Source organism: Drosophila sechellia, unplaced genomic scaffold (assembly GCF_004382195.2).
Source record: "Drosophila sechellia strain sech25 unplaced genomic scaffold, ASM438219v1 Y_07, whole genome shotgun sequence".
NCBI classification, from domain to species: domain Eukaryota; kingdom Metazoa; phylum Arthropoda; class Insecta; order Diptera; family Drosophilidae; genus Drosophila; species Drosophila sechellia.
The window spans coordinates 215735-281811 of record NW_022611366.1 but is presented as its reverse complement, the minus strand read 5'-3'; the positions used below and the strand labels follow the sequence as shown (position 1 = coordinate 281811).

Here is a 66077-nt window from a genome sequence, read left to right as displayed (position 1 = left end):
TTTATGCTCGGACAAACCCACCACTGTAATCAAAATAGTAATCCCAGACTACGAACCGAAGCTGACACAAAATAAACAGTCTTCACAAATTAATAAAAGCAACTAAAACCAAAATACATTTATTTACAATTAATCCCTTAATTTATTAAGATACAAGCTACAAACTATAATCGACGGAAATAACATTAACTGCAACCAACGCACCTGAAAACATAACACAATATTAATAAGATTAATTAAAACAAACATAATACTTACCTCCAGATTAATCGCAAACTGTAAATCCAAAACCATGCATCAGCAGCGATGGCCTTAATATTAGCTGCTACAAACGTACCTGAAAACTAAAACAATATATTAATGCAATTCTTGAATTAATGCTCGGACACCCACCACTGTAATCAAAATAGTAATCCCAGACTACGAACCCGAAGCTGACCAAAATAAACAGTCTTACAAATTAAAAATAAAAGCAATTAAAACCAAAATACATTATTTCAATTAATCCTTCTATATTAAGATACAAGCTACAAACTATAATCGACGGAAATAACATTAGCTGCAAACAACGCACCTGAAAACATAAACCAATATAATGAAATTATAAAAACAAACATAATACTTACCTCCAGATTAATCGCAAACTTGTAGAATCCAAAACCATTGCATTCCAGCAGCGATGGCCTTAATATTAGCTGCTACAAACGTACCGAAAACTAAAACAAATTAATGCAATTATAACTACAAACTACTACAAAACATAAACCAATATAATGAAATTATAAAAAACAAACATATACTTACCTCCAGATTAATCGCAAACTTGTAGAATCCAAAACCATTGCATTCCAGCAGCGATGCCTTAATATTAGCTGCTACAAACGTACCTGAAAAATTAAACAAATATAATGCAATTATAACTACAAACTTAATACTTACCTCCAGACTAATCGCAAACTGGTACCTGAAAACAAAAACAAATATTAATGAAATTAAAATAACAAACACAATACTTACCTCTAGATTAATCGCAAACCTTGGCATACCAGCTGCGACGGCTTTAATATCAGCTGCTACAAACGTACCTGAAAACTTAAACAAATATTAAAGCAATTATAATAACAAACACAATACTTACCTCCAGATTAATCTCAAACGTGAAGAACTCAAAACCACGCGGATCTCAGCTGCGACGGCCTCAATAAAAGCTGCAACAAATGTACCTGAAAACAAAAAACAAATATTAATGCAATTATAATTACAAACTTATTAATGCAATTATAACAACAAATTTAATACTCACCTCCATATTAATCGCAAGCTTGAAGAACCCAAAAACCACGGCATCACAGCTACGACGGCCTCTAAATTAGCTGCGCTACAAACGCACCTGAAAACAAAACAAAAACAAAAATTTAATACAATTTAAAAACAAACATAATACCCACCTTCAGAACAGCCTACCTAAAAAAAAAACACACCTGAATAACAATAATTAATACAACTATATAAATAAAACAAATACAAACATAATACTTACCTCCAAATATCGTTCAGCCTGGGCCCCTGAAAAATACAAAAGAAAACCAATGAAACCACAAAAACAATTAACAAATGTAATACTTACCTAAAATTATCTTTACATTTCATATTCCATGGCCCAAATCGCTGCTACGGTCCCCGACAACAATCCTTGACCCGGAACATCCTGAAACACCATGACCTCTTCCGATGCGGCGGTCCTCGGCAACTTTTCCTGATCTGGAAGCTCCTAGCTGCCAGTCCCGACGCAATGGCCACAGGACGCGCGCGCACCGTGCAACCTTCGTTTCCACCACCATGTTGACAGCAGCTCCATTACATCCCAATGACGGCTGCCGGGATTCTAGCTTCTTCAAAACTTATGCAACTGCTTGCACACCGACCGGGACGAGCTCGTTGCAAGCTGCGCTCCTCCAGCGGCCACAACAAATCACAGCCAACACACTACAGGCGCCTGCCCGTGATGACTCCTGACGATTCCAACGACTCGGCGCTCCTGTCCTTCTGGCAGGGGTACCTGAAAATAAATAAATTAAACAACAATGATAGTCAAAATTGCAAAATCTATTGTAAAATAATCCAATTGTTAAATGTAAACAAACCATGCAAATTTTAAAATGTTACCAGTCCATGTTACTGTTGAAATTTAAACTAACAAAATACTACATTAATACTAACTATGTCCAAGCCCCAAACTCACCCCATGCAATGTTAAACTCTAAATTCAAATAATTGTACCTACATATTGCATAAATGTAATCAAAGGCAAAATAAATTGTGATGCGGAACAGAATTCATTCTGTCTCCGTACCTCCACCTACAAACTCCAAAAAAAAAAACGCTTGCCTATTACTTTCACGCGCAAACTTAACAAAATTCGTTCGTCAATAGACAAATTAATGTTATAAATTGTCTTCCGGCCGCAAAGTAATAAACCGCGACAACAATTAACATTGAGTGGTCTAAAGAAAACGAATAAATAAACAGTAATTGTGCAACCGTGAAAAAAAAAACCGCAAAAGACGCCGCCCCAACCAAAGGAAACCAGGAGAAGGAAAGCAGAGGGAAAGAAGAAATTACACCTGGAGAAATTTTAGAAGAGAAGGAGGAATTCCAAAGCAAAGAAAAACGAAAAACCGGAGAACACATTAAATCAAAAATCAGAGGTATTATACCACCACAACTATTGCAATATTTTTTATTTTTAATAAAATAATATATACATAAATAAAAAAACAAGCATGTCCAGTTCTGACCACCTTTTCTCTGAAGACGAGGTACTTTCAATTTCCTCTAGCGAGCAATCTTCCCCTATTCACGTAAATATTTCGCCTATGTCTCACGGGTCTGGCAATTCCCTGTTAATAACACCAATATTAACCAGAAAGAAATTGCCTTTAAATCAAAAGAAAAAGCCCAAATAATTCTTCTTGGGTAGCCATGAATTTCTTTAATTCCCTTTCTCTGAATATGAAAGAGAATATAAATGCCAAAAATGCCCAAAGAGACCCCCTCTCGATCACCAATACTGCTGCAGTCATGTTGGCGCCAAAAGCAGCATCTCGAAGGGGAAATCGCCTTCTTCTCCTCCATTCTCTTCACAAATACAAAAGCGAAATTCACTCCCCACAATGACTCATACAAATACATGCGCACACTCAAACAACTACGCTACTCAAAGACAGTTTTTATCCACCACAGCGACCTGCACCAATGCAGCCGCAGCCACTAATACGGACACAGAATCAAGAGGCGCCAAACCGAGCGACCTATGGGAAATTTCCCCTCTCTACCACACATCGACAACGCAGAGAAAAATCTCAGCTCGTCCACCAAAATTGGACTTAATGCTTTTTCCCCTCCTACTCACACACACACACAAATAAATAAAGCCACCAAAACTCCCGCGCTTGCCAATCTTGACTCTTATCTCAAAAAATCAATGATATGACAGGGGAAATCGATTCCCCACTTATACAAATTAACGAAAGCAAGCAGGAGGAAAGGCCTAGTACAACCGTCAACGCTTTTTGGTCTATTTTTAACCCTAAGCCAGACATTTCTAAACTCAGCCTAAGCAAGAAACCCACCATTCGCTCTGTAAATACTGGGAAAAGAAGCACTTCCCCTCATTATATGAGTGCTTCTTTAGGCCCTGATGCTCAGGGTGATTTAAAATTAAAATCCAACAACAGACCCATGCCCACTGTGGGAATTTAACAACAACTCCCAACTTTAGCCGGCCTGCTGCCAAGCGGGACTTATTTAACTCACCGTCCAAGAGCCCAGACGAGCAGCCCATGAGTTTCTCGGAAGTGGTTGCTGGAACAGGTCCAATTTTTGGGCACCCTCAGTTCCGGCTCCAATTACGAAAACCCCGGCCAAGAACTAACGACGATCTGGACTGCTCCAGTTTCAAGACGCCAAATAAACGATTATGCGTGACCACAAATTTCAAATCTCCCAGCATTTTCCCACCTCTCACCACACCCGTTTTCCAAAGCAAGGCAGCCAAATCTGTATATGAGGAATCCAAAACCAGGAATCGACTCTCACACCAGCCGTTACCCTGCAGCACCAATGCTCCTGCACGCAGCGCAACGACGACACCCCCTCAAAATACAGATGCTGAGCTGCCACCTTGGAAACTTGTGCCACTAAGCTGCAGAGCGCCACCCATACTCGTTGACGACGTCAAAGAAATTGTCCCGCTCCTGGAAAAGCTAAACTATACAGCAGGAGTCTCCAGTTACACCACCAGGGCAACTGAAGGGAACGGGGTCAGGATCCAGGCTAAGGACATGACGCCTACCACAAAATCAAAGATGTCCTTATAGCAAACGGCTTTCCTCTATTCACTAACCAGCCAAAGTCCGGAGGGGCTTCCGAGTAGTAATCAGACATCTCCACCACTCCACTCCATGCTCGTGGATTGTCAAGGAGTTGCTGACGCTCGGATTCTCAGCGCGCTTCGTCAGAAATATGACGAACCCGGCTACAGGTGGCCCCATGCGCATGTTTGAAGTGGAGATCGTCACGCCAAGGACGGCAGTCATGACAAAATCATCTCACTCAAACAAATCGGTGGGCAAAGATGGATATTGAAAGGAAAAACAGGACACGGGAGCCGGTCCAATGCTACAGATGCCAGGGCTACAGGCATGCCAAAAACTCGTGCATGAGACCACCAAAATGCATGAAATGCGCTGGCGACCACCTGTCATCCTGTTGCACCAAGCCAAGAACCACCCCTGCTACCTGCGTCAACTGCTCTGGAGAGCACATTAGTGCATACAAGGGATGCCCCGTTTACAAGGCAGAAAAACAAAAGCTTGCGGCCAACAACATTGACACAAACAAAATACGCACAATTAAAGACGCAACTAACAACTTCTATAGACGTCAAGGCCCTCCTCCACGCAATAATACCCCACGGCTGCCACACAGCTCAGCGATCCTGAACAGATCAATCGCTGAAGCTCGCCAGGAGGCAGCCAGAAAGTCAATGTCAAATCCTTTCCGACAAAATATTAACGACAGAAGGCCACGATTTCCTCGCATGACACTGCCATTCAGATGCGTCTGAATAAATGGCGCCGAAACTCAAACAATATACCCAAAAAGGGTAGGAAAACTTCAAAAAACAATGCAAAGCCAAGACTGGTATCCAAGACAAGCAGTCCAGCCGCAAAGGCATCTGGAAAATTACCAGGACATGCTCCGAAAACAAAGGAGTGAAGAAAATGACCAGGAACCTGAAAAAGGTAACTCAAATCCCAGCCAAGCTATCAATGACAGCCCTCCGACCACCAGCAGAGCTGCCAGAGCTAGTTTTAAACCAAGAGTTATGATGTAGCCCACACCATCGCCAAGAAAAACTCCAATCATTTCCTACAAAAAAGGATTATCGGACGATCCCACAAGAAACTTAGCAAATAGAGTCGACAATTTAGAAAAGAAAATCGACATTTTATTGGCATTAATTACTCAAGGAAGAGACAACAATCTTGACATGGATACATCCAATTAAATTACAAATACTTATATCTATTAAAACGACATCTTAATCTGATGAAAAAGCGCACTTCTGTCTGCCTCCAAACTCTCTCAAAACTCAGACTGACGAGCGCCTACAAGAACTGACGCTAAAAACCTAAAAATAAAAAAACAATTAATCATTAACAAATTAAACAACAATCAAATGCACTTACCTACTTGACCACAGCCAACTGCTGATCCACATCTAACGCAACCGACAAGAGGAGGCGGGCTTCGCAAAAAACATAATGAAATCGCCACTTTTTCGCGACTATAAACACTAAAAATTAATAATCCTAAGACGCCGTCTCCACCTCCTGATGCCATTGCACTAATTAGGATCACTAGCGCGGAGCTGACACCACATTTAAAAGCTTCAAAATCTGTCCCCAAATTGCATAATTTTCCTCAGGGTGTATCTTCAAAGAATTCCTTCCTAACCTGTAATGAAAGGAAAACAAATAAGAATGCAATACATAAATAATCAAGGACACATAAATAATAACAAACCGGACAGACAAAGTAGCAGATGCTAGTGGACAGCTCCATCCTGCTGATGACAAGCACGCAGCTCCAGCTTCAAAGATTCCAACTATTGAAACAAAGGAACACAAGCTATTACTGGGAAATTTATATTTAAAATGTAATACTTATCTAATTGCAAACTTGTTACTCCAAAATTGCGGCATTCCAGCTGCAATAACACCAATAACAAGGGCCTCCAACTTAGCCCTCACAAAACGTACCTGAAAAATCAAAAAATCAACGCAATTATAAAAGCAATAAATACTCCCAAGACTAGTTTCCTCCTAAAGTACCTGAAAAACAATAATAAACGCTACTATATTAAACAAATATACACCAATATAGTACTTACCTTAAATTAAATCCCACTCAATGTACCTGAAACTACAAAAAAAATTAATGCAATCATAAAAAACAAATAACATATATAATACTTACCAAATACTATTTTTGCATCCATTTCCATGCCTATTTCGTTCGGCGGCCCTCTGCAACAAACCTCGAACCGGCGGCCCCAAGCTGCCACTCCTGGCGATACGGCCACAAGATGCGGCGCATATGGCTTCTCTCGGTGATAGACCGAGCTACAATCCTCACTGACGACTTCACGAGACGAACTCCACCATCATAATGCCAGCAGCTCTACAAAAACGCAATGACAGCTGCGTGGGATTATATTCATGCCACTGACGATACAACTTACCTTCACTAAACTAAACGACCGCGGCGAGGGATGCTGAAACGAGTACAAATAACCTGCAACACCGGCGGACATATTTGTTGCAAGTGGCCCACTTCCAGCGGCCGCAAACAGACCACTGCAAAAAATCCAACAAATCTTACCTGTGATGACTCCTGAGACTTCCCAGCGACTCGGTGCTTCCGTCCTTCTGGCGGGGTACCTGAAAAAGAAATAAATAAAACAATCTTAGCCTAAAATTTTAATGTTTATTGTAAAATAAAATCATTTTAAAAATGTAAACAAAACATGCAAGTCAATAATGTTACCCAATCCATGTCATTGTCTGAAATCCAAGTCTATAAAAATACTAACTATAACTTAATACTACTTATGTCCAAGCCCCAAACTCACCCCAAGCTATGTTAAACTCCAAAATTCTAATTATTGTACCTATATATTGCATAAAATGTAATCAAAGGTAAAATAAAGTAGTGGATGCGGAACAGAATTCATTCTGTCTCCGTACCTCCACCTGAAATGTAAAAAAAAAAAAATCCCTACTAATACTAAGATGCTGATCCTCAAATCAGTTCTATCGCCAATATGGCAGTATGCCATAGCAGCATGGGGTCCTCTTGTGACAGATGCACAGATAAGACGGCTCCAAGTTGAGGAAAACAAGAAAATGAGGGACATATTCAGAGGCCGGAAGATACACGAAAAACCAAAACTATAAGGGACCGTTTTTGTGTCAAAACAGTAGAAGAGTTCTATCAACAACAGGCTGTCCATAGGTTCTCAGAAACTACAAAAATCGCACCCAAACATAGTTGTTCGCAGGATATTCTCTAGGCACTATATCCCGAATAGACTAGAAAGAAGTAGGCAGAGATACTTGAAAATGACAAGGGACCACATCACCCTAAAACAGATTGGACTGACTCTCTCACCTAAACTCTTAAAAATCCCAGATCTAGACGACTGCAGAACCTTAAAGAAGCGAAGCGGAGAGAGAGAAAATAAGACAAACGCATCTAACTGAACTCCCTACTCTGCTAAGACTGGAGGAAGAGGAGAAAGAGCTCATAAGAATAAAAAAAACAGGAAAGAGAGGGAAAGAAAAGAAAGGGAAAACGAAAAGTGGCCTCCAGATAGATGGTGTGAATCGGAAATAAACCGATGTAATAAACAATATAGAAATGGCGACCTAACCAGGCAGGAAGTTATAGAAAGATTTAGAGGGCAACCATTAAATGTACAACGAATAATCCTACCTGACTACGAAGGGGACAAAAATTAAATCAAAACAAACCAGGGTAGGTGCAGAAGGCAGAAATAACTAAACTGCGGAAGGGGTGGCAAAAAATATTGAAAAGAAATGAAAGAAATACAAAAAGGCTAAAGGCTAATTTACAGGTTACATAAAAAAGGGAAATGCGCTTATAGATATAATGGTAAAATTAACTTAACTAAACACCTACTGGACAACAAAATTACGATGGCTGGATGGCTGCTTATATAAATCTTCTCTCCGGGCGTGATTAAAATCCATCTCTCCTTTCCAACCGAGGGATCTGTGACTCATCGGCTCCTGATGGATCCATCTGCTGCTGTAATGGACGCCACACCGGCGCTCCAACCTAAAAGAAAGATAATATGTCTTAGTTTTCTTTCTTTTTTCTAATAAACTAAATCACCAAACCTCTACAGTAAAAACAACAGCGCATCGGGCGCTCTAGCTCACCAAGGCAGCAACAACAACAGCAGCAAGGCCAGCAACAATGGCGGCAGAGACCAAGCGGTGTGCTGAACAGCTCGCTGGCCACACCCACCACTCCTGTAGGCCCTGAAAGAGGGAGCTGAAGTTCCTGAAATCTGAAGGTCCAACTCCAATGTGACGCTCTCAGCTCCGAGCTCAGCGACGGCGTTGCAAATTCGGCGTTTTTTAGGAGAGGTTGCTTCAGCTCGTGGCGTGGTCTTTCCCCAGCGGCAGCAGTAGCAGCAACGGCAGCGGCATCGGGATCGGCGGCCTATGCTTGGCCGAGTAAATCCCAGAATCGGTCCTTTGGCGATGTGATGCCGAGTGGCGGTATGCGTCCACAGGGACTGCCTGGACTGATTGGGCAGGAGACGGCAGCGGGCCTGGACATGGGCGTCACCAGCAACATGGCAGCCACGCGCAGTCCATCCCCCGGTGGCAACAGTTTGGAAATGCAGCAACAGCGGCGCATGCAATCCTCGGAATGACGACAGTGGCAACATTTCTTCAACAGGTAGCGGTACCTTGAGGCGGCCACACCAACTCCAGCAGCAGCAATAACAGCAATATTGGCAGCAGCAGCACTTAATTGGATGCAGCATTTTCCATTTGACAACATTCCGACGACCAGACTCCTCGCTTGGCCTCTGATGTTTCGCCCTGGAAGAAAAAAGAAGAATGGATTAATTTCCTTTTCTCCCTCAAGCTAGGGTATAAAAATTGCTCTCCTGGACAACCGGCTTTTTCCTGTATATGACACTGGACTGCGGCGCATGCTTTCCCGCCCGCCACTGATAGGATGACCGCATCAGGACTGACGGGACAGACGTCAGGACAGACTAAGGAAGTCCTGATTTAGGATACTGGAGCGCCTAGTACCAGAGTATCCGCCAGTGGATGCTTATGCAGCGGCAAGTCGTCGGAAATCTTATGGTTGGAGCAGCACTTTGGGTATTTCCTCTCCAGTAGAAGCAGCTGGGGACACAAAGCAGTGGTAGCAGTGTCAGCGCTCCTGGCAAGCCGGCCTTCTCTTTTTGAAGACGCGGGACTGCATCTGGCGCCTCACTAGCGTCTCCTCCCTGAAAGAAGAGATTATTAGTAGGAGCACGAGACCAACAAAAGCCTAAACTACCATGGCAGCGTCAACAGAAACAGCAGCAGCAAGACCAGAAACAGCAACAACAGAAGCCCGACAACTTTCTTATAGAAACGGCGGCGCATCCATTTCTCGGAACAGCAGCAGCAACAGAGGCGTCTCTTGGGTGCGAGCGGCGGCACTGCTAATAGCCCTCATATATGCAGATCCATTAGGCTTCGACACATCCATCAGCAACAGCGTTAGCAACGGTGGCGGCAGCAGCAGAGAGATCTCATTGCAGCAATAGCCAAATTGCATGCATTCCAGGACTCGACTCATGTTGGCCCTGGCTTTTCTTCGTACACCTAAATTGGCGGCTGATTTCACCCTGAAAAATTGAAGCATCGGTTATATCGAAATGAACTAGGCGGCGACACACTCACCAGCAGCAGCAACAACAACAACAGCGGCAGCAGTAGCAGGAAATGACCTCACGGAACAATCCAATTGGCACTTTCCGGAGCCCGTATTTCTCGCCAGGTCGTTGGCCAGTCACATGGGCCTGCGCGATGGAGATTATGACGATTATCTGCCCGGTGGACGGCCACAAGATGGAATCGGCCCTGTTCTGCCCACCTGACCTGCGCCAGGATAGCAGCAACGGCAGCGGACTATGTATGCGCAGTTATAGACGTCAGCAACAGTGGCGGCAGCAGCAGGAAATGTTTGTCTGCAGTCTCCTAATGGCAATTTCTTGCTCAGTTGAAATGGACCTGCAATTTTCAAAAAGATACAAACATGAGACTCGGCTCAAATTGGAACATCACACAGACTGTACTCACGTATACACACAGACAAACTGAAGCCTATAGATGACGCTGACTGCGGCTCACTTTTTCCTCAAAAGGTTGTGCGTGCACCAAAGTCGACGGGCCACGCCGACCGATGATTGCAGCACACCGACATCTCCGCAGCATCTACGTTATCAGCACCACTGAAAGCAGAAACAGGTTTTACTATTGGGCAATGCGCAGAAAAATTAAATATTACAATAAGAAATACATACACAATTTTTCTGCCTCGTTTCCGCTTGAAGTGAGACCCTTGCCTGCATATGCCATTGACACTGACAAGCGCGGTGAAAAATACTGGAATTCCGAAAATACTAACCTGAACATTTCCAGTATTTCTGCCCGATAGTCGATAGGCTGACGACAAATTAATTGGTAGCATATCGATATCCCGCCGCGCCTTCTGACTATCGAAAAAGCCTGCCTTCGCGCCTAGCCCAAATTTGCAAGTCAGTTGAGATCATAAAACCGACAGAGGCGCGCGCGTAATAGTAACTACAAGTGAATCCAGCAGCAACAACAACAACTAATGGACGGCCAGAACGTGAACCAAAGCGGAGGATGGGCATCGGTTCTATCCATATCATCTGACGACAGCAACTGCTCATCCTCGCTGCCTTCTGTTATAGTCTCATCGCTGGATACCAAATCATCGTTAAACTTTATCTTAAAATTACTTACCTTAACTATTTTCTCCTATTCCATAAGCTATTTCCTAAGTAACGTAATATTCAAACTTAAATACCACTTTAGAACCATGGCGCGCAAAAAACTGCCGCCAAATATTTCAAAAACATGGCGCGCAAAAACTACCGACAAATATTTCAAAAACATGGCGCGCATAAAACTACCGACAAATATTTCAAAAATGTTCTCCTTCAAATTTAAATTATAAATTAATGTAATTCACCGCCACCAGTTAGAGACTCATCATTGTTAAACAATTATTAAAATTTACTTACCATAACTACTTCTATTCCATATGCTATATCCTAATGTAATATTTAAATTTAAATTCCACACTAGAACCATGGCGCGCAAGACAGCCGCCAAGTAATTTCAAAAATGTCTCCCGCAATTTTTAATGATAAATTATTACTTTAATCTATGGCATGCATATCTGCAGCCAAAAAATCCGAAAATGTAATTTGCCACAAATTGTCACTATATATTTTTAAGCAAAAATCAGAGGACAATAAAATGACAACGCCACCAGACGTTGAAAATAAAAAAAAAAAAAAAAAAAAAAAAAAAAAAAACCACTGTAATCAAAATAGTAATCCCAGACTACGAACCCGAAGCTGACCAAAATAAACAGTCTTCACAAATTAATAAAAGCAATTAAAACCAAAATACATTTATTTACAATTAATCCCTAATTTATTAAGATACAAGCTACAAACTATAATCAACGGAAATAACATTAGCTGCAACCAACGCACCTGAAAACATAAATCAATATTAATGAAATTATAAAAACAAACATAATACTTACCTCCAGATTAATCGCAAACTTGTAGAATCCAAAACCATTGCATTCCAGCAGCGATGGCCTTAATATTAGCTGCTACAAACGTACCTGAAAACTAAAACAAATATTAATGCAATTATAACTACAAACTACTACAAAACATAAACCAATATTAATGAAATTATAAAAACAAACATAATACTTACCTCCAGATTAATCGCAAACTTGTAGAATCCAAAACCATTGCATTCCAGCAGCGATGGCCTTAATATTAGCTGCTACAAACGTACCTGAAAACTAAAACAAATATTAATGCAATTATAACTACAAACTTAATACTTACCTCCAGACTAATCGCAAACTGGTACCTGAAAACAAAAATAAATATTAATGAAATTAAAATAATAAACACAATACTTACCTCTAGATTAATCGCAAACCTTGGCATACCAGCTGCGACGGCTTTAATATCAGCTGCTACAAACGTACCTGAAAACTTAAACAAATATTAAAGCAATTATAATAACAAACACAATACTTACCTCCAGATTAATCTCAAACGTGAAGAACTCAAAACCACGGGATCTCAGCTGCGACGGCCTCAATAAAAGCTGCAACAAATGTACCTGAAAACAAAAACAAATATTAATGCAATTATAATTACAAACTTATTAATGCAATTATAACAACAAATTTAATACTCACCTCCATATTAATCGCAAGCTTGAAGAACCCAAAAACCACGGCATCACAGCTACGACGGCCTCTAAATTAGCTGCTACAAACGCACCTGAAAACAAAACAAAAACAAAAATTTAATACAATTTAAAAACAAACATAATACCCACCTTCAGAACAGCCTACCTAAAAAAAAACACACCTGAATAACAATAATTAATACAACTATATAAATAAACAAATACAAACATAATACTTACCTCCAAATATCGTTCAGCCTGGGCCCCTGAAAAATACAAAAGAAAACCAATGAAACCACAAAAACAATTAACAAATGTAATACTTACCTAAAATTTATCTTTACATTCAATTCCATGGCCCAAATCGCTGCTACGGTCCCCGACAACAATCCTTGACCCGGAACATCCTGAAACACCATGACCTCTTCCGATGCGGCGGTCCTCGGCAACTTTTCCTGATCTGGAAGCTCCTAGCTGCCAGTCCCGACGCAATGGCCACAGGACGCGGCGCACCGTGCAACCTTCGTTTCCACCACCATGTTGACAGCAGCTCCATTACATCCCAATGACGGCTGCGCGGGATTCTAGCTTCTTCAAAACTTATGCAACTGCTTGCAACACCGACCGGGACGAGCTCGTTGCAAGCGGCGCTCCTCCAGCGGCCACAACAAATCACAGCCAACACACTACAGGCGCCTGCCCGTGATGACTCCTGACGATTCCAACGACTCGGCGCTCCTGTCCTTCTGGCAGGGGTACCTGAAAATAAATAAATTAAACAACAATGATAGTCAAAATTGCAAAATCTATTGTAAAATAATCCAATTGTTAAATGTAAACAAACCATGCAAATTTTAAAATGTTACCAGTCCATGTTACTGTTGAAATTTAAACTAACAAAATACTACATTAATACTAACTATGTCCAAGCCCCAAACTCACCCCATGCAATGTTAAACTCTAAATTCAAATAATTGTACCTACATATTGCATAAATGTAATCAAAGGCAAAATAAATTGTGGATGCGGAACAGAATTCATTCTGTCTCCGTACCTCCACCTACAAAGTAAACCCTTATCACCGATACAATCTACTTGCAGTGCTGCGCTGCAATTGACGGACCATATAAGCTGCCTATGCTCCGATCAGGGCACCTTGCGCGGAGCAGCAAAATCTATCCTTCCTGCTACTCTGATAATCTTCCAGATCGACGAGCGCCTACATTAGTTGACGCTAAAACCTGAAAACAAATCAATTAACCAATAAGAAAATAAACAAAACAAATAAATAAAGCACTTACCTCAATAACCAGAGCCAACTGGTGATCCAACACAACCATCAAGAGAAGACCGGCTCCGCAAAATAAAAACAAAATCGCCACCATTCGCGATTATAAACACAAAAAACTGACAACCTTACAACGCCGTCTCCATCTCCTGATGCCACTGCACTCACAAGGATCACTATCCCGGAACTAACATCATATTAAAATGAATTAAAATCCGTCTCCAAATTGTATAAATCTCCGCAGTACCGTTTTCTCAATGACTTCCCGACAACCTATAAAGAAAGGAAAATTAATAAAAATATAATACTAAATTAATCAAAGACACAGAAAATTGCAAACCTGACAGGCAATCCAGCAGATACAAAAATTCGCCCTCATCCTGCCGATGATGCGCACGTAAATCAGGAGACGGGCCTCACTATAGCAAAACAAAATCGCCAACTTTTGCGATTATAGATACAAAAAACCGACAATTTTATGATGCCGTCTCCATCTCCTGACGCCATTGCATAAATAAAGAGCAATTGCGTGGAGCAGATGCCACACCAACATCCTGCAAAACATGTCCTTAAATTGCATATTTCTCCTCAGTTCTGTATCTTCAACGAATTTTCCGCTAACCTGTAATGAAAGGAAATTAAATAAGAATGCGATACAAAAATTACCCAAGGACACATAAATAATAACAAACCGGACAGACAAAGTAGCAGATACTATTAGCCTGCTCCATCCTGCTGACGACAAGCACGCAGCTCCAGCCTCAAAGACTCCAACTATTGAAACAAGGGTACACAAGCTATTACTGGGAAATTTATATTTAAAATGTAATACTTATCTAATTGCAACTTGATGACTCCATATCTGCGGCATCCCAGCTGCAATTGCACAATAACAAAGGTCCTCCAAACCAGCTCTTACAAAACGTACCTGAAAAGCAAAAACAAAATCAACGCAATTATAAAAAATACTCAATACTCACCCCAGACAAGCTTCCTTTAAGTACCTGAAAAACAATAACAAACGCAATCATATAAACAAATATACACAAATATAATACTTACCTTAATTTAATTTCCACTCAATGTACCTGAAACAACAAAAATTAACGCAATCATAAAAAACAAATAACATATATAATACTTACCAAATACTATTTTTGCATCCATTTCCATGCCTATAACGTTACGACGGCCCTCTGTAACAAATCTCGAACCGGCGGCCCCAAGTTGCCAATCCCGACGATATGGCCACAAGACGCGGCGCACCTGGCTTCATTCGGTGATTGATCGAGCCACAATCCTCACTGACGACTTCTCTGCCACAACGAGACGAACTCCACCATCATAATGCCAGCAGCTCTATATAAACGCAATGACAGCTTCGTGGGATTACATTCTTGCCACTAACGATACAACTTACCTTAATCAAACGACCGCGGCGAGGGATGCTGAAACCGAGAACTACTAACCTGCAACGCCGGCCGGACATACTTGTTGCAAATGGCCCACTTCCAGTGGCCGCAACAGACCACTGCCAAAATGCAACAAAACTTACCTGTGATGACTCCTGAGGCCCTCAACGACGCGGTGCTCCTGCCCTTCTGGTGGGGGTACCTGAAAAGAAATAAATAAAACAATGTTAGTCTAAAATTTTAATGTTTATTGCAAATAATTTCATTTTAAAAAAAATGTATACAAAACAAGCATATGATAATGTTACCAGCCCATGTCACTGTTATAATCTAAAGCCTACAAAGAAAAATACTAACTTAACATTAAATACTAATCTATGTCCAGCCCCAAACTCACCCCATGCTATGTTATACTCTAAAAATTCAAATTATTGTACCTACATATTGCATTTATTGTAATCAAAGGCAAAATAAAATTGTGGATGCGGAACAGAATTCATTCTGTCTCCGTACCTCCACCTACAAAGTAAAAAAAAAAAAAAAAAAAAAAAAAAAAAAAAACCTACAAAGTAAAAAAAAAAAAAATTAAAAGGGAAAAATTAAATAAAATAATTTAAATAAATAAATAAAATAAATTAAATAAATAAATCAATAAGCAATTAAATTAAATTATTTAATTAAAACAAACGCGCTTCGCCTGCCTTTTACTCTCACGCGCAAAGTTAACTAAATTCGTTTCGTCAATAGACATATTATTTGTTATAAATTGTCTTCCGGTTGCAAAGTAATAAACCGCGACAACAATTAACATTCAGTGGTCTAACGAAAACGAACAATAAAACAGTAATTGTGCAACCGCGAAAAGACGCCTCTTCAACCAAAGGAATGAAGGAGAAGAAACGCCGAGAGAAAGGAAGAAAGCACACCCGGAGAAATCTTAGAAGAGAAGGAGAAATTCGAAAGCAAGGAAACGATAAAACTGGAGAACACATTTAAAAAAAGATCCAGGGTATTTATACCACTATAATTATCGCCTAAATTTTTAAATATAATAAAAATCAAAAATGTCCAGTTCTGACCACCTTTTCTCTGAAGACGAGGTACTTTCAATTACCTCTAGCGAGCGATCTTCCCCTATTCACGTAAATATTTCGCTTATGTCTCACGGGTCTGGCAATTCCCTGGTTAAAACGACCAATATTAACCAGAAGAAATTGCCTTTAAAACAAAAGAAAAGCCCAATTAACTCTTCTTGGGTAGCCATGAATTTCTTTAATTCCCTTTCTCTAAATATGAAAGAGAATATAAATGCCAAAAATGCCCAAAGAGACCCCCTCTCGATTACCAATACTGCTGCAGCCAATGTTGGCGCCAAAAGCAGCATCTCGAAGGGGAAATCGCCTTCTTCTCCTCCATTCTCTTCACAAACACATAAGCGAAATTCACTCCCCTCAACGACTCACACAAATACAACCGCACCCACAAACACCGACGCTACTCAAAGAGAGTTCACATCCACCACAGCGACCTGCACTAATGCAGCTGCAGCCACTAATACGGACATAGAATTAAGAGGCGCCAAACCGAGCGACGCTATGGGAAATTTCCCCTCTCTCCCACACACCGACAGCTCAGAGAAAAATCTGAGCTCATCCACCAAAATCGGACTTTATGCCTCTTCCCCTCCTTCTGATACACACACGCAAATAAATAAAGCCACCGAAACAAATTTAGAAAGCTGCTCTAAATCTCCCGCGCTTGCCAATTCAAAAACCAAACTCAACAAAGCCAATGATATTGACAGTGGTGAAATTGCTCCACCACTTATACAAATTAACGAAAGCAAGCAGGAGGAAAGACCTAGTACAACTGTCAATGCTTTCTGGTCAATCTTTAACCACAAGCCGGTTGCTTCTAAGCTTAGTTTAAGCAAGAAACCAACCAATCTCTCCATAAATACTGGGAAAAGAAGCATTTCCCCTCACCAAAGGAGTGCTTCTTTACGCCCTGATGCTCAGGGCGATTTAAAATTAAAATTACCCAACAATAGATCCATGCCCACTGTGGGGAATTTAGCAAAAGCTCGCACCCTTAGTCGGCCTGCTGCCAAGCGGGACTTATTTAAATCACCGCCCAAGAGCCCAAACGAGCAGCCCATGAGTTTCTCGGAAGTGGTTGCTGGAACAGGTCCAATCTTTGTGGCACCTTCAGTTCCGGCTCCAACTACGAAAACCCCGGCCAAGAGGACTAATGACGACCTGGACTGCTCCAGTTTTAAGACGCCAAATAAACGTTTATGCGTGACCACCAATTTCAAGTCTCCCAGCATTTTCCCACCCCTCACCACACCCGTTTTCCAAAGCAAGGCAGCCAAATCTGTATATGAGGAATCCAAAACTAGGAATCGACTCTCACACCAGCCGTTACCCTGCAGCACCAATGCTCCTGCACGCAGCGCAACGACTGCACCCCCTCAAAATACAGATGCTGAGCTGCCACCTTGGAAACTCGTGCCACTAAGCTGCAGAGCGCCACCCATACTCGTTGACGACGTCAAAGAAATTGTCCCGCTCCTGGAAAAGCTAAACTATACAGCAGGAGTCTCCAGCTACACTACCAGGGCAACTGAAGGGAACGGGATCAGGATTCAGGCCAAGGACATGACCGCCTTCCACAAAATCAAAGATGTCCTTATAGCAAACGGCTTTCCTCTATTCACTAACGAGCCAAAGTCTGAGAGGGGCTTCCGAATAGTAATCAGACATCTCCACCACTCCACTCCATGCTCGTGGATTGTCAAGGAGTTGCTGACACTCGGATTCACCGCGCGCATCGTCAGAAATATGACGAATCCGGCTACAGGCGGCCCCATGCGCATGTTTGAAGTGGAGATCGTCATGGCCAAGGACGGCAGTCATGACAAAATTATCTCACTCAAACAAATCGGTGGACAAAAAGTGGATATTGAAAGGAAAAACAGGACACGGGAGCCGGTCCAGTGCTACAGATGCCAGGGCTTCAGGCATGCCAAGAACCAAGATGCATGAAATGCGCTGGCGACCACCTGTCATCCTGTTGCACCAAGCCAAGAACCACCCCTGCTACCTGCGTCAACTGCTCTGGAGAGCACATTAGTGCATACAAGGGATGCCCAGTTTACAAGGCAGAAAAACAAAAGCTTGCGGCTAACAACATTGACACAAACAAAATACGTACAATTAAAGACGCAACTAAAAATTTTTATAGACGTCAGGGCCCTCCTCCACGCAATAACACCCCTCGGCTACCACATAGCTCAGCAATCCTGAGCAGATCAATCGCTGAAGCCCGCCAGGAGGCTGCCAGAAAGTCGGTATTAAATCCCTTCCGTCAAAATATGAACGACAGAAGGCCACGTTTTTCTTCCCACGACACTGCCATTCAAACCCGGCTGAATAAATGGCGCCGAAATATTAACAAGATACCCAAAAAGGGTAGGACAACCTCAAAACACAACGCAAAGCTAAGACTGGTATCCAGGACAAGCAATCCAGCGCAAAGACATCTGGAAAATTACCAGGACATGCTCCGAAAACAAAGGAGTGAAGAAAATGACCAGGAACCTGAAAAAGGTAACTCAAATCCCATGCAAGCTAGCAATGACAGCCCTCCGACCACCAGCAGAGCTGCCAGAGCTAGTTTCAAACCAAGAGTTATTGATGTAGCCACACCATCGCCAAGAAACTCCAATCCATACATACAAAAAGGCTTCTCGGACGACCACACAACAAACCTAGCAAATAGAGTCGACAACTTAGAGAAGAAAATTGACATTTTAATGGCCTTAATCATACAAGGAAGAAACAATAATCTGGACATGGACACATCCAATTAAATCTACATCTATTTATAAATATATTAACGATATCTATATCCGATGGAAAAGCGCACTCCAGTCAGCTCCCAAACTCGTGCACGGTCACCACCTTCCTCGACTCAGCTTAATTTTCCTGGAATACAAATACAAGTAAATAACAGCAATAAAATTTAAACAATGCTCTCACCTCAACGCACCCGGATGAACAAGCCCAAGAAAACGCACTCCAGCTGATCCTGAAGAAACGATGAGGAGAAAATCAACCAGGACATAAAAGAAAAATCGGTAGATCGATATAAAAAGGATTAGCGTGGCAGAAACATGATGAATAAAAGGCGACTCGCTGCAGCAATTCATGCACAACGTCACTTACCTGAACTTTCTCGCCACACGGTCCCTGACAGTATCCCTCATCACCGATGCAATCTACCTGCAATGCAGCGCTGCAAAAGACGGGCCACAAAAGCTGCCTACGCTTCGACCAGGGCACCCAGCGCGGAGCTGCAAAATCCATCCTTCCTGCTACTTTCAAAATCCAGATCGAGAGCGCCTACAAGAGCTGACGCTAAAACCTAAAAATAAAACAATTAACCATAAACAAACTAAACAAAACAATCAAATGCACTTACCTACTTGACCACAACCAACTGCTGTTCCACATCTAAAGCAACTGACAAGAGGTGGCGAGCGTCGCAAAAACAAAACGAAATCGCCTATTTTCGCGATTATAAACACAAAAAATTAATAATCCTAAGACGCCGTGTCCACCTCCTGATGCCACTGCACAAAAAAGGATCACTATCCCGGAGCCGACATCATATTAAAAAGAATTAAAATCCTTATCCAAATTGTATAAATTTCCTCATTACTGTATTTTCAATGATTTCCTGATAATCTGTAAGGAAAGGAAAATTAATAAGAATATAATACAAAATTATTCAAGGACACACAGAAAATTGCAAACCTGACAGGCAAACCAGCAGATACAAAAAATGCGACCTCACCCTGCCGACTATGCGCACGTAAATCATGAGACAGGCACCGCAAAAGCAAAACTAAATCGCCAACTTTCGCGATTTTAAACACAAAAAGTTGACAATTTTATGATGCCGTCTCCTTCTCCTGATGCCAAAGCATAAATAAGGATCATTTGCGTGGCGCAGCTGCCACATCAATATGCTGAAAAAACTTGTCCTTAAATTGTATTATTCTCATCAGTTCTGTATCTTCGACGAATTCTCTCCTAACCTGCAACGAAAAGAAAATAAATAAGAATGCGATACAAAAACTACTCAAGGACACATAAATAATAACAAACCGGACAGACAAAGTAGCAGACGATAACAGACGGCTCCATCCTGCTGACGTCAAGCATGCAGCTCCAGCTTCCAAGACTCCAACTATTGAAACAAGGGAACACAAGCTATTACTGGGAAATATATATGTATAATATAATACTTATCTAATTGCAAACTTGATGACTCCAAAATCGCGGCACTTCAGCCGCAATAACACAATGACAAGGGCCTCCAATTTAGCCCCTACAAAACGTACCTGAAAAGCAAAAAATCAACGCAATTATAAACGCAATGCAATATTCACCCCAGACTAGCTTCCCCCATAAGTACCTGAAAAACAATAACAAACGCAGTTATATAAACAAATATACACAATTATAATACTTACCTTAAATTAAATTCCACTCAATGTACCTGAAACAACAAAAATTAATGCAATCATCAAATAACAAATATTATACTTACCAATTTCTATTTTTACATCCATTTCCATGGCAATCTCGTTGCGGCGGCTATCTGCAACAAATCTCGAGTCGGCGGCCCCAAGCAACCAATCCTGAAGCTATGGCCACAAGACGCGACGCACCTGGCTTCCTTCGGTGATTGTCCGAACTACAATCCCCACAGACGACTTCTCTGCCACGAGACGAACTCCACGACCATAATGCCAGCAGCTCAATAAAAACGCAATGACGGCTGCGCTGGACAACTCTTCGCAACTCTTCTTGACGACCGGCAATACGCATCTGCAATACAAACAAACTCACTAAACAATTGCATAAAGCTGCCATTGACGATATAATCGGATCTTCACCAAACGACGGCTGCGTGGGATGACGCAGCTGAGAATAAATCACCTGCAACTTGTTGCAAGTTGCCCACTTCCAGCGGCCGCAACAGACCACCGCCAAAATGCAACAAAACTTACCTGTGATGACTCCTGAGGCTCTCTGCGACGCGGTGCTCCTGTCCTTCTGATGGGGGTACCTGAAAAGAAACAAATAAAACAATGTTAGTCTAAAATTTTAATTTTTATTGCAAAATAATTTCATTTTAAAAATGTAAACAAACATGCAAGCTGATAATGTTACCAATCATGTCAATGTCTGAAATCCTTGCCTACAAAATACTAACTTAAAATTAATACTAACTAACTATGTCCAAGCCCCAAAAACTCACCCCATGCTATGTTAAACTCAAAAATTCAAATTATTGTACCTACATATTGCATTTATTGTAATCAAAGGCAAAATAAAGTTGTGGATGCGGAACAGAATTCATTCTGTCTCCGTACCTCCACCTACAAAGTAAAAAGGCAAAAAGTGGATATTGAAAGGAAAAACAGGACACGGGAGCCGGTCCAATGCTACAGATGCCAGGGCTACAGGCATGCCAAGAACTCGTGCATGAGGCCACCAAGATGCATGAAATGCGCTGGCGACCACCTGTCATCCTGTTGCACCAAGCCAAGAACCACCCCTGCTACCTGCGTCAACTGCTCTGGAGAGCACATTAGTGCATACAAGGGATGCCCCGTTTACAAGGCAGAAAAACAAAAGCTTGCGGCCAACAACATTGACACAAACAAAATACGCACAATTAAAGACGCAACTAACAACTTCTATAGACGTCAAGGCCCTCCTCCACGCAATAATACCCCACGGCTGCCACACAGCTCAGCGATCCTGAACAGATCAATCGCTGAAACTCGCCAGGAGGCAGCCAGAAAGTCGATGTTAAATCCTTTCCGCCAAAATATGAACGACAGAAGGCCACGTTCTTCTTCCCACGACACTGCCATTCAAAGCCGGCTGAATAAATGGCGCCGAAACATTAACAAGATACCCAAAAAGGGTAGGACAATTTCTAAAAACAACGCAAAGCCAAGAATGGCACCCAAGACAAGCAACCCAGCGCAAAGACATCTAGAAAATTACCAGGACATGCTCCGAAAACAAAGGAGCGAAGAGAATGACAAGGAACCTGAAAAAGGCACTCCAAATCCCATGCAAGCTAGCAATGACAGCCCTCCGACCACCAGCAGAGCTGCCAGAGCTAGTATTATACAAAGAGTTATTGATGTAGCCACACCATCGCCAAGAAACTCCAATCATTTCTTAAAAAAAGGATCATCGGACGACCCCACAAGAAATTTAGCAATTAGAGTCGACAATTTAGAAAAGAAAATCGACATTTTATTGGCATTAATTACTCAAGGAAGAGACAACAATCTTGACATGGATACATCCAATTAAATTTACAAATACTTATATCTATTAAAACGACATTTTATAAAGCTTCAAAATCAGTCCCCAAATTGCATAATTTTCCTCAGTCTGTATCTTCAAAGAATTCTCTCCTAACCTGTAATGAAAGGAAAACAAATAAGAATGCAATACATAAATTAATCAAGGACACATAAATAATAACAAACCTGACAGACAAAGTAGCAGATGCTAGTGGACAGCTCCATCCTGCTGACGACAAGCACGTAGCTCCAGCTTCAAAGACATCAACTATTGAAACAAAGGAACACAAGCTATTACTGGGAAATTTATATTTAAAATGTAATACTTATCTAATTGCAAACTTGATGACTCCAAAATTGCGGCATTCCAGCTGCAATAACACAATAACAAGAGCCTCCAACTTAGCCCTCACAAAACGTACCTGAAAAGCAAAAAATCAACGCAATTATAAAAGCAATAAATACTCCCAAGACTAGTTTCGTCCTAAAGTACCTGAAAAACAATAATAAACGCTACTATATAAACAAAGATACACCAAAATAATACTTACCTTAAATTAAATTCCACTCAATGCACCTGAAACAACAAAAATTAATGCAAACATAATTAACAAATAGCATATATAATACTTACCAAATACTATTCTTGCATCCATTTCCATGCCTATTTAGTTGCGGCGGCCCTCTGCAACAAACCTCGAACCGGCGGCCCAAGCTGCCACTCCTGGCGATATGGCCACAAGACGCGGCGCACCTGGGCCTCCAACTTAGCCCTCACAAAACGTACCTGAAAAGCAAAAATCAACGCAATTATTAAATCAATAAATACTCACCCAAGACTAGTTTCCTCCTTAAGTACCTGAAAAACAATAACAAACGCTACCATATAAACAAATATACACAAATATAATACTTACCTTAAATTAATTTCCACTCAATGTACCTGAAACAACAAAAATTAATGCAATCATCAAATAACAAACAACAAATATTATACTTACCAAATTCTATTTTTACATCCATTTCCATGGCAATCTCGTTGCGGCGGCTCTCTGCAACAAATCTCGAACCGGCGGCCCCAAGCAACCAATCCTGAAGCTATGGCCACAAGACGCGATGCACCTGGCTCCCTTCGGTGATTGTCCGAACTACAATCCCCACAGACGACTTCTCTGCCACGAGACGAACTCCACGACCATAATGCCAGCAGCTCAATTAAAACGCATTGACGGCTGCGTTGGACAACTCGCAACTCCTCTTCCTGACGACCGGCAATATGCATCTGCAATACAAACGAACTCATTAAACAATTACATAAAACTGCCATTGACGATATAACGGATCTTCACCAAACGACGGCTGCGTTGGATGCCGCAGATGAGAACAAATCACCTGCAACATGTTGCAAGTGACTCGCTTCCAGCGGCCGCAACTGACCACAGCCAACTTACAACAAAACTTACCTGTGATGACTCCCGAGACTTCCCAGCGACTCGGTGCTTCCGTCCTTCTGGCGGAGGTACCTGAAAAGAAATAAATAAAGCAATGTTAGCCTAAAATGTTAATGTTTATTGTAAATTAATTTCATTTTAAAAATGTAAACTAAACATGCAAGTCAATAATGTTACCAATCCATGTCATTGTCTGAAATCCAAGTCTACAAAAATACTAACTATAATTTATACTAACTATGTCCAAGCCCCAAACTCACCCCAAGCTATGTTAAACTCAAAATTCAAATTATTGTACCTATATATTGCATAAAATGTAATCAAAGGCAAAATAAAGTAGTGGATGCGGAACAGAATTCATTCTGTCTCCGTACCTCCACCTGAAATGTAAAAAAACAGTCCCTGGTAGTATCCCTTATCACCGATACAATCTACTTGCAGTGCTGCGCTGCAATTGACGGGCCATATAAGCTGCCTATGCTCCGATCAGGGCACCTTGCGCGGAGCAGCAAAATCTATCCTTCCTGCTACTCTGATAATCTTCCAGATCGACGAGCGCCTACATTAGTTGACGCTAAAACCTGAAAACAAATCAATTAACCAATAAGAAAATAAACAAAACAAATAAATAAAGCACTTACCTCAATAACCAGAGCCAACTGGTGATCCAACACAACCATCAAGAGAAGACCGGCTCCGCAAAAGAAAAACAAAATCGCCACCTTTCGCGATTATAAACACAAAAAACTGACAACCTTACAACGCCGTCTCCATCTCCTGATGCCACTGCACTCACAAGGATCACTATCCCGGAACTAACATCATATTAAAATGAATTAAAATCCGTCTCCAAATTGTATAAATCTCCGCAGTACCGTTTTCTCAATGACTTCCCGACAACCTATAAAGAAAGGAAAATTAATAAAAATATAATACTAAATTAATCAAAGACACAGAAAATTGCAAACCTGACAGGCAATCCAGCAGATACAAAAATTCGCCCTCATCCTGCCGATGATGCGCACGTAAATCAGGAGACGGGCCTCACTATAGCAAAAAAAAAAAAAAAAAAAAAAAATCGCCAACTTTTGCGATTATAGATACAAAAAACCGACAATTTTATGATGCCGTCTCCATCTCCTGACGCCATTGCATAAATAAAGAGCAATTGCGTGGAGCAGATGCCACACCAACATCCTGCAAAACATGTCCTTAAATTGCATATTTCTCCTCAGTTCTGTATCTTCAACGAATTTTCCGCTAACCTGTAATGAAAGGAAATTAAATAAGAATGCGATACAAAAATTACCCAAGGACACATAAATAATAACAAACCGGACAGACAAAGTAGCAGATACTATTAGCCTGCTCCATCCTGCTGACGACAAGCACGCAGCTCCAGCCTCAAAGACTCCAACTATTGAAACAAGGGTACACAAGCTATTACTGGGAAATTTATATTTAAAATGTAATACTTATCTAATTGCAACTTGATGACTCCATATCTGCGGCATCCCAGCTGCAATTGCACAATAACAAAGGTCCTCCAAACCAGCTCTTACAAAACGTACCTGAAAAGCAAAAACAAAATCAACGCAATTATAAAAAATACTCAATACTCACCCCAGACAAGCTTCCTTTAAGTACCTGAAAAACAATAACAAACGCAATCATATAAACAAATATACACAAATATAATACTTACCTTAATTTAATTTCCACTCAATGTACCTGAAACAACAAAAAATTAACGCAATCATAAAAAACAAATAACATATATAATACTTACCAAATACTATTTTTGCATCCATTTCCATGCCTATAACGTTACGACGGCCCTCTGTAACAAATCTCGAACCGGCGGCCCCAAGCTGCCAATCCCGACGATATGGCCACAAGACGCGGCGCACCTGGCTTCATTCGGTGATTGATCGAGCCACAATCCTCACTGACGACTTCTCTGCCACAACGAGACGAACTCCACCATCATAATGCCAGCAGCTCTATATAAACGCAATGACAGCTTCGTGGGATTACATTCTTGCCACTAACGATACAACTTACCTTAATCAAACGACCGCGGCGAGGGATGCTGAAACCGAGAACTACTAACCTGCAACGCCGGCCGGACATACTTGTTGCAAATGGCCCACTTCCAGTGGCCGCAACAGACCACTGCCAAAATGCAACAAAACTTACCTGTGATGACTCCTGAGGCCCTCAACGACGCGGTGCTCCTGCCCTTCTGGTGGGGGTACCTGAAAAGAAATAAATAAAACAATGTTAGTCTAAAATTTTAATGTTTATTGCAAATAATTTCATTTTAAAAAAAAAAAGGTATACAAAACAAGCATATGATAATGTTACCAGCCCATGTCACTGTTATAATCTAAAGCCTACAAAGAAAAATACTAACTTAACATTAAATACTAATCTATGTCCAGCCCCAAACTCACCCCATGCTATGTTATACTCTAAAAATTCAAATTATTGTACCTACATATTGCATTTATTGTAATCAAAGGCAAAATAAAATTGTGGATGCGGAACAGAATTCATTCTGTCTCCGTACCTCCACCTACAAAGTAAAAAAAAAAGACTCCTCTGCCATAATGAGACAGATCACACCACAATAATGGCAGCAGCTCCAAAACTACGTGACGACCGCTGTTCCGGACCTTTCTTCAGGCATCCTCTTCCCGACGACCGCCGAAGCTGACCTGCAATTTAACAAGCTAAATAAATAATCGCAAACATCTACCACTGAGGGTGGAAGAGAAAACCAACAAATGACAGCGGCGCGTCATATTCTTACCACCAATAAATTACCTGCAACGCTTTCCGGACATACATATGGCAAGTGGCGCGCATCCAGCGTCCGAAGCAAATTTCCTGCCAAATCACAACTAATACTCACCTCCAATGACTCTTGAGGCCTCCAGCAACTCGGTGCTTCCGTCCTTCTGGCGGGGGTACCTGAAAAGAAATAAAATGTATAATATTAGTACCTAATTTCAATGTTTTTTGTAAAATTACTACAAATTATTAATGTAAACAAAACATATAAGATGATAATGTTACCAGTCCATGTTTCTGTCTATAATCTAAGCCTAAAGCAAAAAAAAAAAATACTAACTAAATATTAAATACTAACTATGTCCAAATCCCCAACTCACCTCATGCAATGTTAAATTCTAAATTCAAATAATTGTACCTATATATTGCACAAAATGTAATCAAAGGCAAAATAAATTGTGGATGCGGAACAGAAGTCATTCTGTCTCCGTACCTCCACCAGTAAAGTTGAAAAAAAACAAAAGCTTGCGGCAAACAACATTGACACAAATAAAATACGAACAATTAAAGACGCAACCAATAACTTTTATAGACGTCAAGGCCCTCCCCCACGCAACAACACCCCACGGCTGCCACACAGCTCAGCAATCCTGAGCAAATCAATTGCTGAAGCACGCCAGGAGGCTGCCAGAAAGTCGGTGTTTAATCCTTTCCGACAAAATATGAATGACAGAAGGCCACGTTTTTCCTCCCATGACACTGCCATTCAGACGCGGCTGAATAAATGGCGACGAAACACTAACAAGATACCCAAAAAGGGTAGGACAACTTCAAAAAACAATGCAAAGCCAAGAATAGTACCCAAGACAAGCAACCCAGCGCAAAGACACCTAGAAAATTATCAGGACATGCTCCGAAAACAAAGGAGCGAAGAAAATGACCAGGAACCTGAAAAAGGTACTCCAAACCCCATACATTTTAGCAACGACAGCCCTCCTACCACCAGCAGGGCTGCTAGAGCCAGCTTCAAGTCAAGACTCATAGATGAAGCCATGCAATCGCCAAGGAACTCCAATCCTAACTCACAAAAAGGCTTCTCGGACGACCACACTTCAAACCTAGCAAAAAGAGTCGACAATTTAGAGAAGAAAATTGACAGTTTATTGGCCTTAATCATACAAGGAAGAGATTACAATCTTGACATGGAAACATCCATTTAAACCCACATCTCTTTATATCTATTCTAACGACATCTATATCCGATGAAAAGCGCACGTCAGTCTGCTCCCAAACTCATGCAAGGTCATCACCTTCCTCGACCCAGCCTAACTTTCCTGGAATATAAATTCAATTAGATAATCGCAATAAAACATAAACAATACTCTCACCTCAACGCATCCGGATGAACAAGCCTAAGACAACGCACTCTAGCTGATCCTGACGAAACGATGCGGGGAAAATCAACCAGGACATAATCGACGAATCGGTAGATCGATATGAAAAGGATTAGTGTGGCAGAAACATGATGAATAAGAGGCGACTCGCCGCAGCAATTTATGCACAACGTCACTTACCTGAATCTTCTTGCCACACAGTCCCTGGTAGTATCTCTTATCACCGATACAACCTACTTGCATGCTGCGCTGCAATAGACGGGCCGATCCCAGAACGACGAGCGCCTACATTAATTGACGCTAAAACCTGAAAACAAAACAATTAACCAATAAAAAATTAAACAAAACAATCAAATATTGCTCTTACCTCCTTGACCACAGCCTAATGGTGATCCAATGCAACCTACAAGAAGAGGCGGTCTCCACAATAGAAAAACAAAACCGGCAGCTATCGCGATTATAAACCCAAAAAATTGACAACTTTACGACGCCGTCTCCACCTCTTGATGCCACTGCACGTTTAAGGATCACTAGCGCGGAGCTGACACCACTTTTTAAAAAGTCTCAAAATCCGTCTCTAAAATGCATAATTTTCCGCAGTATGGTACGTTCAATTATTTTCCGATAACCTGTAAAGAAAGGAAAATCAATAAGAATATGATGCAAAATTAATAAAGGACTCACAGAAAAACGTAAAACTTGCGAGGTAAACAAGCAGATACAGATATGCGATTCCATCATCCTGACGCCACGCACGTAAATCCTTCAACGCAACCGACAACAAGAGACAGGCACCGCAAAAGCAAAATAAAATCGCCAATTTTCGCGATTATAAACACAAAAAGTTGACAATTTTATGATGCCGTCTCCATCTCCTGACGCCATTGCACAAATAAGGATCATTTGCGTGGCACAGATGCCACATCAATATGCTGAAAAATTTGTCCTTAAATTGTATATTTCTCCTCAGTTTTGTATCCTCGACTAATTCTCTCCTAACCTGCAATGAAAGGAAAATAAATAAGAATGCGATACAAAAATTACTCAAGGACACAGAAATAATAACAAACCGGACAGACAAAGTAGCAGAGGCTAGTGAACGGCTCCATCCTGCTGACGACAAGCACGCAGCTCCAGCTTCTAGGACTCCAACTATTGAAACAAGGGAACACTAGCTATTACTGGGATAAATATATTTATAATATAATACTTATCTAATTGACAACTTGATGACTCCAAAACCGTGGCATTCCAGCTGCAATTTGCACAATAACAAAGATCATCCAAGTCAGCTCCTACAAAACGTACCTGAAAAGCAAAAACAAAATCAACGCAATTATAAAAGCTACTCAATACTCACCCCAGACAAGCTTCCTTTAAGTACCTGAAAAACAATAATAAACGCAATTATATAAACATTTATACCCAAATATAATACTTACCTTAAATTAAAATCCACTCAACGTACCTGAAAAAACAAAAATTAATGCAATCATAAAAAACTGATAACATATATAATACTTACCAAACACTATTTTTGCATCCATTTCCATGCCTATTTCTTCGCGGCGGCCCTCTGCAACAAATCTCGAACCGGCGGCCCCAAGCTGCCACACCTGGCGACAGGGCCACAAGATGCGGCGCACCTGGCTTCTCTCGGTGATAGACCGAGCCACAATCCTCTCTGACGACTTCTTTGCCACGAGACGACTCCTCCACCATATAGCCAGCAGCTCTCAAAAAATGCAATGACAGCTGCGTGGGGCAACACATCGCAACTCCTCTTCCTGATGAACGGCAATTCTATCTGCAACATACTCAAACAATTGCATAAAACTGCCACTGACGATACAATTGATACTCACCAAATGACGGCGGCGAGGGATGCTGAAACCGAGAACAAATCACCTGCAACTCCGGCCGGACACACTTGTTGCCAGCGGCCCACTTCCAACGGCCGCAATAGACGACTGCCAAAATGCAACAAAAACTCACCTGTAATGACTCCTAAGGCTCCACAGCGACTCGATGCTTCCGTCCTTCTGGCGGGGGTATCTGAAAAGAAACAAATTATACAATGTTAGTGCTAAATTTCAATGTTTTTCGTAAAATCATTACATTTTATTAATGTAAACAAAACATGCAAGACGATAATGTAACCAGTCCATGTCTTTGACTATAATCTAAAGCCTACAAAAAAAAATACTAACTTAACATTAAATACTAACTATGTCCAAGCCCCAAACTCACCCCATGCAATGTAAAATTCGAAATTTCAAATAATTGTTCTATATATTACACACACTGTAATCAAAGGCAAAATAAATTGCGGATGCGGAACAGAACTCATTCTGTCTCCGTACCTCCACCAGTAAAGTAAAACACCTGGAGAAATTTTATAAGAGAAGGAGGAAACTCAAATCAAAGACACGATAAACTGGAGAACACATTAAATCAAAAATCAAGGGTATTTATACCACCACAACTATCGCAATATTCTTTTTATTTTTAATAAAAATAATACATATTTTAAATAAAATAAATAAAAAAAAACATGTCCAGTTCTGACCACCTTTTCTCTGAAGACGAGGTGCTTTCAATTACCTCTAGCGAGCGATCTTCCCCTATTCACGTAAATATTTCGCCTATGTCTCACGGGTCTGGCAATTCCCTGGTTAAAACGACCAATATTAACCAGAAGAAATTGCCTTTAAAACAAAAGAAAAGCCCAACTAACTCTTCTTGGGTAGCCATGAATTTCTTTAATTCCCTTTCTCTAAATATGAAAGAGAATATAAATGCAAAAAATGCCCAAATAGACCCCCTCTCGATTACCAATACTGCTGCAGTCAATGTTGGCGCCAAAAGCAGCATCTCGAAGGGGAAATCGCCTTCTTCTCCTCCATTCTCTTCACAAATACAAAAGCGAAATTCACTCCCCACAATGACTCAAACAAATACAGGAGCATACTCAAACACCGACGCTACTCAAAGAGAGTCTTTACCCACCACAGCGACCAGCACTAATGCAGCCGCAGCCACTAATACGGACATAGAATTAAGAGGCGACAAACCGAGCGACGCTATGGGAAATTTCCCCTCGCTCTCACACAGCGACAGCGCAAAGAAAAATCCCAGCTCATCAACCAAAATTGGACGTAATGCTTTTTCCCCTCCTACTTATACACACACACAAATAAATAAAGCCACCAAAACTAATTTAGAAAGCTCCTCTAGATCTGCCGCGCTTGCCAATCTTGACTCTTATCTCAAAAAAGACAATGATAATGACAGTGGGGAAATCGTTTCCCCACTTATACAAATTAACGAAAGCAAGCAGGAGGAAAAACCTAGTACAACTGTCAACGCTTTTTGGTCAATTTTTAACCCTAAGCCGGACATTTCTAAACTCAGCCTAAACAAGAAACCCACCATTCGCTCTGTAAATACTGGGAAAAGAAGCACTTCCCCTCATCATAGGAGTGATTCTTTACGCCCTGATGCCCTGGGTGATTTAAAATCAAAACCCAACAATAGATCCATGCCCACTGTGGGGAATTTAGCAACAACTCGCACCCTTAGTCGGCCTGCCGCCAAGCGGGACTTATTTAAATCACCGTCCAAGAGCCCAGACGAGCAGCCCATGAGTTTCTCGGAAGTGGTTGCTGGAACAGGTCCAATCTTAGTGGCACCTTCAGTTCCGGCGCCAACTACAAAAACCCCGGCCAAGAGAACTAATGACGACCTGGACTGCTCCAGTTTTAAGACGCCAAGTAAACGATTATGCGTGACCACCAATCTCAAGTCTCCCAGCATTTTCCCACCCCTCACCACACCCGTTTTTCAAAGCAAGGCAGCCAAATCTGTATATGAGGAATCCAAAACTAGGAATCTACACTCACACCAGCCGTTACCCTGCAGCACCAATGCTCCTGCACGCAGCGCAACGATGCCACCTCCTCAAAATACAGATGCTGAGCTGCCACCTTGGAAACTTGTGCCACTAAGCTGCAGAGCTCCACCCATACTTGTCGACGATGTTAAAGAAATTGTCCCGCTCCTGGAAAAACTAAATTATACAGCAGGAGTCTCCAGCTACACTACCAGGGCAACTGAAGGGAACGGGGTCAGGATTCAGGCTAAGGACATGACCGCCTACCACAAAATTAAAGATGTCCTTATAGCAAACGGCTTTCCCCTATTCTCCAACCAGCCAAAGTCCGAGAGGGGCTTCCGAGTTGTAATCAGACATCTCCACCACTCCACTCCATGCTCGTGGATTGTCAAGGAGTTGCTGACGCTCGGATTCTCAGCGCGCTTCGTCAGAAACATGACGAATCCGGCTACAGGTGGCCCCATGCGAATGTTTGAAGTGGAGATTGTCATGGCCAAGGACGGCAGTCATGACAAAATTATCTCACTCAAACAAATTGGTGGGCAAAGGGTGGATATTGAAAGGAAAAACAGGACACGGGAGCCGGTCCAGTGCTACAGATGCCAGGGCTACAGGCATGCCAAAAACTCATGCATGAGGCCACCAAGATGCATGAAATGCGCTGGCGATCACCTGTCATCCTGCTGCACTAAGCCAAGAACCACCCCTGCTACCTGCGTCAACTGCTCTGGAGAGCACATTAGTGCATACAAGGGATGCCCCGTTTACAAGGCCGAAAAACAAAAGCTTGCGGCTAACAATATTGACATAAACAAAATACGTACAATTAAAGACGCAACTAACAACTTCTATAAACGTCAAGGCCCTCCTCCACGCAATAACACCCCACGGCTGCCACACAGCTCAACAATCCTGAGCAGATCAATTGCTGAAGCACGCCAGGAGGCTGCCAGAAAGTCGGTGTCAAATCCTTTCCGACAGAACATGAATGACAGAAGGCCACGCTTTTCCTCCCATGACACTGCCATTCAGACGCGACTGAATAAATGGCGCCGAAACACTAATAAATTACCCAAAAAGGGTAGGATTACATCAAAAAATAATGCAAAGACAAGACTTGCATCCAAGACAAGCAACCCAGCGCAAAGACACCTGGAAAATTACCAGGACATGCTCCGAAAACAAAGGAGTGAAGAAAATGACCAGGAACCTGAAAAAGGTTCTTCAAATCCCACGCAAGTTAGCAAAGACAGCCCTCCTACCACCAGCAGAGCTGCCAGAGCTAGCTTCAAACCAAGATTTATTGATGAAGCCATGCAATCGCCAAGAAACTCCAATCTTAACTCACAAAAAGGCTTCTCTGACGGCCCCACAACAACCTTAGCAAACAGAGTCGACAACTTAGAAAAGAAAATTGACATTTTAATGGCCTTAATCTTACAAATAAGAAACAATAATCTTGACATGGACACATCAAATTAAATCTATATCCTCTTACATCTAAATAAACGATATCTTTATCCGATGGAAAAGCGCACGTCTGTCTGCTTATAAACCTCCTCCACTGTCACCACCCTTCTCGACGCAGCCTAATTTATCTGGAATAATAATTCAATTAGTGGATGGCACAAAAACAATAAACAATACCCTCACCTCAACGCATCCGGATGAGCAATCCTAAGACAACGCACTCCAGCTGATCCTGACGAAACGATGCGGAGAAAACCAACTAGGACATAAAGGATGAATCGGTAGATCGATATGAAAAGGATTAGTGTGGCAGAAACATGATGAATAAAAGGCGACTCGCTGCAGCAATTTATGCACAACGTCACTTACCTGAACTTTCTTTGCCACACAGTCCCTGGTAGTATCCCTTATCACCGATACAATCTACTTGCAGTGCTGCGCTGCAATTGACGGGCCATATAAGCTGCCTATGCTCCGATCAGGGCACCTTGCGCGGAGCAGCAAAATCTATCCTTCCTGCTACTCTGATAATCTTCCAGATCGACGAGCGCCTACATTAGTTGACGCTAAAACCTGAAAACAAATCAATTAACCAATAAGAAAATAAACAAAACAAATAAATAAAGCACTTACCTCAATAACCAGAGCCAACTGGTGATCCAACACAACCATCAAGAGAAGACCGGCTCCGCAAAAGAAAAACAAAATCGCCACCTTTCGCGATTATAAACACAAAAAACTGACAACCTTACAACGCCGTCTCCATCTCCTGATGCCACTGCACTCACAAGGATCACTATCCCGGAACTAACATCATATTAAAATGAATTAAAATCCGTCTCCAAATTGTATAAATCTCCGCAGTACCGTTTTCTCAATGACTTCCCGACAACCTATAAAGAAAGGAAAATTAATAAAAATATAATACTAAATTAATCAAAGACACAGAAAATTGCAAACCTGACAGGCAATCCAGCAGATACAAAAATTCGCCCTCATCCTGCCGATGATGCGCACGTAAATCAGGAGACGGGCCTCACTATAGCAAAACAAAATCGCCAACTTTTGCGATTATAGATACAAAAAACCGACAATTTTATGATGCCGTCTCCATCTCCTGACGCCATTGCATAAATAAAGAGCAATTGCGTGGAGCAGATGCCACACCAACATCCTGCAAAACATGTCCTTAAATTGCATATTTCTCCTCAGTTCTGTATCTTCAACGAATTTTCCGCTAACCTGTAATGAAAGGAAATTAAATAAGAATGCGATACAAAAATTACCCAAGGACACATAAATAATAACAAACCGGACAGACAAAGTAGCAGATACTATTAGCCTGCTCCATCCTGCTGACGACAAGCACGCAGCTCCAGCCTCAAAGACTCCAACTATTGAAACAAGGGTACACAAGCTATTACTGGGAAATTTATATTTAAAATGTAATACTTATCTAATTGCAACTTGATGACTCCATATCTGCGGCATCCCAGCTGCAATTGCACAATAACAAAGGTCCTCCAAACCAGCTCTTACAAAACGTACCTGAAAAGCAAAAACAAAATCAACGCAATTATAAAAAATACTCAATACTCACCCCAGACAAGCTTCCTTTAAGTACCTGAAAAACAATAACAAACGCAATCATATAAACAAATATACACAAATATAATACTTACCTTAATTTAATTTCCACTCAATGTACCTGAAACAACAAAAATTAACGCAATCATAAAAAACAAATAACATATATAATACTTACCAAATACTATTTTTGCATCCATTTCCATGCCTATAACGTTACGACGGCCCTCTGTAACAAATCTCGAACCGGCGGCCCCAAGCTGCCAATCCCGACGATATGGCCACAAGACGCGGCGCACCTGGCTTCATTCGGTGATTGATCGAGCCACAATCCTCACTGACGACTTCTCTGCCACAACGAGACGAACTCCACCATCATAATGCCAGCAGCTCTATATAAACGCAATGACAGCTTCGTGGGATTACATTCTTGCCACTAACGATACAACTTACCTTAATCAAACGACCGCGGCGAGGGATGCTGAAACCGAGAACTACTAACCTGCAACGCCGGCCGGACATACTTGTTGCAAATGGCCCACTTCCAGTGGCCGCAACAGACCACTGCCAAAATGCAACAAAACTTACCTGTGATGACTCCTGAGGCCCTCAACGACGCGGTGCTCCTGCCCTTCTGGTGGGGGTACCTGAAAAGAAATAAATAAAACAATGTTAGTCTAAAATTTTAATGTTTATTGCAAAATAATTTCATTTTAAAAAAAATGTATACAAAACAAGCATATGATAATGTTACCAGCCCATGTCACTGTTATAATCTAAAGCCTACAAAGAAAAATACTAACTTAACATTAAATACTAATCTATGTCCAGCCCCAAACTCACCCCATGCTATGTTATACTCTAAAAATTCAAATTATTGTACCTACATATTGCATTTATTGTAATCAAAGGCAAAATAAAATTGTGGATGCGGAACAGAATTCATTCTGTCTCCGTACCTCCACCTACAAAGTAAAAAATAAATACTAACTATGTCCAAGCCCCAAACTCACCCCATGCAATGTAAAATTCGAAATTTCAAATAATTGTTCTATATATTACACACACTGTAATCAAAGGCAAAATAAATTGCGGATGCGGAACAGAACTCATTCTGTCTCCGTACCTCCACCAGTAAAGAGAAAGTGAACCAAAGCGGAGGATGGGCATCGGTTTTATCCATCTCATCTGACGACAGCAACTGCTCATCCTCGCCGCCATCGGTTATAGTATCATCGCTGGATACCACGCCAACGCCAAATGAAACCACATTAGTAAGAAGAAGCCTATATCAATTAAATGACGACATGAAATCTTACGATTTTGAAAATATTGTATTAAATGAAAATAAAAATACCATATTGCAAGACCCTCTATTTGTTGATATATGCGGGAGTACTGCTAATACCACAGAAGCCATTGAAAAACAGCCTGCCGATAGCCCCTTCCCCATTTCCATAAACAAAAATTTTAGCACTTCCTCGCCACTAACACATGTAGACACACATACACAAGAAGATGACGCCAGTGCATTCAATACATTGAAAGCAGCTAAAACAGCTAGAATAATTTTTCCCACACACACACAGATAGAGCCCGCCAAACCATCGCCTCCTCTCAAAAAATTAAGCACAAACCCAGCAACCAAACCTCCCACCCACACAGACAAAACTGCAACAATACAGATAAATCTTCCCGCCAAAACACATGTAGACACACCTACACAAGACGATGACATTAATGAAACCAAAGCATCAAAAACTGCTCAAATATTTTCAACACACTCACAACTAAGTGAAACCAAGCCAACACAGCCCGCCAAAAGCTCTTCACCCCTTACCCAAACCCATAACACAAACATAACAGCCAAGACACACACCCACACAGACAAGCCCACAGCTTCACTAAATCTCTTTCCCGACAAAATGCATATAAACTCACCCACACAATATAATGACACTAATGCAACCAAAGCATCAAAAACCGCTCAAATAAATTCATCACACTCACAACTAAGTGAAACTAAGCCAACACGGCCTGCCAAAAGCTCTTCACCCCTTACCCAAACCCATAACACAAACATAACAGCCAAGACACACACCCACACAGACAAGCCCACAGCTTCACTAAATCTCTTTCCCGACAAAATGCATATAAACTCACCCACACAATATAATGACACTAATGCAACCAAAGCATCAAAAACCGCTCAAATAAATTCATCACACTCACAACTAAGTGAAACCAAGCCAACACAGCCCGCCAAAAACTCTTCACCCCTTACCAAAACCCATAACACAAACATAACAGCCAAGACACACACCCACACAGACAAACCCACAGCTTCACTAAATCTCTTTCCCGCCAAAATGCACATAAATTCACCCACACAATATAATGACACTAATGCAACCAAAGCATCAAAAACCGCTCAAATAAATTCATCACACTCACAACTAAGTGAAACTAAGCCAACACGGCCTGCCAAAAACTCTTCACACCTTACCCAAACGCAAAACACAAACATAACAGCCAGGACACACACCCACATAGACAAGCCCACAGCTTCACAAAATCTCTTTCCCGCCAAAATGCATTTAAACTCACCCACACAAATTAACGACACAAATGCAACCAAATCACCAAAAACCGCTCAAATAAACCCATCTCCACATTCACACTTATGTGAAACCAAGCCAACACAGCCCGCCAAAAACCCAGCAATAGCAGCAGCGAGCATAGCAGCCAAGACACTCACCCACACAAACAAACACAAAACAACACAAAACTTTATTCCCGCCAAAACACATATAAACTCGCCCACACAATACAACGACAATAATGCTACCACAGCATCAAAAACCGCTAAAGCAGCTTCTCCCTCCCACACATACTTACGTGAAACAAAGCCAGCACAGGCCGCCAAAAGCCCCTCACCCCTCTCCCAAAACCAAACACCAAGCATTGCAGCCAAGACACTCACCCACACAGATAAACACATAGCATCACAAAACCTGCTTCCCACCAAAGTACTTATAAACATACCCACACAACATAATTACACAAATGCAACCAAATCATCAAAAACCGCCAAAGAAGCTTCTCCCTCCGACACATACTTACGTCAGACAAAACCAATAAATCCCGCCAGAAGCGCATCGCTTTCTGCCCAAGACTCAAACCCAGGCCCAGCAATTAGTGACGTCACAACAATCAGTGCTGTCACAGCTATCAGTGCTGTCACTCACGCAGGCAAACCCACAGCTATTCAGAACATTTTTCCCGTCAAAACTTTTGCAGAATTGGTTAGAGAAAATGCAAAACGCTCTCCAACTCCAATGCAAAACTTACCCAACGCAAAACATGACTCTGCCGCCCTCGGACGCTCACCGAGAGCAGCTAGAAAAAACCTAACTAAAACACTGAGCTCTCCCAAAACTCCTGGGAAGCGACGTGGGGACTGTCTGGATGAGGGCCTACTCCAAACTTCTAACAAAAAGGTTAGAATACGCGATGACTTCTCTGATGATGATCTGGGGGTCACAAATCTACCTGCCGAAACACCCATATTCAAAAGCAAAGTAGCTATTAAAATTCGGCAAGACTCGAGAAGAGAATCTTTGCAGAAGTCAGCTGAAATGGACACAGCCCCAGCAACTAGTCCCTCTAACACAGTAACTAACATCGACCTACCGCCCTGGAAAACGATTCCAGCTAGCAGGAAACCACCATCTATCTTCTTGACCAACATTCAGCAGATTATTCCGCTAATAGAAAAGTTAAATTATAAAGCCGGGGTCAATAGCTTTACCACCAAAGCTGAACTCGGCAACAACATAAGAATCCAGGCTAAAACAATGGACGCCTACAATTCAATTCAGAATGTTCTTCTTGAGGCAAACATACCACTCCACTCCCACCAGCCAAAGAGTGAAAAAGGCTTCCAAATTGTAATTAGGCATCTCCACCAGTCAACCCCGACCAAATGGATTGAAAGCCAACTACAAGATATCGGTATAGCTACAAAACTCATCAGGGCAATGCAGTTTAGGGACACAAGAAATCCTATGCGCATTCATGAGGTTGAAGTTGTACCCAAGGCTGACGGCAGCCATCTCAAGGTCCTGCTATTAAAATCCCTTGGAGGACAAAGGGTCAAGGTCGAAAGGAAACGGGTATCAAAGGATCCTACGCAATGTCATCGCTGTCAGTGTTTTGGGCATACAAGGAATTATTGCAGAAACCCGTTTAAATGCATGAAATGTGGCCAACAGCACGCCACGGTTTCATGCACCAAACCCAAAAACCTTCCGGCTGTTTGTGCAAATTGTAATGGAAGCCACGTAAGCAGCTATAAAGGATGTCCTGCTTTCCAAGAAGCAAAGCAAAGATTATCCATTAACAAAATCCAATCCTTACACTCACAACCCAAGCACCTCCAGACGCCCCGCAATAAACAGCCCTACCCAAAACCAACGCACCTCCAGACGCCCCGCAATAAACAGCCCTACCCAAAACCCACGCACCTTCAGACGTCCCGCAATAAACAGCCCTACACAAACCCCCCCCCACGCACCGTAAACAACACTAAAATACCTGCTAAAATAAGACAAGTAAAGATGACGCAAAGGAATATATCTATAAGCAAACGCCTAAATAGAATGAGGAATCTGGACAAGAAACTGAGGAAGGAAACAAGCCCGCCGACAACTAGCAAAGAGATCCTGGCGTCCCTAGAAGAAAGCAGGAAAAATCCAGACAGCGTCCTAAATCCGGCAAACACACATCTCACTCACTTCCGCCCACCCCCAATAGCACAAGATATCACTAATTACGGATCCAAGGAGCTGAGTCAGGAGCAATACCTACTAAATCGCATTGAAGGGATGGAAAAGAAGCTCAACAACCTCCTAGAAATCGTCACCAGCCTACTAAACCAAAGAAAAGATTGTCCAAAATCTCCAAAAAATCCTTTCCGAGATCCAATCTTTGTCTAAACGCTCTTTCTAGTATCAACAGAAAGTGACGCTTCTTATGGCTCAGTCGGGAAATAGGGATATCCTTAAAATCGCTTTTTGGAATGCTGGTGGGATTAACAATAAATTAGATGAACTCAAGCTGTTCATCGGAAATATTGATGCCCACATAGTCATAGTCACTGAAACCAGACTTGACAACAAATCCACCAAATTAGAGATGCCAGGATTTTTCACATACCTAGCCCAAAATCCTGTCTCTAGCAAGAGAGGAGGAGTCGCCACCATAGTAAACAGCAGGATCCGACACATGGCTTTAAAACCAATAGAAAAAGAATGCATACAGAGTGCACCAATAGTCTTGCTGCCAGACAACAACAGACGCAGCGAAATGATAGTAATAGCATCTGTTTACTGTCCGCCCTCTCCAAAGTGGTCGTCCCACCATTTTACTGACGTTCTCAATTTTGCTGAGAAAACCTTGGGAGGGCAGTCCAAGTTCATCCTATGTGGCGACTGGAATGCAAAACATAGGCAATGGGGCTGTATACGCGCCTGTCAACGTGGCGCCGCACTCTTCGAAGCAGTCCAAGCAGACTCTTTGGCAGAGATCATTGCTACTGGCGGTGCGACACACTTCCCGCACGACACAAGGAAAAACCCGTCAGCAATAGATTTCTCCATTTGTAAAGGGCTAGGAAGATTTGAAAAAAGAATTTCTTCAAGGGCGGATCTATCCTCAGACCATCTTCCCATATTACTAGAAATAAACCTAGATATAAACACTCTCTTCTTGCAAAAACAAAACCACAATATCCTCAAGAAAAACACTAACATTGAGCTTTTTAAGAAAGTCCTGGAAAGAAAGATACTATTAAACACTGAGATAAGGGTAGCAGAAGATATAAACGACGCAATAAATATCTTCATGAAAAACATAAAGGACTCGGTTGCGGAATCAACTCCCACCCTAAGAACACCTGACAACTCCAGAAGAAGGCATGGGCAAGCTAACAGAAAAAATCACACCCTAACACTGGACGAAACCACAAGCAGATTGTTGGAGGAAAAACGAACACTAAGCAGAATTTTTAAAGCTACTAGAATGGACGAGGACAAAGCTAAACTAAAAGCTGCTGAAAATCGACTAAAAAAAGCGATAAAAGTCTTGAGAGAAAATAGAATCAATGAGCAAGTTGAAGGAATAGACACAAATAACCCGGACAGAATGAGAAAAATGTGGAAACTGCTAGACGAAGGCAAAAGGACAAATCAGCCTAATTTTCCCCTCAAATTAGAAACCCAAGACGGACCTAAATGGACAAAAACGATAAAGGAAACAACAGAAGCATTTGTCTCCCACTTGGAAGGAAGATTTAAGCCAAATAATAATGTACCTGATTACCACATAAGTAGAGTTAATACTGAACTAAGAATAATTAAGGAAAGCATGCAAACCGAACGACATAATCTAAACAAAAACCCACATAATCAACCCATTACTCTAAAGGAATTGAATGACGAAATAAAAAACTTAAAGAACAGTAAAGCACCGGGAAAAGACCTTATAACAAACCAGCTAATAAAAACCCTACCGACTAAAGCTACCTTGTACCTTATCCTAATCTATAACTCCATACTTAGATTAGGATACTACCCAGAAGCCTGGAAGCATGCACAGGTAAAAATGATTCTAAAACCAGGGAAAAGTACAAACGAGCCAAGTTCATATAGGCCGATTAGTCTACTTTCGGGACTCTCAAAAATTTTTGAAAGACTACTCTTAAAAAGACTTTTTAAGGTAGACCTATTCAAAAAAGCTATACCTCTGCACCAATTTGGCTTTAGAAAAGAGCACGGAACTGAGCAGCAAATAGCCAGGGTCACACAGTTCATTCTAGAGGCTTTTGAGAAAAAGGAATACTGCTCAGCGGTTTTTCTTGACATAACAGAAGCTTTCGATAGGGTTTGGCATGAAGGACTATTACTTAAGCTAGCTAAGATACTGCCTTACAACCTATACATCATTCTGGAGAGCTACCTTACAAATAGAACGTTTGAGGTCAAAGACCAAACTGGAGAGACTTCGAGAACAGGACAAATAGGCGCAGGTGTGCCTCAAGGAAGCAATCTTGGACCACTACTATACTCAATCTTCTCCTCAGACATGCCTCTTCCACATATCCACCGCCCCTCACCAACAGAAAGAATTATGCTCTCAACATACGCAGACGACACTATGGTCCTCAGCTCAGACATAATACCAACTGCTGCCACAAGAAACAACGAAAACTACCTTAAGTCATTTTCCGACTGGGCGGACAAATGGGGTATATCAATAAACGCTGCTAAAACTGGACATGTAATCTTCACATTAAAAAACAACTTACCAACAAATCTAAAGACTATGAAGATAAAGGGCCAAACAATAAAGACTGAAAACAAACAATCATACCTTGGCGTAATTCTTGACAGCAAGCTAACCCTTAGTTCCCACGTCACAAAGCTGGTGGGCAAATACACTACAGCCTACAGAAAAATGACATGGGTCTTAAACGGAAAGAGCAAACTCCCTACAAAGACTAAAATACTGATCCTTAAGTCAGTCCTGTCACCAATATGGCAGTATGCCATAGCAGCCTGGGGTCCCCTTGTCACGGATGCACAGATAAGACGGATTCAAACTGTGGAAAATAAGAAAGTGAGAGACATATGTCGAGTGGGAAGATATACGAAAAACGAAACTATAAGGTACCGTTTTGGAGTCAAAACAGTAGAAGAATTCTACCAACAGGCTGTCCACAGGTTCACAGAAACCATAAAATCACACCCTAATATAGCTGTTCGCAGGATCTTCTCTAGGCACTTAATCCCGAACAGGCTAGAAAGAAGCAGGCAGAGGTACTTGAAAATGACAAGGGACCATATCACCCTAAAACAGACTGGACAAACCCTCTCACCTAAACTTCTAAAAATCCCTGATCTAGATGATTGCAGAACCCTAAAAAAGCGAAAGGAGAGAGATAAAATTAGGCAAACACATCTAATTGAACTCCCCACCCTGCTGAGACTAGAGGAAGAAGAGGAAGAGATTAGAAGAATAAATAAACAAGAAGAGAGAGAAAGAAGGGAAAGGGAAAGCCAAAAGTGGCCTCCAGATAGATGGTGTGAATCAGAAATCAACCTATATAATAAGCAATATAGAAGGGGCGATCTAACCAGACAGGAAATCATAGAAAGATTTAAAGGACAACCACTGAATGTACAGAGAATAATCTTACCTGACTACGAAGGAGACCAGGAACAAAATTAAAATAAATCAGAGAAAAGCAAAAGACAGAATTAACCAAAACTGGCGGAAGGGGTGGCAAAATATATAAATAGTAAAGAAATAAATAAAAAAAAAAAGGCTAAAGGCTCACTTACAGGTTATTTAAAAAAAAAAAAAAAAAAAAAAAAAAAAAAAAAAGGGAAATATCTTACATATAAATGGTAAAATTAAACTTAATACACCTACTGGATGATATAGACTACGCACTCAAATTGCGCTATCCTGGCGAGATGGTGAATGCATCACCGGTGATCCGATGTATGATAGATTTGTGCCTGAAACAATCTCCGCTACCAGCAGCAACAGCCACGCAGTCACCACCAACAGCAGCAGCGACGCAGTCACCTCCAGCAGCATCGGCGCAGTCACCACCAGCAGCGGCAGCAGCAGCGACGCGGGCACCTCCAGCAGCAGCAACAGCGTCGACGCGGTCGCCACCAGTGGCGGCAACAGCAGCGGCGCAGCCACCACCAGCAGAGGCAGCAGCAGCGACGCAGTCGCCACGGGCAGCAGCAGCAGCAGCGGCGCAGTCACCACCAGCAGCAACAGTAGCAGCGACGCAGTCACCACCAGCAGCAACAGCAGCGACGCAGTTGCCACCGGAAGCAGCAGCATCGGCGCGGTCACCACAAGCAGCAGCAGCCACGCAGTCACCACCAACAGCAGCAGCGACGCAGTCACCTCCAGCAGCAACGGCGCAGTCACCACCAGCAGCGGCAGCAGCAGCGACGCGGGCACCACCGGCAGCAGCAACAGCGTCGACGCGGTCGCTACCAGTGGCGGCAACAGCAGCGGCGCAGTCACCACCAGCAGAGGCAGCAGCAGCGACGCAGTCGCCACTGGCAGTAGCAGCAGCAGCGGCGCAGTCACCACCAGCAGCAACAGTAGCAGCGACGCAGTCACCACCAGCAGCAACAGCAGCGACGCAGTTGCCACCGGAAGCAGCAGCATCGGCGCGGTCACCACCAGCAGCAGCAGCCACGCAGTCACCACCAACAGCAGCAGCGACGCAGTCACCTCCAGCAGCAACGGCGCAGTCACCACCAGCAGCGGCAGCAGCAGCGACGCGGGCACCACCAGCAGCAGCAACAGCGTCGACGCGGTCGCTACCAGTGGCGGCAACAGCAGCGGCGCAGTCACCACCAGCAGAGGCAGCAGCAGCGACGCAGTCGCCACTGGCAGCAGCAGCAGCAGCGGCGCAGTCACCACCAGCAGCAACAGTAGCAGCGACGCAGTCACCACCAGCAGCAACAGCAGCGACGCAGTTGCCACCGGAAGCAGCAGCATCGGCGCGGTCACCACCAGCAGCAGCAGCCACGCAGTCACCACCAACAGCAGCAGCGACGCAGTCACCTCCAGCAGCAACGGCGCAGTCACCACCAGCAGCGGCAGCAGCAGCGACGCGGGCACCTCCAGCAGCAGCAACAGCGTCGACGCGGTCGCTACCAGTGGCGGCAACAGCAGCGGCGCAGTCACCACCAGCAGAGGCAGCAGCAGCGACGCAGTCGCCACTGGCAGCAGCAGCATGCAGCGGCGCAGTCACCACCAGCAGCAACAGTAGCAGCGACGCAGTCAACACCAGCAGCAACAGCAGCGACGCAGTTGCCACCGGAAGCAGCAGCATCGGCGCGGTCACCACCAGCAGCAGCAGCCACGCAGTCACCACCAACAGCAGCAGCGACGCAGTCACCTCCAGCAGCAGCGTCGCAGTCACCACCAGCAGCGGCAGCAGCAGCGACGCGGGCACCACCAGCAGCAGCAACAGCGGAGACGCGGTCGCCACCATCGGCGGCAACAGCAGTTGTGCAATAGGCGAATTATGAGACGTCGATTTTCCCTCGGACAGATCCTTCCTTACGGACTCCTGCTGAGTGCAATGGCGAGCCTGCCGTTCACTGCTTTTCCGACTCCTTACTTGGCCACTGGGCAATCATCCGGGATGGCAGTCACCGACGTTCCAAGTCTGGAAGAAAGAAAACTGGATAATTTCTATTTTGCACTCAGATTTGTATGAAACTGCAATTCTGTCATACCGGAGCGTTTCCTGCAGACGTCGATGGGCTGCGGCGCATTTCTTCACCCGCCACAGTCTGAACGCTTGCATCATGCCGGACGGGCCAGACTGGCCGCTGCCTGGCACACGATGTCATCTCTGCGGCGGCGAGATGAGCAGCTACGCTGATAGCATTAATAATATTTTTCTTTTGCAGTATCAGAAAGGAGAAAGCAACATCACAACTCACATAAACAAAGCCTGCAAATGTTAAGAAGATACAAGCATTAGACTCGGCTCAAATGGGAACATCAGGCAGACTATACTCACGCACACACACAGACAAACATAAGCCTTTAGATGACGCGGACTGCGGCACACGTTTCTCCTCCACAAAAGTTGTGTGTGCACCAATGTTGACTAGCCACGCCGGCCGCTGCATACTTGCATCTCCGCAGCATCAACGTAAACAGCACCACTGAAAGCATAAACAGGATTACTATGGGAAATGCGCAGGAAAACAAATATCTACAATAAGAAATAACACGCAATTTTTCTGCTTCTTTTTCCGCTTGGAGAAGTGAGACCCTTTCTTGAATATGCCATTGATACGGACATAGCGCAGGAGAAATACTGGAATTCCAAAAATACTAACCTGAACAATTCCAGTATTTCTGCCCGATAGGCGATAGGCTGGCTGCAAATATAATAGCCGATAAGCCCGCCAAACAAAAGGGCGCGAAATATCGATAATGAGCTGCCGTGAAATTGATAGCATATCGATATTCCGCCGTGCCTTTGAGCTATCGAAAAAGCCCGCCTACGCGCCTAGCCTAATTTTGCAAGTCAGTTGTGATTATAAAACCGACAGAGGCGCGCGCGAAACAGTAGCTAAAAGTGAAGCCAGCAGCAACAACAACAACTAATGGACGGCCAGAAAGTGAACCAAAGCGGAGGATGGGCATCGGTTTTATCCATCTCATCTGACGACAGCAACTGCTCATCCTCGCCGCCATCGGTTATAGTATCATCGCTGGATACCATGTCATCGCTCAACTATATTCCTAGGTTACTTAAACAAAACTATTTTCTCCTTGTTATAAGCTATTTCCTAAGTAAAGTAATATTCAAATTTAAACCATGGCGCGCAAAAACTGCCGCCAAATATTTCAAAAACATGGCGTGCAAAAAACTACCGACACATATTTCAAAAACAAGGCGCGCAAAAAGCCGCCAAATTTTTCAAAAATATCTCCTGTAAATTTAAATTATAAATACTTGTAATTATGGCACGCATTCTGCAGCCAAAAAAAATCCGAAAATGTAATTTGCCACAAATTGTCTCTGTATATTTTTAAGCAAAAATCAAAGGACAATAAAATGACAGCGTCACCATACGCTGAAAATATTAAAAAAAAAAAAAAAAAATTACAATAAGAAATACATACACAATTTTTCTGCCTCGTTTCCGCTTGAAGTGAGACCCTTGCCTGCATATGCCATTGACACTGACATGCGCGGTGGAAAATACTGGAATTCCGAAAATACTAACCTGAACATTTCCAGTATTTCTGCCCGATAGTCGATAGGCTGACGACAAATTAAATTGGTAGCATATCGATATCCCGCCGCGCCTTCTGACTATCGAAAAAGCCTGCCTTCGCGCCTAGCCCAAATTTGCAAGTCAGTTGAGATCATAAAACCGACAGAGGCGCGCGCGTAATAGTAACTACAAGTGAAGCCAGCAGCAACAACAACAACTAATGGACGGCCAGAACGTGAACCAAAGCGGAGGATGGGCATCGGTTCTATCCATATCATCTGACGACAGCAACTGCTCATCCTCGCTGCCTTCTGTTATAGTCTCATCGCTGGATACCAAATCATCGTTAAACTTTATCTTAAAATTACTTACCTTAACTATTTTCTCCTATTCCATAAGCTATTTCCTAAGTAACGTAATATTCAAACTTAAATACCACTTTAGAACCATGGCGCGCAAAAAACTGCCGCCAAATATTTCAAAAAACATGGCGCGCAAAAACTACCGACAAATATTTCAAAAACATGGCGCGCATAAAACTACCGACAAATATTTCAAAAATGTTCTCCTTCAAATTTAAATTATAAATTAATGTAATTCACCGCCACCAGTTAGAGACTCATCATTGTTAAACAATTATTAAAATTTACTTACCATAACTACTTCTATTCCATATGCTATATCCTAATGTAATATTTAAATTTAAATTCCACACTAGAACCATGGCGCGCAAGACAGCCGCCAAGTAATTTCAAAAATGTCTCCCGCAATTTTTAATGATAAATTATTACTTTAATCTATGGCATGCATATCTGCAGCCAAAAAATCCGAAAATGTAATTTGCCACAAATTGTCACTATATATTTTTAAGCAAAAATCAGAGGACAATAAAATGACAACGCCACCAGACGTTGAAAATAATAAAAAAAAAAAAAAAAAAAAAAAACGAGGTGTTTTCAATAACCTCTAGCGAGCGATCTTCCCCTATTCATTTAAATATATCGCCTATGTCTCACGGGTCTAGCAATTCCCTGGTTAATACCGGCAATATTAACCTGAAGAAATTGCACACAAATAAAAAGAAAAGCCCAAAAAACTCCTCTTGGGTAGCCTTTAATTTCTTTAATTCCCTTTCTCAGAATACGAAAGAGAATATAAATGCCAAAAATGCCCTAAGAGACCCCCTCTCGATCACTAATACTGCTGCAGTCAATGTTGGCGCCAAAAGCAGCATCTCGAAGGGGAAATCGCCGTCTTCTCCTTCATTCTCTTCTCAAATACACAAAAGAAATTCGCTCCCCACAATGACTCACACAAATACAGCCGCACTCACAAACACCGACGATACTCAAAGAGAGTCCATATCCACCTCAGCGACCCGCACTAATGCAGCCGCAGCCACTAATACGGACACAGATTTAAGAAGCGACAAACCGAGCGACGCTATGGGAAATTTCCCCTCTCTCTCACACAGCAACAGCGCAGAGAAAAATCCCAGCTCATCCACCAAAATTGGACTTAATACTTTTTCCCCTCCTTCTTTTACACACACGCAAATAAATAAAGCTGCCGAAACAAATTTAGAAAGCTACTCTAAATCTCCCGCGCTTGCCAATTCAAAAACCCAACCCAACAATGATATTGACAGTGGTGAAATTGCTCCACCACTTATACAAATTAACGAAAGCAAGCAGGAGGAAAGGCCTAGTACAACAGTCAACGCTTTTTGGTCTATTTTTAACCCTAAGCCAGACATTTCTAAACTCAGCCTAAGCAAGAAACCCACCATTCGCTCTGTAAATACTGGGAAAAGAAGCATTTCCCCGCAACATAGGAGTGCTTCTTTACGCCCTGATGCTCAGGGTGATTTAAAATCAAAACCCAACAATAAATCCATGCCCACTGTGGGGAATTTAACAACAGCTCGCACCCTCAGTCGGCCTGCTGCCAAGCGGGACTTATTTAAATCGCCGTCCAAGAGCCCAGACGAGCAGCCTATGAGTTTCTCGGAAGTGGTTGCTGGAACAGGTCCAACCTTTGTGGCACCTTCAGTTCCGGCTCCTCTAACGAAAACTCCGGCCAAGAGGACAAACGACGACTTGGACTACTCCAGTTTCAAGACGCCAAATAAACGATTATGCATGACTACTAATTTTAAATCTCCCAGCATTTTTCCACCTCTCACCACACCCGTTTTCCAAAGCAAGGCAGCCAAATCTGTATATGAGGAATCCAAAACCAGGAACCGACTCTCACACCAGCCGTTACCCTGCAGCACCAATGCTCCTGCACTCAGCGCAACGACGGCACCCCCTCAAAATACAGATGCTGAGTTGCCACCTTGGAAACTTGTGCCACAAAGCTACAGAGCGCCACCCATACTCGTTGACGACGTCAAAGAAATTGTCCCGCTCCTGGAAAACTAAACTATACAGCAGGAGTCTCCAGCTACACTACCAGGGCAACTGAAGGGAACGGGGTCAGGATCAGGCTAAGGACATGACGCCTTCCACAAAATCAAAGATGTCCTTATAGCAAACGGCTTTCCTCTATTCACTAACCAGCCAAAGTCCGAGAGGGCTTCCGAGTAGTAATCAGACATCTCCACCACTCCACTCCATGCTCGTGGATTGTCAAGGAGTTGCTGACCTCGGATTCACCGCGCGCTTCGTCAGAAATATGACGAACCCGGCTACAGGCGGCCCATGCGCATGTTTGAAGTGGAGATCGTCATGGCCAAGGACGGCAGTCATGATAAAATATCTCACTCAAACAAATCGGTGGGCAAAGAGTGGATATTGAAAGGAAAAACAGGACACGGGAGCCGGTCCAATGCTACAGATGCCAGGGCTACAGGCATGCCAAAAACTCGTGCATGAGACCACCAAAATGCATGAAATGCGCTGGCGACCACCTGTCATCCTGTTGCACCAAGCCAAGAACCACCCCCTGCTACCTGCGTCAACTGCTCTGGAGAGCACATTAGTGCATACAAGGGATGCCCCGTTTACAAGGCAGAAAAACAAAAGCTTGCGGCCAACAACATTGACACAAATAAAATACGCACAATTAAAGACGCAACTAACAACTTTATAGACGTCAAGGCCCTCCTCCACGCAATAATACCCCACGGCTGCCACACAGCTCAGCGATCCTGAACAGATCAATCGCTGAAGCTCGCCAGGAGGCAGCCAGAAAGTCAATGTCAAATCCTTTCCGACAAAATATTAACGACAGAAGGCCACGATTTTCCTCGCATGACACTGCCATTCAGATGCGTCTGAATAAATGGCGCCGAAACTCAAACAATATACCCAAAAAGGGTAGGAAAACTTCAAAAAACAATGCAAAGCCAAGACTGGTATCCAAGACAAGCAATCCAGCGCAAAGGCATCTGGAAAATTACCAGGACATGCTCCGAAAACAAAGGAGTGAAGAAAATGACCAGGAACCTGAAAAAGGTAACTCAAATCCCAGCCAAGCTAGCAATGACAGCCCTCCGACCACCAGCAGAGCTGCCAGAGCTAGTTTTAAACCAAGAGTTATTGATGTAGCCACACCATCGCCAAGAAACTCCAATCATTTCTACAAAAAGGATTATCGGACGATCCCACAAGAAACTTAGCAAATAGAGTCGACAATTTAGAAAAGAAAATCGACATTTTATTGGCATTAATTACTCAAGGAAGAGACAACAATCTTGACATGGATACATCCAATTAAATTACAAATACTTATATCTATTAAAACGACATCTTTATCTGATGAAAAAGCGCACTTCTGTCTGCCTCCAAACTCTCTCAAAACTCAGACTGACGAGCGCCTACAAGAACTGACGCTAAAACCTAAAAATAAAAACAATTAATCATTAACAAATTAAACAACAATCAAATGCACTTACCTACTTGACCACAGCCAACTGCTGATCCACATCTAACGCAACCGACAAGAGGAGGCGGGCTTCGCAAAAACATAATGAAATCGCCACTTTTCGCGACTATAAACACTAAAAATTAATAATCCTAAGACGCCGTCTCCACCTCCTGATGCCATTGCACTAATTAGGATCACTAGCGCGGAGCTGACACCACATTAAAAGCTTCAAAATCTGTCCCCAAATTGCATAATTTTCCTCAGGTGTATCTTCAAGATTCCTTCCTAACCTGTAATGAAAGGAAAACAAATAAGAATGCAATACATAAATTAATCAAGACACATAAATAATAACAACCGGACAGACAAAGTAGCAGATGCTAGTGGACAGCTCCATCCTGCTGATGACAAGCACGCAGCTCCAGCTTCAAAGATTCCAACTATTGAAACAAAGGAACACAAGCTATTACTGGGAAATTTATATTTAAAATGTAATACTATCTAATTGCAAACTGTTGACTCCAAAATTGCGCATTCCAGCTGCAATAACACAATAACAAGGCTCCAACTTAGCCTCACAAACGTACCTGAAAATCAAAAATCAACGCAATTATAAAAGCAATAAATACTCCCAAGACTAGTTTCCTCCTAAAGTACCTGAAAAACAATAAAAACGCTACTATATAAACAAATATACACCAATATAGTACTTACCTTAAATTAAATTCCACTCAATGTACCTGAAACTACAAAAAAAATTAATGCAATCATAAAAACAAATAACATATATAATACTTACCAAATACTATTTTTGCATCCATTTCCATGCCTATTTCGTTACGGCGGCCCTCTGCAACAAACCTCGAACCGGCGGCCCCAAGCTGCCACTCCTGGCGATACGGCCACAAGATGCGGCGCATATGGCTTCTCTCGGTGATAGACCGAGCTACAATCCTCACTGACGACTTCACGAGACGAACTCCACCATCATAATGCCAGCAGCTCTACAAAAACGCAATGACAGCTGCGTGGGATTATATTCATGCCACTGACGATACAACTTACCTTCACTAAACTAAACGACCGCGGCGAGGATGCTGAAACCGAGTACAAATAACCTGCAACACCGGCCGGACATATTTGTTGCAAGTGGCCCACTTCCAGCGGCCGCAACAGACCACTGCAAAAATCCAACAAATCTTACCTGTGATGACTCCTGAGACTTCCCAGCGACTCGGTGCTTCCGTCCTTCTGGCGGGGTACCTGAAAAGAAATAAATAAAACAATCTTAGCCTAAAATTTTAATGTTTATTGTAAAATAATTTCATTTTAAAAATGTAAACAAAACATGCAAGTCAATAATGTTACCAATCCATGTCATTGTCTGAAATCCAAGTCTATAAAAATACTAACTATAACTTAATACTACTTATGTCCAAGCCCCAAACTCACCCCAAGCTATGTTAAACTCCAAAATTCAAATTATTGTACCTATATATTGCATAAAATGTAATCAAAGGCAAAATAAAGTAGTGGATGCGGAACAGAATTCATTCTGTCTCCGTACCTCCACCTGAAATGTAAAAACAACGCACTCCAGCTGATCCTGAAGAAACGATGAGGAGAAAATCAACCAGGACATAAAAGAAAAATCGGTAGATCGATATAAAAAGGATTAGTGTGGCAGAAACATGATGAATAAAAGGCGACTCGCTGCAGCAATTTATGCACAACGTCACTTACCTGAACTTTCTCGCCACACGGTCCCTGACAGTATCCCTCATCACCGATGCAATCTACCTGCAATGCAGCGCTGCAAAAGACGGGCCACAAAAGCTGCCTACGCTTCGACCAGGGCACCCAGCGCGGAGCTGCAAAATCCATCCTTCCTGCTACTTTCAAAATCCAGATCGACGAGCGCCTACAAGAGCTGACGCTAAAACCTAAAAATAAAACAATTAACCATAAACAAACTAAACAAAACAATCAAATGCACTTACCTACTTGACCACAACCAACTGCTGTTCCACATCTAAAGCAACTGACAAGAGGTGGCGAGCGTCGCAAAAACAAAACGAAATCGCCTATTTTCGCGATTATAAACACAAAAAATTAATAATCCTAAGACGCCGTGTCCACCTCCTGATGCCACTGCACAAAAAAGGATCACTATCCCGGAGCCGACATCATATTAAAAAGAATTAAAATCCTTATCCAAATTGTATAAATTTCCTCATTACTGTATTTTCAATGATTTCCTGATAATCTGTAAGGAAAGGAAAATTAATAAGAATATAATACAAAATTATTCAAGGACACACAGAAAATTGCAAACCTGACAGGCAAACCAGCAGATACAAAAAATGCGACCTCACCCTGCCGACTATGCGCACGTAAATCATGAGACAGGCACCGCAAAAGCAAAACTAAATCGCCAACTTTCGCGATTTTAAACACAAAAAGTTGACAATTTTATGATGCCGTCTCCTTCTCCTGATGCCAAAGCATAAATAAGGATCATTTGCGTGGCGCAGCTGCCACATCAATATGCTGAAAAAACTTGTCCTTAAATTGTATTATTCTCATCAGTTCTGTATCTTCGACGAATTCTCTCCTAACCTGCAACGAAAAGAAAATAAATAAGAATGCGATACAAAAACTACTCAAGGACACATAAATAATAACAAACCGGACAGACAAAGTAGCAGACGATAACAGACGGCTCCATCCTGCTGACGTCAAGCATGCAGCTCCAGCTTCCAAGACTCCAACTATTGAAACAAGGGAACACAAGCTATTACTGGGAAATATATATGTATAATATAATACTTATCTAATTGCAAACTTGATGACTCCAAAATCGCGGCACTCCAGCCGCAATAACACAATGACAAGGGCCTCCAATTTAGCCCCTACAAAACGTACCTGAAAAGCAAAAAATCAACGCAATTATAAACGCAATGCAATATTCACCCCAGACTAGCTTCCCCCATAAGTACCTGAAAAACAATAACAAACGCAGTTATATAAACAAATATACACAATTATAATACTTACCTTAAATTAAATTCCACTCAATGTACCTGAAACAACAAAAATTAATGCAATCATCAAATAACAAATATTATACTTACCAATTTCTATTTTTACATCCATTTCCATGGCAATCTCGTTGCGGCGGCTCTCTGCAACAAATCTCGAATCGGCGGCCCCAAGCAACCAATCCTGAAGCTATGGCCACAAGACGCGACGCACCTGGCTTCCTTCGGTGATTGTCCGAACTACAATCCCCACAGACGACTTCTCTGCCACGAGACGAACTCCACGACCATAATGCCAGCAGCTCAATAAAAACGCAATGACGGCTGCGCTGGACAACTCTTCGCAACTCTTCCTGACGACCGGCAATACGCATCTGCAATACAAACAAACTCACTAAACAATTGCATAAAGCTGCCATTGACGATATAATCGGATCTTCACCAAACGACGGCTGCGTGGGATGACGCAGCTGAGAATAAATCACCTGCAACTTGTTGCAAGTTGCCCACTTCCAGCGGCCGCAACAGACCACCGCCAAAATGCAACAAAACTTACCTGTGATGACTCCTGAGGCTCTCTGCGACGCGGTGCTCCTGTCCTTCTGATGGGGGTACCTGAAAAGAAACAAATAAAACAATGTTAGTCTAAAATTTTAATGTTTATTGCAAAATAATTTCATTTTAAAAATGTAAACAAACATGCAAGCTGATAATGTTACCAATCATGTCAATGTCTGAAATCCTTGCCTACAAAATACTAACTTAAAATTAATACTAACTAACTATGTCCAAGCCCCAAAAACTCACCCCATGCTATGTTAAACTCAAAAATTCAAATTATTGTACCTACATATTGCATTTATTGTAATCAAAGGCAAAATAAAGTTGTGGATGCGGAACAGAATTCATTCTGTCTCCGTACCTCCACCTACAAAGTAAAAAGATACAACTTATCTTCACCAAACGACCGCGGCGAGGGATGCTAAAACCGAGAACAAATATCCTGCAACGCCGGCCGGACATTTTTGTTGCGAATGGCCCACTTCCAGTGGCCGCAATAGATCACTGCCAAAATGCAACAAAACTTACCTGTGATGACTCCTGAGGCTCTCAGCGACGCGGTGCTCCTGTCCTTCTGGTGGGGGTACCTGAAAAGAAATAAATAAAACAATCTGCCAATCCTGACGCTATGGCCACAAGACACGGCGCACCTGGCTTCTCTCGGTGATAGACCGAGCCACAATCCTCACTGACGACTTCTCTGCCACAACGAGACGAACTCCACCATCATAATGCCAGCAGCTCTATAAAAACGCAATGACAGCCGCGTGGGATTACATTCTTGCCACTGACGATACAACTTATCTTCACCAAACGACCGCGGCGAGGGATGCTGAAACCGAGAACAAATAACCTGCAACGCCGGCCGGACATTTTTGTTGCAAATGGCCCACTTCCAGTGGCCGCAATAGATCACTGCCAAAATGCAACAAAACTTACCTGTGATGACTCCTGAGGCTCTCAGCGACGCGGTGCTCCTGTCCTTCTGGTGGGTGTACCTGAAAAGAAATAAATAAAACAATGTTAGTCTAAAATTTTAATGTTTATTGTAAAATAATTTCATTTTAAATGTAAACAAAACATGCAAGTCGATAATGTTACCAATCCATGTCATTGTCTGAAATCCAAGCCTACAAAAATACTAACTACAATTTAAAATTTAATACTAACTATGTCCAAGCCCCAAACTCACCCCATGCTATGTTAAACTCAAAAATTCAAATTATTGTACCTACATATTGCATTTATTGTAATCAAAGGCAAAATAAAATTGTGGATGCGGAACAGAGTTCATTCTGTCTCCGTACCTCCACCTAAAAAGTAAAAATGTATATCTTATATATCTAGGCTTATCGAGAGAGCGAGCTATGTATGTACTTATGTATTATGCGTTTGGTCGGCGTGGGAATGCTGACCATGTACTTATACTTTGTAGCCTTCAAGTGTACGATCATGTTACATCCGCTTTGGGCCTTATAGCGTGCATAAACATAAACATAGCAAAACGTGGTGCTATATGCTATTATATGCTATTCAGAATTCATTCTGTCTCAGTACATCCACCAGCAAAGTAAAAAAAAAAAAAAAAAAAAACTTTGAGCTATCGAAGAAGCCCGCCTATGCGCCTAGCCCAAAGCTACGAGTCAGTTAAGATTATAAAACCGTCAGAGGCGCGCGCGCAACAATACCAACAAGTGAAGCCAGCAGCAACAACAACAAGTAATGGACGTCCAGTCCAGAACGTGAACCAAAGCGGAAAATGGGCATCGGTGTTATCCATCTCATCGGACGATGGTAATTGCTCATCCTCGCCGCCATCAGCTAGAGTCTCATCGCTGGATACCAAATCATCGTTAAACTTTATTTTAAAATTACTTACCATAACTACTTTCTCCTATTCCATAAGCTATTTCCTAAGTAACGTAATGTTCAAATTTAAATTCCACACTAGAACCATGGCGCGCAAAAACCAATAATTTTCAAAATATCTCCTGCAAATTTAAATTATAAATTAATACTTGTAATTATGGCACGCATTCTGCAGCCAAAAAAAATCCGAAAATGTAATTTGCCACAAATTGTCACTATATATTTTTTAAGCAAAAATTAGAGGACAATAAAATGACAGCGTCACCAGACGCTGAAAATATTTTAAAAAAAAATTCACCAAATGACGGCGGCGAGGGATGCCGAAACCGACAACAAATAACCTGCAACGCCGGCACGACATACTCGTTGCAAGTGGCCCACTTCCAGCGGCCGCTTTAGATCACTGCCAAAATGCAACAAAACTTACCTGTGATGACTCCCATCGCTGTATACCACGTCATCGCTTAATTTTACTCTAAAATTACTTACCAGAACTATTTTTTTTAGTATATATTTTTTAAGCAAAAATCAGAGTACAATAAAATGACAGCGTCATCAGACGCTGAAAATATTAAAAAAAAAGAAGACATTTTTTAAACAAATATCAGAGGACAATAAAATTCCAGCCTCAGTAGGCGCTGAAAATATTCAAAATCTTAAACATATCCTAAAGTCTTTATAGAAACAAACGCAATATTAAGTCGAGGAGGAAGATCCTCAAAATTGTAAAAACATTTTATTTAACATCACATAAAAGTGCAACACCCCTTAAAGTCCAGTGGTCAGGATGCTTATTTGACTGCAGCCATAGAGCACAAATGTAATTTAAATCTGTTCTATTAATTTTTTTATAAACGGGACAGGTGTATAATTTCGAATTTTTTGCAGCCGTTGAGAATATTGCATAAATATGAATTACTGGCATTAAAGTAAAAAGAACCTTATTTGTTGCCTCTACTAATCGTGACGTCCGCTTATCCCAACCAGCACCATCTACGAATAAACCGTATACAAAGACACCTTCTTTTGGTGGCTTTTTGCATTCTTCAGGTCCAACTTTAAGAACGTCGTTATGCATTGTCACTTGGTCGAGAGCCCAGCCTTGATGAGCACGAGCTACCTCTTGACGCATTGCAGTCAGAAATCCTTGTGGATTAAAAAATCCAGACATCCAAAAGACTACAGGACGTGCTCCAAAACACCAATTGTAAAATTGAGTGTGACGCTCGAGGAGTTCAGTGAACCAAAAGCCTAAGCTGGAGGACACCCAACTTCCTCGCTTAAACACTGTCGGCACCCGTGCATTAAAAATATTGTCCAAAGCATCTCGTAGATTTTCACTCATGATGATAGTACCTTCAACAGCTAGTAGTAGGTCCTTAAAAATGTTCCGTACTAAAATTATAATCTAAATAAAAATAAATATTATAAGGCTGCGAAGAACGGGAGGTCAGTTAATAATTAGGATAACATGAAGATAACATGAAATTGGATGTTTCTTTATACGGGGAAGTAACTTGAGTTATCAAAAATGTAGTAATCGTGGGCTTAGGATGTTATGATTGCGGAGGTGTATATTCCGTTAAGTCAAGGCAATGCTCTTTCCAGAACCATTTTTACCGACATTCTTTACTTTCAGTTCTTGCTTCTTTGCGTGCCCGCTTCGACAGTCATTGACTGATTTCTTCTGGGTCATGCGCAACATTGGTCAACACACTTGCCCTGCGACTTTGTCTATCGAATCTGTGTGCTGAATCTCAACCTTCTTGCTTTCATAATTCCTGAGATCTCGACATTCAGACGGACATGTCTAGATCGACTCGGTTATTGCCTGTTACACACTTTTCAACGAATCAACGAGTAACGGGTATAAAAATACAAAAGTGTGGGAAGGACAGGGCGGCTTGTGAGCGTTTCAATTGGCGTGGTAACATCAGTAAGTGTTTGTCTGTAGAATCTGATTGCATACTCTCAACTTTAGTTTATATGATTTCTGAGATCTGGAAGTTAATACGGAACGACAGAAAAATGGTGCTGAAGAATAACACATTCCAAGCTCACGGAACTAAAAATTGATATATTTCAGGTCTTGACGTGTGAACTAGATCAAATTTTTTCATTAGGGTGACTTGCCTCTTGGCGTTTAAAAAAATATATATATACGTGCGGCGCAGCGCAATTTGATCATAAACATCCCGGCGCCCTGAAAGATGGTTTCTGAAGAGTAATGCTAACTTCGCGATCGTGCTAGCACTCGAGTCCATCTGCCTCTATGATTTCAATGCTCTGTATATCAGCTAGGAATTGCTGTGCTGTACGTGCGCGTTTCCGAAATGCTTTATTCGTATTGGACCAGTTTTCTTATTATATTGCGTGCGTTAAACATCCAATATTTTTGGCCGTACCATAACAAACAGTGCAGAAACTCCTGGATGTTGATATGCCCAGTGCTCATTATGTACCATCACCTTTGTGATGCGGTGTAACACCTAACGGTAGTTCACTGTCCAAAGTTATCTTCGGGTTTTAAAAGAGTCCCGTTGACATATTTCCACGAATCGTATGTTTTAGGTGTCAAAATTGTCTTTGCCCACGGACTCTATGCGTGTACTAGAAGACTACACTTTTTCACTTATACTATTACAAGACACTTTTTTATTGCTTATCTTGGTTATTTATCGGGTGGGTAAGTGCTGGCAACAAAAACGGACAAAGGAAATGCTGCTGAGTTTGGAATTTCAAATTTGTTTATCAACTGTTGCAAAGTGCAATATTTACGGGTTGGATTTCTTCCCCCCTTCTAAAATAACGTGCCTAGCTTAATTATGAATTTCGGTTAAGCGCTCTCTTAATTCTCTTAAAAATTCGTTCTCTGTATTTGGGTTTTCTAGTTCTGTCCGTATTTGTTTGGTTACAAATATAATATATCTGAATTTTATTATTAATGTAGTGTAATGGGTCTTGAATAATAACACAAGTCTTTTGGTGTTTATTGCAGTCGTCAGGCTGACTTAGGTTTTTATTTGGTTTTTCTTATATTTTTGTTTGGCAGAAATGGTTCTGCCAGTTTAACGTCTTCACAGTGTCTGCGTTTTGAGTTTTGAATATATTTCGTCTTAGGCTAAACCGCGTAGCTGCGCTGCCGGGTACGCCAGCGGCGGAGCGGCTTTGTTATGTATATCTTATATATCTAGTCTTATCAAGAGAGCGAGCTATGTATGTACTTATATACTATGGCGTGGGAATGCTGACCATGTACTTATACTTTGTAGCCTTCAAGTGTACGATCATGTTACATCCGCCTTGGGCCTTATTGCTTGCATAAACATAAACATAGCAACAAAGTGCTGCTATATGCTATTATACTTAAATGTTCTTAATATTACATAGGCACATACTACACCTCCCTCCTTTTGAAAAATAACGTAACCTAACCTAGTGAAGTTATTTTAATTATTAAATGCAAATTTTTTTTTTTATTATTATTATTATTTTTTTTTTATCTGTCATTTTTGTTCAGCTTGAACAATATTATTATTAATATAAAAGATTTTGTAATACGAAATAAAAATATACATAGTGTATGGAAAATTTTTGTATAAATGATTAAGAAAAAAATAAGTTTAAATTCAATTATGAATGAAATTTCTTTAATCTATCTTTATGAACTATTTGTTTCTTGTTTTTATTAGTAAGTAGCGTAATATTGTTATTATCTCCTATGTTTTCTATCTTATAGGGCCCTGTGTATTTAAAGTCTAATTTATGACCTACCTCATTTCTTAGTAAAACTTTATCTCCTACTTCTATGTCATTTACTTTTAAGTCGTAATTTCCCTTATTTTTCTCTTTATGTGCTTCAAGCAGTTTTCTTGCTCGAGCATATGCTACTTCTAACCTATATTTACTCTCCTTAGCGTAATCATCTATATTATATGTTGGTTCTATGCTATGTAGCTTATTAAAATGTTTTGGTAACCGAAAACTAATTCATATGGACAGTAATTATTTACCATATATGGGGTCGTGTTGAAGCAGTATACGAAATATTGAAGCCATACGTCCCAATCGGTTTTGTCCGCCGATGTGTCGGATCGTATATACTCGTTTAAAGTTTTATGACTTCTTTCTACTACTCCAACTGTCTGGTGGTGATTAGCTGTTGATGTTATATTTTTTATTTTCAAATATTTACATAGGTCAGTAATTATTGAATTCTTATACTCTGTTCCCATGTCCGTTATGAACGTCTTCATTGGACCGTACTGTCTGGTTGTGATGAGCTGTTGATGTTATATTTTTGATTTTCAAATATTTACATAGGTCAATAATTATTGAATTCTTATACTCTGTTCCCATGTCCGTTATGAACGTCTTCATTGGACCGTACTTTGGAATAAATGATTCAAATATAGCTTTTGCGACTGTTTTTGCGCTTTTTTTTGCTATAGGTATGGCAAACTAAGTACTTTGTAAAATCACATATGAGAGTGACTGCGTACTCGTTACCATTTTCTGACTTAGGTAGTGGAGCAATTGTCTCCACGACAACTCTATCGAAACCATGCCTGAACTACATTGTAGTTCGAAAGTGGCTCATATTTTAAAGTGTCCATATTGACTAATTGATCAGAACCTGTTGTGTTCAAAATTCGGACCACTGTATTACTTGATGTTGCGATTGTATTTGCAACATAAATACCAGTTTGAATTTCCATTCCTGGTTTGGAATTAAAATGTTATAATCTTTTAATGATACTATTAATCTTCGGACAACTTGGGATCATGCTGGTAATAAAGTTGTGTTAATACCAGAGCTGTATGTTATGGGAATATAAATTGGAATCATATTTTTTAATGAAATCTATTCCTATTATTCCATCACACGGTATGGGAAAATTTTTATCTACTAAATGGAAGTCGTGTGGGATAATGTATTTACCTGTCTGTATCTCAATAAAAGTCTGTCCTCGAGACTGAATTTTCTGTTGGCTTATGCCTTGAATGTTTATTTTGTTATTTATTTGAATATTAGAAAATTTGTCAGAGTTCTCTTTGAGAATAGAGATATCTGCATCTGTATCAAGAAGAAAAACAAGTTTTACACCTGTTTCGGCATGAATGAATGTGGAAAATATATTGAGATTATAATTAATGGTGTATACTCTACGATCTTCTTCTACTGAGTACCTAAAGGCTGTTGCGAGTTTCCCTGATCTTGGATTACTCGTACATTGGCATTATTTCCGTTATTGTTATTCTGGTTGTTGTTATGGCCTCTGTTTCCATTATTGCGGCCTCTATTATAGCCATTATAGCGGTTATTTCCATTATAGCGGTTTTGATAACCGTTATTCTGGTAACCGTTATTTTGGTAACCGTTGTTATAGTTGCTTCTATTACTATTGTTATTGAAGCCTCTACCTCGGTTACCACCTCTATTGGCATTGCCGTATCCTCTGTTAGATCTGTTACCTCTAAAGTACATCACTTTATTGATGTCACCGGTAACTCTTGCACTCGTTATCCCACCACATCCATAGGGTTGCAAGTCCCTGCTTCCAGTACTGTTTTGATACTTTCGGGCTCAGCACGATGTATCATGGTTTCAATTGCCTCTTTGGTGCTTAGACCAGTGGCATGTTCTAGAGGTATACCCTCATCGATATAGGAAGCTTCTAATAGCTTTCTCAGGCTATCAACTTCAGCGGTAAATTGCGTTGCAGTTTTACCTCTCTGCTGAACTGTTGCTAGCTTTGCTTTGACATTACTGGATGTCTCACCAACAACTACTTTCTGCAATTTGTTTATAATTGCTGGAATTGTCGTTTCATTGTCAACTGAGTTCAAAATTGTGCCAACTATTTTTGACTTAATGACCTCAACTGCAATGTCTTCAAATGGTCCCTTAGCTAGGTCTACCGATTTGATTGTTCTGCCATGGTTAATTTATTTTCTGAGTCAGCTGCGTTATTTGTTTTATTTTCTTCCTTCAATTCCTTCTAATTTTGCTGGTATAGTTAGATCGTGAAGATCTTGCTCTTTAATATCTTTCTCGACTACAGTTCTATTTTCTTCGTCTGAGTCAGTGTTTTCTTCATTCAAATTTATTGTTAACGGAGTGTTTACTATTGTCGGAATTTCTATCTGGAGGCTGAATTTATTTTTTATTAATATTAATTTTTCTCTTAATGCCACCAGTAGTTCCGAAACTTTAGCACACTGTTTGCTGTCCAAATTCTATATATTCTGTTGTATCAGTTCTCTGACTTCATTGTAACTATTTACCAATGTTTGGGCATTTTTATTTATCGTTACAGCTTGTATTGGTCTAAGCTTTAATAAGCTTTTCCCAGTCCATGCTGTGGTATACTTATACTTTCGAATTTAGGAATTTGTATTTTTGGATTCTAATCTAGATAAAGTCAATATTACGTTTATATTTAAATTTATTTATTTATTTTTTCAAAATTTTTTTTTCATATTTTCGTTTATAATTGAGTTTCCTCATAATTTCCCTTAAATATTATCTAAACCGTTAGCGTTCTTCTTCTTCTTCTTATTCTTTTAATAATATATATATATTCTTCTTTATTTTAATATATATTTTTAATTTTGCTTATTCCATTTGCCTCTATAGACATTTATATTTGGAATTATTTATTTCTTAAATTTTTGTCAATGTTCGTAAAAAAAATTTTGTTTTACATTATTGCCTGCCTGATTTGGCTTCACGGGCCATATTGGGTTAACAGGGCAAAGTAGTATATGCTCCGTTATACAATGTGTCTTACAATTTTTCTTATATATATATAAATTTATATTTATTGTTATTAAGTTAATATTCTACTGCTGCTGATGTTCATCTCCTGGTGTCGGCTGGGCCTCGCCGGGGGTGGCACGCTGACACTCCCTCGCTGCTGTCTATTTATGGGCTGCTGATGATGTTGATGGCTGCTCACAAGTCCCCAGGTAGTGAGGACTCCAGACTCCTTCGCAGTCCGGGGGCAGGACTTTTTTGGCATCGTTAGTGCTGGTGCTGGTGCTGGACATGCCTTGGGTTTTGGAACTTCGTTAATAATTGTTATATTTTTAGTATTTTCTGAGTGATTTTTCTCTAGTTTTCAGCCTTCCAGTCCAGTTTTCCTCCAATATGTGTTTCTTATTTCGTCAATTTGTCCATCGTTGGACGACTGTCACGGTCGACAAGTAATGGGTCTTCAAAAATAACACAAGTCTTTTGGTGTTTATTGCAGCCGTCAAGGCTGACTTAGGTTTTTATTTGGTTTTTCTTATATTTTTGTTTGGCAGAAATGGTTTTGCCAGTTCAACGTCTTCACAGTGTCTGCGTTGTGAGTTTTGAATATATTTCGTATTAGGCTAAACCGCGTAGCTGCGCTGTATATCTTATATATCTAGGCTTATCGAGAGAGCGAGCTATATATGTATTAATAATACTTATGTATTATGCATTTGGTCGGTGTGGGAATGCTGACCATGCACTTATACTTTGTAGCCTTCAAGTGTACGATCATGTTACATCGGCCTTGGGCCGTATTGCTTGCATAAACATAAACATTAACATAGCATCAAAGTGCTGCTATATGTTAGTATGCTATTGTAGGGGTACTATAAACCCTCTTATTTAAATAAAACAGGAACGCAGGATTTAGCCTCTTAAGTTTATTCGGTACTTTGCATTTCCAACTTTAGCAATCGACTGACTCCCTCTCCGTTACTGATCTGCCTCTCTGCTTGTTGCTACAGAGCCGATGTTGCGAAACAGAGAGAATGCCACCCGAAAGCGAACCATGACTTAATGTTTATACACTTAATGTTTATATACTACGTTGCTATACTGAACTTATGTATGCGTACCTCTAGCCTACTACACTACACTTAAATGTTCTTAATATTACATAGGCACATACTCCTCTCAAATACAAAAGGATTAAAATTAATAATATAAATCAAATTTATATTTTCCAATTGTATATTTAATAAATGGGTTTAAAATATTTGTTTAGCTATTGAGCTTTTTCAATAGCTGTTGCGAATAATAAAAAGGCGAAGAAAGTTTATTTGTTACGGCAGCTAGGGCCGACAATGAGCTATATCGAATGCAGAAACTAAATCTTTTCCGAAACACGAAGAAGTGGCAATTGGCGGGACAGACAGCCGAAATGCAGCGCCCACGCTTAACGCAGGTAGATAACAAAAAGAACAAGGAATGAGCGCCGTACAGATAAATGCGTGCGAGAACAGCATTTTGCACTATGGGCATCGCAACTGCTACCACTGACTAAATCGGCTCACAATATTAAAGAATGTGAGATTAGTCTACTGCACAGTTTTTTCGGCTGCATGACCCAACGTCCTCCCCCGTTGGAAGCTTGGCTTCCAACAGAGTCCTCAAGGGAAAGCAGACACAGCTTGTTCACTGCCCGCCTTATTACTCCAGACGCTGTCCTCTATTCTGCAACTCGAGCGACGCCGTCTCTGCCAGGAATCAACTGCATGACTCTCGCCAAAGGCGATCTCATTGGGGGTAGATTCTCGTCCTTAACAAGAACGACGTTGTCCACGGCTACGCCAGGCTTTGGGGTGCGCCACTTGGAACGCTGCTGGAGCAACGTCAAGTACTCTTCCTTCCATCGCGACCAAAATATTTGCTGAAGAAAGGAGATGCGCTGCCAAGAGTCAAGCCGATTATAGTTTTGGCCCGTTATATCTGGCTCGTCAAACGACGTAGGCGGACCACCATTGAGAAAATGCGCCGGAGTGAGGACGTCCAGATCGGCAGGGTTCTCTGAAATGGGAACTAAAGTTCTGGAGTTAATAACTGCCGAGATGTGGCACACCAGCGTCCTTAGCTCGTCGAAGGTCAGAAACGCCGTGCCCACAGCGCGGTAGAAATGATGTTTGACCGTTTTCACCGCTGCTTCCCAATGTCCACCGAAATGGGGCGACCGTGGAGGGATGAACAACCGCCAGTCAATCGTCTCCGAAAGGTAAAAATTCTGAACGGAGCCTTGATGCTCGCTGCTGAGAAATAACCTTCGAAGTTCCAGAAGTTCATTTTTGGCGCCGATAAAGTTGGTGGCGTTGTCTGACAAAATGCTTCGGCTTCCGCCGGGTGCATATGAACCTCTTGAGTCCGCACAGAAACGCAACTGTCGAGAGATCCTTGATCAGCTCCAGGTGCACTGCCTTGGTTGCAAAGCATATAAATACGCACACGTAGCATTTAACCGCGGGCTTGTTGCGACTATCCGACTTGTGAAAGAAGGGTCCACAGAAGTCTATACCAGCAACCTCAAAAGCGTGTTATCCTTCCAAGCGCTCCTTGGAAGGTCCGCCATTATGTCCTTTATCAGGCGCGGCTTAATTCGAAAACATCTGATGCGCCTGTTCACGGCCGTGGTAACCGTCTTCCTCCCCCTCGCAGATTGACGGCATTCTGAACAGCATTGTGTCCATCATGATCACGATACCCCTGGATCGCGGTGAGAACATTGTGCTGGCCTACTGCGAGAAGATGACCAAGGCTC

The 66077-nt window shown here is 41.7% G+C and overlaps 2 protein-coding genes and 10 long non-coding RNA genes across 21 annotated transcripts in view; 1 reads left to right on the top strand and 11 right to left on the bottom strand.

Moving 5' to 3' along the window:
* Window positions 1-323: 323 nt before the first annotated feature.
* On the bottom strand, window positions 324-1559 carry LOC116803398. 3 transcript variants are annotated; one of them, XR_004363605.1, is made up of 6 exons: window positions 1541-1559; window positions 1304-1390; window positions 1139-1223; window positions 1018-1092; window positions 940-964; window positions 324-344 (listed from the first exon to the last, which is right to left on the bottom strand). It is a non-coding gene; the product is annotated as an uncharacterized LOC116803398 (long non-coding RNA). The 3 variants fall into 3 exon arrangements; XR_004363604.1 differs by lacking the exon at window positions 1541-1559 and having other exon boundaries at window positions 1304-1458; XR_004363606.1 differs by lacking the exons at window positions 324-344; window positions 1541-1559 and adding an exon at window positions 870-887 and having other exon boundaries at window positions 1304-1458.
* Window positions 1560-8175: 6616 nt separating this feature from the next.
* LOC116803396 lies at window positions 8176-8730 on the bottom strand. The gene is made up of 2 exons (XR_004363602.1): window positions 8490-8730; window positions 8176-8427 (listed from the first exon to the last, which is right to left on the bottom strand). It is a non-coding gene; the product is annotated as an uncharacterized LOC116803396 (long non-coding RNA).
* A 3086-nt stretch (window positions 8731-11816) lies between these two features.
* LOC116803397 lies at window positions 11817-12194 on the bottom strand. Its single transcript, XR_004363603.1, has 2 exons — window positions 12153-12194; window positions 11817-11917 (listed from the first exon to the last, which is right to left on the bottom strand). It is a non-coding gene; the product is annotated as an uncharacterized LOC116803397 (long non-coding RNA).
* A 2727-nt stretch (window positions 12195-14921) lies between these two features.
* Window positions 14922-15514, bottom strand: LOC116803392. Its single transcript, XR_004363593.1, has 3 exons — window positions 15078-15514; window positions 14995-15020; window positions 14922-14936 (listed from the first exon to the last, which is right to left on the bottom strand). It is a non-coding gene; the product is annotated as an uncharacterized LOC116803392 (long non-coding RNA).
* A 3683-nt stretch (window positions 15515-19197) lies between these two features.
* Window positions 19198-19968, bottom strand: LOC116803389. Of its 2 annotated transcripts, XR_004363590.1 has the most exons (4): window positions 19830-19968; window positions 19574-19772; window positions 19388-19436; window positions 19198-19333 (listed from the first exon to the last, which is right to left on the bottom strand). It is a non-coding gene; the product is annotated as an uncharacterized LOC116803389 (long non-coding RNA). The 2 variants fall into 2 exon arrangements; XR_004363589.1 differs by having other exon boundaries at window positions 19574-19968.
* Window positions 19969-23501: 3533 nt separating this feature from the next.
* On the bottom strand, window positions 23502-23764 carry LOC116803395. Its single transcript, XR_004363601.1, has 3 exons — window positions 23748-23764; window positions 23664-23689; window positions 23502-23605 (listed from the first exon to the last, which is right to left on the bottom strand). It is a non-coding gene; the product is annotated as an uncharacterized LOC116803395 (long non-coding RNA).
* An 836-nt stretch (window positions 23765-24600) lies between these two features.
* Window positions 24601-25255, bottom strand: LOC116803391. Its single transcript, XR_004363592.1, has 3 exons — window positions 25166-25255; window positions 24839-25098; window positions 24601-24778 (listed from the first exon to the last, which is right to left on the bottom strand). It is a non-coding gene; the product is annotated as an uncharacterized LOC116803391 (long non-coding RNA).
* A 574-nt stretch (window positions 25256-25829) lies between these two features.
* On the bottom strand, window positions 25830-26423 carry LOC116803390. The gene is made up of 3 exons (XR_004363591.1): window positions 25987-26423; window positions 25903-25928; window positions 25830-25844 (listed from the first exon to the last, which is right to left on the bottom strand). It is a non-coding gene; the product is annotated as an uncharacterized LOC116803390 (long non-coding RNA).
* A 1708-nt stretch (window positions 26424-28131) lies between these two features.
* LOC116803400 lies at window positions 28132-29257 on the bottom strand. The gene is made up of 2 exons (XR_004363607.1): window positions 28382-29257; window positions 28132-28327 (listed from the first exon to the last, which is right to left on the bottom strand). It is a non-coding gene; the product is annotated as an uncharacterized LOC116803400 (long non-coding RNA).
* A 6104-nt stretch (window positions 29258-35361) lies between these two features.
* On the bottom strand, window positions 35362-35954 carry LOC116803394. The gene is made up of 3 exons (XR_004363600.1): window positions 35518-35954; window positions 35435-35460; window positions 35362-35376 (listed from the first exon to the last, which is right to left on the bottom strand). It is a non-coding gene; the product is annotated as an uncharacterized LOC116803394 (long non-coding RNA).
* A 9384-nt stretch (window positions 35955-45338) lies between these two features.
* Window positions 45339-47052, bottom strand: LOC116803393. 7 transcript variants are annotated; one of them, XR_004363599.1, is made up of 5 exons: window positions 46172-46342; window positions 45974-46117; window positions 45890-45900; window positions 45680-45824; window positions 45339-45609 (listed from the first exon to the last, which is right to left on the bottom strand). XR_004363599.1 is itself a non-coding variant. In XM_032727131.1 (4 exons), exons 2-4 carry the CDS (start codon window positions 46079-46081, stop codon window positions 45577-45579), a joined length of 366 nt encoding a protein of 121 aa, XP_032583022.1. In that variant the 5' UTR covers window positions 46082-46117; window positions 46172-46325; the 3' UTR covers window positions 45339-45576. The 7 variants fall into 7 exon arrangements, 1 of the variants encoding a protein (XP_032583022.1); XR_004363598.1 differs by having other exon boundaries at window positions 45680-45819; window positions 46172-46341; XR_004363594.1 differs by having other exon boundaries at window positions 45970-46117; window positions 46172-46333.
* An 18913-nt stretch (window positions 47053-65965) lies between these two features.
* The window catches only part of LOC116803399 (eukaryotic translation initiation factor 3 subunit M-like), a gene marked incomplete at its 5' end in the record, with an annotated part of 982 nt that continues 870 nt past the window's right edge, over window positions 65966-66077 (top strand). The window contains 1 exon segment of the mRNA XM_032727132.1: window positions 65966-66077. This exon segment is cut by the window's right edge and continues 811 nt beyond it. Within this exon segment, the coding sequence (XP_032583023.1) occupies window positions 65966-66077 (112 nt within the window).

Bases quoted from the DNA above. Each gene is read 5' to 3' on its own strand.
- LOC116803393 (XM_032727131.1), bottom strand. From the start codon at position 46,081: ATGCAGCGGCCGGCGTGGCTAGTCAACATTGGTGCACACACAACTTTT. The intron at 45,901-45,969 runs GTGAGTATAGTC...TAACATTTGCAG, and splicing joins ATGTTTGTCTGTGTGTGTGC to GCTTTGTTTATGTGAGTTGT. The intron at 45,610-45,679 runs GTATGACAGAAT...TCTTTCTTCCAG, and splicing joins CGTCTGCAGGAAACGCTCCG to ACTTGGAACGTCGGTGACTG.